This window comes from Bactrocera dorsalis, chromosome 1, assembly GCF_023373825.1.
Source record: "Bactrocera dorsalis isolate Fly_Bdor chromosome 1, ASM2337382v1, whole genome shotgun sequence".
In the NCBI taxonomy this organism is placed as follows: Eukaryota; Metazoa; Arthropoda; class Insecta; order Diptera; family Tephritidae; genus Bactrocera; species Bactrocera dorsalis.
In genome coordinates, this window is record NC_064303.1 from 16850209 (window position 1) to 16911156 (window position 60948).

At 37.1% G+C, this 60948-nt stretch overlaps 1 protein-coding gene across 3 annotated transcripts; it reads right to left on the reverse strand.

Annotated features, from left to right (window-relative positions):
- Positions 1–12814: 12814 nt before the first annotated feature.
- Positions 12815–39637, reverse strand: LOC105222045 (uncharacterized). Of its 3 annotated transcripts, XM_049456265.1 has the most exons (11): positions 39468–39637; positions 34758–35487; positions 30463–30570; positions 24480–24567; positions 23541–24007; positions 22817–23432; positions 19389–19899; positions 18697–18897; positions 16030–16183; positions 13703–13919; positions 13483–13623 (listed from the first exon to the last, which is right to left on the reverse strand). In XM_049456265.1, the coding sequence occupies exons 2-11, from the start codon at positions 35340–35342 to the stop codon at positions 13613–13615; spliced, it is 2958 nt and encodes a 985-aa protein (XP_049312222.1). In that variant the 5' UTR covers positions 35343–35487; positions 39468–39637; the 3' UTR covers positions 13483–13612. The 3 variants fall into 3 exon arrangements, with proteins under 3 accessions (XP_049312218.1, XP_049312213.1, XP_049312222.1); XM_049456261.1 differs by having other exon boundaries at positions 12815–13919; positions 34758–35483; positions 39475–39637; XM_049456256.1 differs by having other exon boundaries at positions 12815–13919.
- Positions 39638–60948: the final 21311 nt, after the last annotated feature.

Sequence of the window (60948 nt, forward strand, 5' to 3'; positions counted from 1 at the left end):
ATTATACAATATTTTGTACCACCCTCTGGGGGTTTTGTCCAACAAAATGTCTACAAAATAGATTTCTTGTACTAAATTTCGATGGAAGTGGTATAAGTAAGTGGTATACTGGATACAACTTCAAATTGAGCCAATCATTGTTAATGTATGGCTTCAATCGTGCTTTCGTCAGATTCAATGCTATAAAATATTACATATTGTTTTTAAATCATTAATGAGACTTTGGACAGGAGTACTGCTATGGTACTATGTTTGAGTAAGTTACTGGCTAAAAGTATATTAAGGAGCTATACCCAATTGTGCAATTCGTTAAAGCGATTTTTTGCTTTCGATACCTTTTTATATCTATGGAATGAAAGTTATATACAATATATTGCTAATAATTAATGCCGCAAATAGTTTTGGAGATAATAGTGTAGTTGTAAGAGTTTAACTTGGTGTAATACGCTTCGAAACCCTAAATCCGTGTTTTTCGAAAAACTGTTTTTAGAGGTGGTGGGAAAAATTTCTGCGAAACGTCTGGACTGATTGACTTGAAATTTTAACTTCTTAGATATAACACTTCTTAGATATATAAAATAATTTTTTTTTGCAAAATTCGTTCTTTTTATACAACATAGTCCTCCAAAAGAACAATATACTGATTATAGCGACCTTCTGTGCGTTACCATTTTTGTAGTACAATATCTACTGTGCTTCAAAATAGGCCTCAATTTCGACAAATACCTCTTCGTTCGGCGAATACGCATGCTTTTGAGATCTGAGAATCGAAAATACTCGGTGCGGGCCTGGGCTAGAGAATACATTGGATGAGGAAGCAATTCGAATTCCAATTCATGGATTTTTGTCATCGTTTTCACAGTCTTGCGACACGGTGCATTGACTTGGTGAAACACCACTATCTTTTTCTCCAAATGCGGACCGGTTTTCGGGAAATTAGTCCTTCAAACGGTCCCGTAACACTATATAATAACCGCTGTTGATAGTCCTTCTTGTTTCAAGGTAGTCAATGAAAATTATTCCGCGAGCATCTCAAAATACACACGCCATACCCTTGCCAACCCACTGTTGAGTTTTGTCACGCTTTGGAGCGGGTTCATCGTATACAGATTTCGTAGTAAAATGATGATTCCATTGTCACATATCGACTAAAAACTTTAGAACCCGGTTCAGGACATCGTTTCTCACATAGAACTGAGCCCCCTCTATTGAGCACAGAACATTATTTTGAAAAGCTTGAATTACTTTAAATTTGGATTCACTGCACTGTCCTAGATTTGAATGCCGAACGTCAAGATCGGCCTAAGTATTACCTTCTAAATTAGCAACTTATTCTTCAGTCTGAGGAAGGAATCTTGGAATAAGCATAGCTGCGCCACTTTAAGCTGAGTTCTTTCTATTTTTACGTGATCTTTCCAGGTGCGCCTCTTATCAATTGTAATCCCCAAATATTTTGCGCATTTATTTTTTGGTAACAACTGTCTATATAAAGAAAGCCACTTGGGGGCAATTTTAATGCTTGAGGGTATATATGTACATACTTGTACGGACTTTGCGGTATTGATATCAATGATAAAATTGGTGTGCCACGGTTCTAGAGCATTCAACTGCATCTGCAGTTTTCTGGAAGCAGTATTAGGGTTGCCACTTGGTAGTAGCAATGCAATATCATCAGCATAGGTTGCTGTCATTATGTAGTCAGAGTTGACCACTGGAAGGTCTGCGGTATAAAGAATGTAAAGCACAGGGTCGAGTACACTGCTGGGGACACGCCAGCATTTACAGGTCTCAAATCGGACTCACCCTCACGGCATCTAACCCCGCCTGCGTAAAAATATTCTTTCGAATACTTTCGAGACAATTACCAGCAGACTTGGTCGTTAGGAAAAAACCAATTGTTCAGGTTTTTTGGGCTTAAAAATTAAAATAACCTAATAATAACTAATGACAAAGCCTTAGCATTCCCTTAAAAAACTTGACAAACATGCTGGCTACGAGAACATGAGTTGAGAAGGGTTAAATGATTGAACTTCAGAGCCATTCCACAACAAACTGGCAAACGTAGTACCAGGAATAATTTGACTGGATGGAGTAGACCGAGTTCCGGACTGGAGGTTACTTCCTTGCATTTAAAAACAAAACGTTGGGTTCTTTGCTTGTATACTTTGCACCCTTAATAAGATGCAGTGTGCTCTTCTCCACAGTGCGCATAGCAGGCTGCTGTGTCTTTCGATTTGGTGCAATCAGATGTTAGATGATTTTGTGCCCATTTAACACAGCTAAAATGTTTGTTGCAGAATCTCTGCACATGTCCAAACTCTTGGCATGTAGGACACTGTAGTCGATCAACTACTTTTTTGGTGGTTCGTGAAATATAACCTTTTGACATCCAAATTTTATTTCTTGTTGATGCTGGATTCAAAGTCAATAAAAAATAATGACATTGATGTTTTTCTTATATAATTTTTTTTTCATTTGTGAGGTAACGAACTATGTGTCCTTGCTTGGCAAGCTCACTTTTGATGTATTCCAGAGGAGTTGTATAATGAAGACTCTGCAGCACTGTTTTATACGCACGCTCCTCTTTCTTTTGATACTTTAACATCAGTGAGAGCTCTTATTACTTTTCTATAGCCATCACTATCATTGAACGTAAGACTTACCTTGCCATCTCGTGACTGACTTGTAGGTAAATGTGTCTTTAACTATAGCTTCCTCAATCGTGGTTAACATGCCCATAATATTATTTACGTTATCCACAAAAATTGTTGGCTATTTTCAATGTGAATTTAATTACAATTTTCGAGAGTTTTTTTTTTGTCACAAAATGCAATATGTAGTATACTTACTAATGCTAGGAAACATTGCATACTTACCTTAAAGCATTCCCCACATTATTCCAGAATACATGAAAATACTGTTTTCAATATTTTTATTTGAAATATTTTTGTATATTTATTATATATATTAAGTTTATTAAATGTATTTATTATATTTTTTACACACACAAGTACTATGCATTTATGTATATATGTATGTGTTGTACATATGTATGACTTAACTATTTCATTATATAATAGAGTTTATTTTACATATTTATGCAGGGTTTGTTACAGTTAGATAAACTTAAAACTACAGTTTTGTTTAGTGTGGAATTTAAACATATAAAGCCTTGCATATTTATAGGCGCATAGGCAAACAAAAGGAATTTATGATTTGTAGAATGAAAGTAAACATGACTTAAATGATTGTTATGAATGTGTGGGTGAGGTAAATGTTTGCCATATTTATTGAGTGTATTTGAATGTATGAGTGTATGTGAATATATATTGCATATGAAATGAAATGTTTATATATTATGTACTTGAGAGAGCTTGTTTTACATATGCTTGACAGGGTTACAAAAATTCATGAAATCTAAATTTTTGTTGTTTATATATTTTCTTTTTCTCTAAGGTTGTTTTATTATTTATTTCTTAGGAATTATTTTACTAAACTAACTAAATGCATTCTTTCACCGAACATATATAATTTTTTTCTCATTTACCACGTCAAATTTACGCCTCAAAGGCAGTAAGCTGTCGAGTTTACTAATGCTCACAAATTGCTAAAATTTAGGTATTGTTTTTCCACATTGCTTTATCTAATATTTTGAAGCTGTCACATTCATAAGCTTTTTTCCATATTATTAAATTTCTATTTTTCGTTTTTTTGCTACAATTAAATAATACTTTCGTTACTGCAGTGTTCGTTATATAATGAATTTGATTCAAGCTCGAATAACATTTAGTTTGTTTAAGTTTTTTACGCTTATAAAATAATTAGTATTACTAACTAATAATGAAATTGTGGAAAGTAAAGCTCGATTTGCAGGATGTCTATACCTATACTTATTAGAACTGATCAAATATTTTTTCTTTAAATGGGAATTGATCTGGTGGTGCTCAGGAAGATCAACTTTGCCTAAAAGCTATGGCTTCGCAGGCTTGTTTTAAGGCGAAGTTTAAAAAATCCGAATAATCGGCTATATGGGAGATATTTGGTAGAGTTTTTCATCGATTTCGACAAATTATCAATAGCATATTAAAATGTATCTAATTTTTCGGATATCTCAAAAACTGAAGAAAAATTTTAAAGATCCCTAAAAATTCCGTCTTGACAGGCGCTGGCTTCAAACCCGTTTTAGACGCATAGTCTCTTAGACAAAGTCGTTCAGCATTATTCTTTGAAAATTTTCCTCATACATAATTTATTTTTTTTGGCTCCTTGTAAATCAAATCGCCCTAATATTATGAAAAAGCGCTTTCGCAGTAATGAAAGTTCATGAAAAGCTATATTCTCTTCTTAGTGACAAGGTTTTTCCTTTTTTTTTGGCTCGCTGTAAATCAACCTACTCTAATAATAAAATAGCGCTTTCGCAGTTATGAAAGCTCATGAAAAGCTCAAAGTTGTTCTGTTTGATTCGTAGACAATTTCCCCTCATACGTAATTTTTTCGTTTTTTTTTTCCTCCCTCACTGCAAATCAACCCGCTCACTATCATAAAAAAACGCTTTCGCAGTAGTGAAAGTTCATGAAAAGCTCAATTCTCCTCTTTTTGCTTACAATTCATTATGTATAAATGTTTCAAGCGTTTGCAACATTTCGAATAAAAGTACGATGGCTAACCTCTTCCTCGGAATTTTTATTTCTATTATGATAAACCTCTTTGAAAGGCTTTCACATTCAGGAAAGCCAAGAAAAGCTTAGATGATAGACTATTGATCGCAATTAAATCCACGTTTCAAACTTTCAAATCAGTTTTTTTGTACAAAAGTTCAATTTCTCTTGTACCGTTCTAAAATACTTTCACAATTAAAAAAGCTTACCGAAATTGCAAAGGTTAAACTATTTACTACAAGTGAGCAATGAAAGTCATATTCCAAACTTCCACATTAGTCAGTCTATAGAAAGTATGAACTGAAAAGTTTCAAATGGCGAGTGTCCTGACAAAATATCATCAGATACATGTTGTACATACTACTCCGAAGTACTACATCGTTTGGTCGTTTGTACCTTGATTGGTCAGCAGAAAAGTGCCAAACTTGAAACGTAGGTCGTAGATACGATATGAAAAAGCCTCCGAAAAAATTTCACCAGCTGTATTGACGTGGTTTGAGGTTTGCGGTTTTCGTTTTCTTATTGTGAATTAACAACCATATTAACAATTATATAACGGCTGTTTTTTTAACCTGTTATTTTCAATGGGACAATACCTTTTTTGGAGTTCGAAGCTGTTAGTTGATTTATACTTAGACTGTTTGCCATTTCATAATGAACGCAACGTTTGCAAATTGCGCAAACTTATTTCCAAAATAGATGTCCATAGATCATCATTTTCACAAGAAAGTTTGCTCAGCGAAAAAGCCCACATTTTTGCTACGTTAATAAGTACAATTGTCGCTTTTGAGGTAAAATAATGCCCAAGCCAACAGTCATTGTTTGGTGTGCTATATGGGTAGAGGGAATTATTGCTCCATATTTCTTCAAAAAGAAACTGACTATAATCTTATAGCCAATGGCAAACGCTATAGAGCCCTGATTAGTGACTTTTTCGTGCCTGAATTGGTGGATGTCGTTGTGAACGATTGTCGGTTTCAAAAAAACGTCACTAGATGCCAACAAAACCAAAATTAATTTATTGTAGGAAAATTTTGTTGAGCATATTACCTCGGATCGTGAAGCTGTTGCGTTGTATCCAAGATCGTGCGATTTAGCACACGATTTTGTTTTGTAGGGTTATTTAAAATCGCTTGTCTACGCAGAAAAACCGGACACAATTGACGCCTTTTGCTGAATTTGTTCGTCCCAGCTATAGCAGTCACTTGTCGGAAATCATTTTTGAAAAAAAATAGCAAACCTTTGTCTTTATAATAAAGCTAATTTCTTGACCATAACATAAATTATTTGCATTTCATTTCTTCTTGTAATAACCATACTACTGTGGGAAAAAATACAAATTATTCAAAGAGGTCGAGGACGCGTCGAACCACGTCTAGGACGGCTATCAACATCAACTCATGATCAACACATCAATAAAATGAATGAATTGGTGCTTGTGAGTCGACGATTAACAGTTAGAGATCTTACTGGCATTGTTGAAATATCGGAAAGATCAGCGAAAATCAATTTGAAAGATCATTTGGGCATAAGAAAAGTGAAGGTGCCATTGGTTCTACAATCACTCAAATTTTTCGAAAAACAACGACGCGTTAACGTCTGTGAAACAATGCTTTTCGACTACCAGGATATCATGAAACGTATTATTACTGGAGGAGAGACTCGGATCTATGCTAACGTTTCGGAAACAGATCAATCGACCGAATATCGTGGTAAAGGTGAGCAGAAGTCGAAACCAGCACGTCAAAGCAGGTCAAAAATCAAGGTAATGTTGACAGTTTTCTTCGATTATTGAGGTGTGGTGGTGCACTCTGAATTGCTTCCGATCGACCAAACTGTCAGGAAGGAATACTTAAGTTTTGCACCAATATAATGCACCGCCACATACTGCATTGTTTCTTCGTAAGCTTTTCGCCAAATTTTCAACTAAGATCGCTCCAACACCACCGTATTCACCGATTTAGCTCCGAGTGACTTCCAGCTTTCGAGACAAACTCAAACGACCGTTCCGGGGTAACCTTTTTGAACCAATTGAAGCCATTTAACGTGAATCGCTAGGCGCATTGAAAGCTATTCTGGAAATTGACTTTAACACTAGGATTAGAAAAAACGTTGGCACTAGTGTATTAGGGCCAAGGGGAAATACTTTGAGGGGGATGACATAGACTTTGAATAATAATTCAAAATTTTTAAAATTATGAACAAAGTATTACTATTTTTTGCTCATAGTAGAATGTCTAAAAATATTTACGCTTTGAAAATTGAAGAGGAAATATGAAGAATATTTAACAGAATTCATGAAATATGTATAATTACTTAAAATAATTAAAATATTATATTATCTTGTTTGAAAGCTTAATAGTCTAAAGTAAAAAAAAAGTTGAAGCCAAAAAATTTTTCTTATTTAAAATATGAAACAAAATATATACACTGAAATAAAATATATGAATAATATACATATGCTCTCGATTTTTCAAAAATACACAGTTATCCTTTCATGTTTCCAGTTGTAATATTTATGCTAAAAGATGCTTTAAGCTAATTTTTATTTGTTGAATTTTTATTTGCTTTACTACATTCAGACGGATACATTGCTCATTATTAAAATACTTCGTTTATGAGCAGACAGTGCAGTTATAAAGGAAACAAATTTTCATTAGGATTGCCGAAAAATAACTTTTTTTATTCTAAAATGGTGATAATGACATGACTTTATCTAACTCCGTGTTTTCTTCTCCTCAGTAATAATCAAGTATATACATTTTCAGTTTGAGGTAGTTTAGGAAATGATATTTATGCATTTTAAATAAATTTATTTTAAGGAAATTTTCGAAAATTATTATATGAGCTAAAAGTCTTCGATCTACTATAAGCTTTGGAGAGGAGTTCACATTAAACGATTTTTTCATACAAAAGGTAATCCAAGTAGAGGTATTTTTTTCAATAGCCTTTTCCTGATAGATCACGCGTAAGTCGAGTCAAGCTATCATGTTATTCTTGTTCAGTATTGTTTCGAATTTCATGATGGAAACGCCTTAACAACGTTTACAATTTGATCAATTATTGTCTACTACGAAAATTCACGTTCTGTAAATAATGTATTTCGCGCGCTTCGCTCAACTTATGGTCATCATAATCGGCCTACTGAGCGTACTATTCGCAACACCATCACCCATCTTGAGACACAGTATTCATTTTTGGATAATATTCGAACGAATGGGCCACGACCAGCACGCAGTAATAAAAATATCGCAGCCGTAGCTGAGAGTGTACACGAGGACCGTGTCGATACGGCGCCATTTGCAGGAACTCAGACTGACATATGTAACAATTTAGCGCATTTTATGTCGAGGTCTTAAATTGAAAGCATACAAAATACAGCTTGTGCAAGAACTGAACACGATCGACCTTTCAAAGCAACATCGCTTCGCTCTATGGGCTCTTGAAAAGATCCAAGAAGATTCAACATTTTCAAGCCAAATTTTGTTCAGTGATGAAACCCATTTCTGGTCCAATGAGTATGTAAACAAGCAGAATTTCTACATCTTGGACTAAGAGCAACCAAAAGACATTTAAGAGTTGGCATTTCATCCGGAAAAACAACAGTTTGGTGTGGTTTGTAGGACGGTAGAAACATCGGTCCATATTTTTTCTAAAAAAAAATGACGGTGAGAACGTTTCCGTCAATGGCGACCGGCTCCATAATAGCCGACCATTTGATGCCTAAAATTGAAGCTCGTGATCTCGGCGACATTTGGTTCCAACCACTTCCAACACATCGCATTAACCTATGGATTTATTGAGCGAACACTTCGTTGAGCAGACGTTTTGGGTCGGTCGATTGTCCACGAAGATCGTGTGATATATCACCGTTACACTTTTTTCTGTGAGAATATGTAAGGTCTAAAGTCTATGCGTACAATCCCGTTTCGATTCAGGCCTTGGAGCAAAATGTCATGCTTGGAATTTGTCAGTTACCAGTCGAAATGCTCAAACGAGTCATCGAAAATTGGACTCAACGGATGAACCATCTGAGACTTCATAATTTCTCTCAAATATTTCCTTTTTTCGGCTGTCACAACAGGGGTGCCCTTCAGTCAAGATAGTTTTCTTGAGTTTATTTCAAGTAACTTTAATAGTTTTGTAAGCAAACGGGGTTGATTTTTTATAACAATGGGCTCATAGATGTTTCTTCGGGAGCTATGTAGATGTAAATCTATAAAAAAAAAACAACTTTGTGCAGCTTTTCAGAGAAAGTAAGCTTTGTCCTTCAGGTGATATGAATGTGATCTCTCCTGAAAAGCATTCACTTGAGTTCATACTCATCCAATTTTGGATAACCGATGAATAAGTTAGAGGTTTTATAATGGCTAATCGTATCTTATAGATATTAGTTTGGGTGTAATCACTTGAGAGATCGCTCGCATATATTTTTCCAGGGTTTGGGTATTTATTTTTTTAATTAATATTTTTTTATTAATTTTATGCAATGTTTTAGAATCTCAAGGAACTCTTAATTTTATGTTCGTTGCAATTTAAGGTTATAAAATATTTTAATCAACAAAGGGTATAATTTCTACGCCAGGAACTTAATTTTTCGTCTAACAGCATAATTTCGAAATGTGGTTAATGTTTATGTTTACGAGGAACTTGAATTTTGAGTTTCTTTTATGAAAATATTGTTTTTTTTTGTTTAAATTTTAATTTTGAAACATTTTTTAAAGCTTTCATTTTATGGTAGGATGTTATTAATGATTATTATGGTTATCTCTTTTCAAATTTAGCAACAACTGCACTGTCTGTAATGTGTGTTTTATTATTTGGTTTGTTTATTTTAATTCTACACCAACAACAAATAGCAACAAAGGGAAGATACTTGTTCAGTGATTTGAGCAACTTGCCATTGCTTGATTTAGAATTTGTCTTTTTGAGTGTTATCTTAACGGTTCATGTTTCGCTATTTATGTAGTTTTACAAGTCCATATATGTATATGTAAGTATGTATGTTTGTTGTTATGTTATGTCGTAAGCTGTTTAAGAGCAAATGTTAGTTGTTTTTGTATTATACACTTTAGCTATTGTTTGCATATTTTGATATGTTAGCATATATTTATTGAATTTTCTGTTAATATATAATATAATTTCTTTGTTGTTGTCTGCTGCACTTAAATTACTTGAGCTTTGGTTACATTTTCGATTTTCTGCTTTGCTAAAACTATTTTTAAGCTTATTTTTAGTAAAAAATAATTGTTGGAAAAGAAAAATTAGCTAGCCATTTTATTAAAATACAAAATATATATGTATAAGCTCTTGTTTTATTCACAACTTGGCACAATTTTATTTTGTTGGTGTGAATTAAATTTAATTATGGTTAAAAAATATAATATTTAGGAAATATAAATAGAAAAATAAAAATGTAATTTCTGTTATAAGGCAAAAAAATTAACACTCAAACCTTTTGAAAAAATTGTAAAAAAATAAAAGTTTTATCAAATTCAAATAAATTTTTTTAATTAAAATAAATTTTTTTTTTCAGTTAAGAGTTTTAATTAAAAATAACAATTATATAAACTATATATATAAAAAGTCTTAAATAAAACAAAGCAGTAATTAAATTTAAACAAATTATTTTTAATTGATATATATTATTTTTAATTAAATAATTTGTTCATTCATTTTTTAATATATTTATAATTTAATATTTTAAAAATATTAATTATATAATATTTCACTGCAAAAAAATATTAAATAAAAATATATGAGTGATTAAATTCAAATAAATTAGTTTAATTAAATTAATTCGTTTACTTAATTAAAAATAATTATATGTTATTTACTATATATTAAAAAGCTTAAATAAAAAAGGAATTAATTAAATTTAAAAAAATTATTTTTAATTAATTAATTTTTTTTAATTTTAATTCGCACTCAAAACCTTTAATTATATTACACTGAAAAAAATAGTAAATTAAAATGTAAACGTGATTAAATTCACAGAAGTTTTTTTAATTAAATTAATTTTCGTTAATTAATTAAAATTTAAAATTTTTTTTTAATTTTTATTAAATTTTTTTCGTTCTGATTAAAAATTGAAAACAGTTAGATTATATTTCATTAAATAAAAACATCAAATATATGGCTAAATTTAACTAATTTTTTTAAATTATTTTTACATTATTATAAAATAATAAAAAATTAGAAAAACAAAATTAAAAATTAACTACAAGAAAAAAATTCAAAAAATGAAATAGTAATTTAAATTAGAATATTTAAATTTAAATTTTTTTAACTTTAATTATAAATTAAAAATAATTAATTATATTATACTGTAACTAAACAAATAAAATATGTAATTAATAAGTAAAATTTTTTATGTAATATATCTTTTGTGCAACAAAAATAAAGAAGTAATTAATTTTTTTTTTATTTTAATTACAAATAAAAAAAATTACATAAAATTTCACTATGTTCGCCCAGGAAATACTAAAAAAAAGTAAATAACTGAATAAATGTAATTAATTTGTTTATATATTTTTATCTTATTTTTAAAGAAAAAATTGCTATAAGTAACTACAAAAAAATAATAAAAATAAAGACAGAATTCAATGTAAATGGTTAAAATAAAATTTCTTTATTTAATTTTATTAATTTTTTTAATTTTAATTAATTAAGAATAATTAACTATTTTCTTAAATTACTTAAAATCTTGAGCATATATGACATAAATTTTGTTTAAGCTAAAATTAAAAAAAAAACATAATAATAAATTATTAAATTATAAAAATTTTATACAAAGTTAATTTTTAAATTAAATATATTAAATAAAGTTAAGCTAAAAAACAAAGCATATCATAATAAATTCAAAAAAAAGTTAATACAATATTAATTTTTCAATTTAATATTTTTTAGAAAATTATTATAATATAAAGATAAATATTCATCAAAAAATAAATTTGAATATAATTTTAATAATTAATTGTTATTTAAATATTTTAAATTAATATTTTTTTACAAAAAAATTTTTATACAAAATAAGATTTGTCTAAATGACTCTCGGCCTACCCTGTAATGAAACACAGCCACACCACATTTCAACACAAATCATCACAACAGCACACCACACTCACCACTCACCTTCCACATCACTACACATCACACCAATACACTCAAACATGACACCACACTTCCAACTAGAACACAAGAAAAAGGGACGGACAACTCCAGCCACTTCACTTCGCTTTTACTTTCGTACGAGTCGACTCCGAGCCTTTGCGCATACGCTTCTCGCTTTTATTTTTTCCTCCCGCATTAATCATCGCTCGCCGATTCCGCCGCCAATTGAATTATCCGATTTTATCACGTTTGTGAAACACATACCTAAATATAAATAAAACGGAGTTACGAAACTTGGATTAACAAAAAAAAATCGTTCTGTGCGTTATTTCTTTGATAACAAAAGGTTGAAAAGTGAGTTTCGGTAGACCAAAGGTTTTCCTCAACCGAACTGTGGTGTACAACAGAGAGAGACTGATAAATTTGATAGCAAAACGTCCAGCCGGTGTGCCGCTAGTCACAGTGTCAAATCATCAATCATGCTTCGATGATCCCGGCCTATGGGGTGTGCTTCCCGTGCGTTATGTATGCAACACATTTAAGATACGTTGGTCGATGGCGGCGCACGACATCTGCTTCACCAATCAACACATCGACATTCGTTCGACACACTGCGCACATCAGCATTCGTTTTTACATAATTCGACACCTGCAGATCGCTCATCGCAAATCAACATTCGAATATATACACTCGCCTTTTTAATTCGTCCTCGACTGATCCCCCGCGCTACAACGTATCTATCGTACGCGACGCCACGTCGATATCTCCTGCTATCGCTCGGTTTGGAAACTATATCTACCCCGCTCCGTAAAATTACATTACTTTGTATTTAATACTTGCGCGAATAAAATTGTTGTACATTTTAAATAAAGTGTTTTTTATTTAATAATCGGGAAAGTGGTCGGTGATTTCTTTTGAATTTGCAACAACTTAAACAAGATTTAATTTAGTTAACAAAAGATAATTAATTTAATTTACACAAATTTAATAAACAAAAAAAATTTAATAAGTAATTTGATTCGAAAGAAAAAGCAAGAACTATTGTAAGGTAGAAATAAATAAATAAATAAAAATATTTAAGATAAAAATAAATAAATTTAATTGAAAAAAAAATATAAAAATAGAAAAAAAAATTAAAAAAAATTAAAACAAAAAATAAAACAAAAATTAATATAATTATTTTGTTACAAAAAAATAAAATCGGATAACTTCAAAAACTTTTCCAACTTACCCTACATATTTTCCTGCTGCAATTAAATTTCTCTGTGTTTCTAAATAATTTCAATATAAAATCTAATATATTATACTTTTCTTAAAAATAAATTGTTTAATAAGACTTAAGTACTAGTTGCGCTATATTGCCTTAAATAACTAATTGCAAACTCTCAGCGCAAAAACTTCATAAGCGCAAAAACTTTTAACAGGCGCCAATTTAAATTTGATTAAAATAAATTATTTTTGTTTTATATATACCACCCTGTGTTTCAAAATATATTTTTTTGCTCATTTAAAAACAACCAATTTGCTCCATAAAATTTTTGCTATCCTTCGCCCCCGCTTTATTCATCCACATACTCGAGCCGCGCTATCGGCAAACCGTCTTCGTCCTGCTCGAATACAACAACTTTGCGTTTCTTTCGCTTCACTTTGTACTCCATTTGTACAGCGCTGGGCGTCGGATCGATGCTGTTGAGATTATTTAACGCTGCTGTTTTGTGTATCGTTGTTCCGCTGTTTCTAAAATTACTGTTATTTTCACGATCGTTGTCACGTTTCGATTTGACATTGGCTAATGTTTTTATACGGTCGTCATCGCTTTGATGCGCTGCGCGTTTCTTACTTACGCCATGACTGTTGTTATTATTATTGTTATTATTGTTCGTTTTACTATCTAAACCTTTAGCGCTCACGTCTGCCTTAAACAACTCACCTGTACTTTGTGATTGCTGCTTTCGTTGTTGTTGTGATTGTGATTGTTGTTGCTGTTCCGCAGGTGGTTCGTTGGGTAGCGGCGGCAGATCGCAACGTTGTTTCAAATGCTTGTAAACCAGCTCAACTCGTTCCACCAAACGATTGACATACTTGGTAGCCGTACGATCCACCACCGAGGGTGTTTTGATGCAATCGTTGCCGCCGAATTCGCAGACCTAGCAGGTTATAGTGGTTGTAGGGCGAAAAAAAAAAATTGGGTTTTAAGTAGTTGCGGTATTGTTGGTATCATTAATGTATGTATATATCGTTGTCTTTAGCATATATGTTTCGGATTTGTTTTCAATATTTAGGTTAACAATTATATAATTCAGTAAAAAAATTATAATATCTGGCAACACCCTTAAAAAAATTTTCATTTGAAACCGCTTTTATTCTTTGTTAGTTAGCCCTTTTTGTGACAAATTTTTAATTTTTTTAATTTAAGTAAAAATGTAAATATATGGTAACCCTACTCAAACTTATTTTCTTCCGAAATTATCCACCTGCCTTAAACCTAAGCTTATTGATATCCTGAATGCTCTAATACATCTATTTTACGAATTTTTATTAAATAATTTATTATATGGCAACCCTGGTCTAAAATTTACTTTGCAAAAATATTTTTTAAATCAAATTAGATTCACGTCCGTCTTGCGGTATTTTTAATTTTATTAATTTAAAGTAAAAAGGTAAATATATGGCAACCCTACCCAAACAAGTTGTCTTCAAGAATTTTCTATCGGACTTAAATCTAAGCTCATTGATACCCATAATGTGCTTATACATTTATTTTACCAATTTTAATTAAATTCTTTATTATATGGCAACGCTGGTCTAAATTTATTTCACAAAATTATTTCTTAAACCTGTCTAGATTTATGTACTTCACGAAGTATTTTACTAAATTTTTAAATTTTATTTTATTTTTCAGGTGGCAACATTTTACAAACCTGCGATTAATTGTAAGTTTACCTAATATTATTGTTAGTTTATTATATGGCAACCCTGGTCTAAAATTCATTTCACACAAAATTATTTCTTAAACCTGTCTAGATTTATGTACTTCACGAAGTATTTTACTAAATTTTTAAATTTTATTTTATTTTTCAGGTGGCAACATTTTACAAACCTGCGATTAATTGTAAGTCACCTAATATGTTATTGTTAGTTAATCCTTTATATTAAAATATTAAAATTTAAATAAATTGTTAAATACATACATATGTACATATATGGTAATCTCTTCGTTATTTCTAAAAATTTAAATAAATGCTTAAATATATGGCAACCTTGTCATTACTTCTGAAAATATATCTCTTGAGTCCATATACATACATACATACTACATATATATTGATTTTGTAATATTTTTTGATTATTTGATGTCATATATTTTTAACAAATTTATAAAATAAAATGGCAACCCTCGTCAAAAATTTATTTCCCTCAAATATTTCTTAAATCCGTATACATTCATGTTGACGTTGCAATATATTATTTATTTTATCAAATTATATAAACTTGAATTAAATTCTTAAAAATTTGGCAACCCTAGTCACAACTTTATTTCCCAAAAATATTTTTTAAACCTATTTGAAATCACGTTAAGGTTGTAATATTTTATTTATTTGATCACTTAACTTGCATACAATTTTTAAACAGGCGGCAACCTTAGATATGTGGTAACTCTGATCAAAAGTTTATTTCGCAAAAACTTTTGCCTAAGCCCGTATAAATTCATGTTGATGTTGTAAAATATTATTTATTTTAGCAAGTTATGTAAATTATAATATTATTCTTAAATATATGGCTACACTAGTCAAAAATTTATTACCTAAAAAATATTTTTGAAATTTTTTAAGTATTTATTTATTATATTTAAGCTTATAAAATAAGCTGTACTACATTTTACTTATTTGATCACTTTACTTGCATACAGTTTTTTAAACAGGTGGCAACATTTTCCAAAAGTGCAAATTATTTTCTGCTTATTTCATTTTCTTTAGTTTAATGCCAAAAGGTGATATTTATAAGCTTATCGGAAATCTTATTGAAATTTATGAACAGGTGGCAACCCTTGTCTAAAAATAAAATGGATCCCCTGTCTAAGAAGAGGTTGAACCTAAAGCTGTCTTACACTTTCTAAATTTTTAGTAATTCCTTATCCTTTTTATTTTTTTTTATCTTATGTTCCAATGAATCATACACATAGCTTTATCTATATAGAAAGCCCTTGAAATCCTATTTAAATATTGGAACTAAGTACTACGTAAAATGTCTACTTACACGATAATGTTGCAATATACCGTCTGTTGGTGGTACATTTAGCGATCCTTTTGCTGGCGAAAATTCCCAAACGAAGTGGTTACCCGCTTCGATAACCGACTCGGGCTTACAAATATATTTAGAACGTTGCTTTTGAGGATGAAGCTTTAGCCGTCTGAAAATGGAGGAAAATAAGGTAGATATTAGGAAGAAGGGTTAAAGGATATACCCAGACCAAATAGCCGTTGCTTTGGCAGTATATAAAATCTTCCTTAGTTGAAAGATATTTCTCTCAAGGAAGTCTATTGAGTCTAAGATTGACGGACGAATACTTCAAATTTGCAAAAAGTGGCGCCCGACATTTCTTATCTCATTTTCTAAGTCCAATCATTTAATGCCTTTGGCTTTGATAAACTATTATATATTCCGGGTTCACGTTAGCTCGGTGAGATCTGTTTAACAAACCTAAGAATTTGGCACTAGCCTTTGCTTGTCTCGTGTATCAGTCCCGTGATCTAACACACTTAGCTTGATGGATACTGAAATTTGTCTTTCTTTGATATTGCCATGTTCGCTCGTCTGTTTATATAATTGTGAAGTAGTCACTGAGTTTTTGAAGTAACGATCTGAAATTTTGCACACATTCCCTTCTTCCTAAGCAGGTGCTTTTTACGGTAGAAAAATTGCTGCAAATTTCTGGATTATATCCCAGTTTTGTTCACTCTTTAGCATGGCACGTTTATATTGTCCGTGTTTATTGGGCCAAGCAGATCTTTTTTTTATTCTCTGGAGGAACTTTTTGAAGTATCCGTGACTTACATCCATAGTTTAGGTCTTTTATTATTTTGGCCGTCCATATGCCGGGACTATCATTCATTCAACTTCGTTGACATGTTGTTACTGTATCTTTCTTAATTTGCTCTATTACGCTCTTGTTATTTTTGGATGTTTTCTTTAGCTCCCACAGCCTTTTCCTTTCGTATGCCAGAAGGTCAATTGGGTCATTACCGCTTATAACTAATGTTGCTTCGTCTGACATTGTTCGGTAGGCTGCTGGAATTCGGAGGGCTGCAGTGCGGTACATCATGACCACTACCTCACGCTGGTTTTCTTCTTTAAGCACATCTGCCCAGATCTCAGCTCCGTATAATTAGACGCTGATTAGCGTCGATATTAGGATCTTTTTCTTTTCTTGACTGGGCCCTCCATATTGGCCATTAGTCTGCTCAGTTGGGAGCAATTGAATTTCGCTGTCTTTTCTGCCACGTGCTGCTTTCTGTGTCCTAAGAATATCAGTAGTCGTTTGCATCCTTATTTCGAGGGATATGTGCTTATTTGTGCAGTAGCTCTCTCTTTTCCGTGACGAGCTGGAGATAGTGTGAACCGAGCCACGGTTTCGTATCATGACCTGATTAAGCTTTCTTCGAGCTTCTGCAATGTCGTTCGCGTAGTCTATTAAGTACGATTCGTCTGACATTTCGTATAGCGTCGTAGCTGATGCTCCACAAGTCTGGGCCTAGAATGGATTCTTGTTCTGCTCCTAACGTGACCGCTATCTGTCGTGATCTCTCTCTAGTTTGGTAATTATTCCGAGATTTTACAGCTTTTTTCGAGAGCGTCGATCATATTCATCCATCTAGCGCTGTTGAAGGCGTTTCAGATATCTAAAGTCGCCAAGAACACTATTCTTTTGTTTTTAAGCTTTCTATGCTGTGAGGCTTCTACATTTTTAATGACGCATTTTATGGCTCCTAGAGTTGATATGACGGGTTTAAAGCCGTGTTGTCTAGAGGAAAGTCTCCAGCTTCGCTGATAGCCGCTTCGAGTCTGCGTTTACGTAATCTTTCACAGAGCTTTCCCGCTGTGTCAAGCATGCATAGTGGCCGGTATGTTGATGGTAAGTTGGGATTTCCTTTTCCCTTACTGATTAGCACCAGTCGTTGCTTTTGCCAGGGTTCAAGTAATATTATATTCCGGCTTCGAGGCAGGCATTCTACATATTCAATAGTACTGCTGACCGCTTTGCAGCGATTTTTTCAGGATTTTTGCTGGGATCTCGTCCGGGACGGGTGATTTTATTTAACGCCACATCATCACGAAATTTGGTATGAAAGGCTGGCTTATAATCTACCGATCAAAATCTAGTTCGAGCATGAAAGACTGTGGTAGTTGACAAGACAAGCTTTACGAAAATTGCCACGAATTATTCTCCAAGATAACACTGCAATCTCCAAATAAATGATTCACATCAGCCCACTGTGGCAAATAGTACCTGTCATACAAGATTGATCTATTAAACTCAAGTGCTTGCTTGGATTACAGCTCCGTGCAGCCAAATTAACGCTTCTTTCTGTATTTCCTTTGAATTGCCTACCCGAAACCACGCCAGAGTTGCCGTTAAAACTTTTTAGAGCTATCTATTTCATTTTTTGACTGATATAGAATATCTACTTATATCAACCCTTTTTCTTTTAAATCTCAAATTCAATCTCTCTTTCATTATCAATCAGGGACGAACCTCGCAATTCAACGCAAATCACATGCCTTAACAGCAACCATAATATTAAACACTTACTGTAAGATATTTAACTACAATCCTTTTTAAACCCCCATGCGACTTAATTAATATGTTCAATGAAATTTTAATTACATACACAAATACAAACAAATTGAAAGCTTTCGGCTCACCTGCGTGTCTTTCGTTGTGTCACCAATGAGGCGCGTAAGCCTGGGTTTGTGTGCGCGTACGGCTGTTGCTCTCGACTGTACGGCTGCGGTTGTGAGTGTGCCAGTGTCACCAGTGGATCATCGGGGAATTGCAGATAGAAGAAGGCATTTTGAAAGGAGTAAGCGCCGAGATTGCGATAGCGGAAGCGATGATTAAGCGAGCTAAACAACAGCAAAGTAAATAATACAAGACAAGACAAGACAAGAGGAGATAAGATAAGGCATGAGACATGAGACATGAGAAACTGTATACCAGTCACAAGCTGAGCACACTATATAAAGCAGATAAATGAGCGAACGATTGTGTTGAGGTTAAGCTGCAAGGCAGGCAGCTGAAAGCAATTAGTGCGGATATTATGTTAATGTTAAGAGACTGTCTATTTGTATGACTGACTGTGTGTTTAAAGGCAGCTACTGACAGCAACATCAATAGTAGCGCAACAGTGTTGCCTACATATAGGCGCCACACTCACTTGCGCGCACAAAAGTATGCAATGGTGATACTGCTTGTGCAGCACGGCCTCAGCTGCTTTACCAACAGCTTTCACAATTGCTTTCGCCTGCTGCCTGACAACGCCTCCTGACACCTTTCGATGTAGGTATCTATGCATGTGTATGTATGGGTTCGTGTCACTCTGTGTGCCGTTACTTACTTAATTAATTCGTTGAGCGTGTCGTTGTGGCGCGGCACAATGAATTCATCCAAATCCACCATCGCTAAGTATCGGTAGCGATGCATTGTACGATAGAGGCAATCGTTGAGTGCCGCAAAAAGCCCCTCGGTGCGTATTTCCTTTTGCGAACGCATACGCAAATTCCATGGCAGAATATTAATTGTCGGCTTTGCGTACTGTGTACTTTTATAACGCTTCACCGGTGGCAATGTTGTTTGTAACGGTGGTTTGGCCTGCTGCTGCTGCTGTGCTTCTGCTGGTGCTGGTGGCGGCGGTGGTGGTGGTTGTAATGCACCGGTTACTTCTCTTTCAAGCGTTGTTGCTATGCTTTGTTGTTTTTGTGTTTGTTGTGTCGTTTCTGTATTTGCCACACCCGTTTGATTGCCAGCAGACTCTCTCTTATTGTTGATTTTGCGGTTAAAATTGTTGCCATCGTTGTCTTTGTTGTAATTATTGTTGCTATCAAGATTATAGTAACCACTAAGCACAGCTGTGTCGATTATAATTAAAAGAAATAGGAAGCATGAAAAGAAAAGGTAAATAAAGTGGCGGAATTTAAGACGGAAGTAAAGGGTTAGAAATACTCGAGAGCAACCGAATTTTAATATAAAGCACAGTATTTTTCGAAGTTATATGTATATTTATTTTTGTTGGTCCAAACATTCTTTAGATCTTTTTTTTTTTTAGTTAAGGGGCTAAAGCTAAAGAAACTAGAGACTACATAAAGCTTCTTTAAGAAGCAGTCAGCGACATTGAGAGAATGCATTCTTTCCCTCAATATTTTTTACAGGTAAAGGATCATCCGTTTCGTGGTTTCCTATTAAAAAAAAAAAACGAACACTAAAACTTCAAATTTAATAGGGAATGTTTATTATCATTTCAAAGAACATTCTTTGGCATTTATTTTTTGAATATTATTTCTTTCAAATGTTGGCCATGGCTATGTCTCAGATTGTCAATCCGTTTAGTCCAATTTTCAATAAATCGTTCGAGAATTTCGACTGGTAACTGGCTAATGACACACGTGATATTTTTCTCTAAGGCCTGAATCGAAGCGAGACTGTCCGCATAGACTTTACATATACCCAAAGGAAAATGTGTGATATTACACGATTTTGGTGGGTAATTGACCGTAACAGAAGTGAAATTATCTTTATTATCTGCTCGCCGAAGTGTTCTTTTCTTGAAACCAAATGTCACCGAGATTACGAGCTTCAACTTCAGGCATCAAATAGTCGGCTATCATGACGTGATAACGGTCGCCATTGACGGCTTCGTTCTCACCGCATCATTTTCGAAGAATATGGACCGATGATTCCACCTGCCCGCAAACTTCATCAAATCATTGTTTTCCTGAATGAAATAGCAGTTCTTGAATTTCTTCAGGTTGCTTTACATCTCAAATTTGGCAATCTTGCTGGTTTACATACCCATTGATCCAGAAATAAGCCTAATCGCTGAACAAAGTATGACTCGAAAACGTCGGATCTTCTTGGAACTTTTCAAGAGTCCATAGATCGCAGCGATGTCGAATACTATCCAATAATGAGCGCTGAGTCTCAAGATGACTTCATTGCTTTCAAATGATTTCAATTTTTTCATTAACAGATCGATATTTAAACATTTCTCTCTTTGGACACGCAAATTTAATATTTTAATTTTACTGGGAATAATTTCTCATATTACTCAAGACATGGTTCAAGTTTTAGAGTCAGTAAATCATTAGCTGTCATAGGCTAGCTATATTTTTTACCAATTACCCTATAAGCCTTGTTTATACTTTGTAGCTCGACGTGAAATTTACCATTTTGTTTCTCAGTCGAATGAGGAGAAAGGGGGAGTTGTTGAGTGCCTCAGAATACTCCCACGAGTGCATTGTTTTCTTTATCTCTAATATGCGGTGAATTCTACTTGAAAGTTCGTTTTGAAGTCAATGCAGAAGCTTCTAATGAACTTAATCGGGTCTAAATGCAAACTGATTTCATTTAAATAAATATCCCAGCATTAATGCTAAGTTTTTTAATTGATTAAGTTTTCTAACTATTACACTAATTTCTATGCTGGATGCTAGAACATACCAAATTTGTATACTTTTGTAACCTGTTGCTACATACTATAATAGTCTTGTTGACGTAACGGTTGTACGTATCACCTAAAGTAATCGCGATCGATATAGGGTTATATATAAATGATCAGGATGACGAGACAAGTTGAAATCCGGATAACTCTCTGTCTGTCTGTTAGCCCGCGTAAGCTGTAACTTGAGTGAAAATAGAGAAATCCTGATGAAACTTGGTAAACGCATTTCGTGGCAAAAAAGTAGGCACGGTTTCGGGCTTAATCCGACCGCAAAGGTATGAAGATTCACAACTTCTTACTACACAGTAGCAAGGAACAGCTCTGGGCTAAAACTAGAAAAAGTAGGCGTGGCCCCGCTCTCTAAAAAGTTTAACGTACATAACTCCTAAACCCCTGAGCCTACAGCAACCGATCGGCACCCCTATCGACACTGCAAAAATTGAAGACACAATTGGACAATGGTCATGGCAGCGCTCACCTTTAGATCTCGGGACCCGCTCTACCGATTTCAACCAAAATTTTTTTAGAGTCGTGCTAGAATTGAAGCTGAACCACCAGGAGGCGCGAGAAACGACGAGTTAATGCGTAGAAAACGAGATGGCCATCGATTCTATTTTCACAAGGAAATCTTGTTCAGAAATGTAGCTCATCTTGTTTGAATGGGTACGTTAATAACCAAATTTTCACATTTGGGGAGCTGATTATTCACAATGCATTGTTGGAAAGCCGTTTCAACCTCAAAAAGTTACTGCTTGATAGATTCTATGGGCAAAGGCAATCTTTGATCCGTATTTCATCAAAAACTCAAGATCACTTAATTGTTACTAATACATTATATACATATACAGATGAGCTGTACGAGATATACGGCGGCATTGCCATAGTTCAGTGAATCGAGAGACAGCGGCTGCGCTGGATAGGTCATGTTGTCCGGAGGGAAGAGAACGCTCCAGCTTAGAAAGTTTTCGATTAAGTACCCGCCAGAAGTAGAGGAAGACCTCCACTTAATTGGAGTGATGGAAAATGATCTGGTTGCACTTGGTATCTCGAATTGGCGCCAAGAGATGTTTACGCTAGTTAAGAAAAAGTTGGACTAATTTAGTCTTTTCAATATTTTTTAAAACTAACTAAAGTCTTTATAAGGCTCTATTTCATATTAGGTGATAACTTAGAGGTAAAGAGAAATTTAATAATGATCATTGCGAGGTACACGCGTATTCAATCGGGTTTTATTTTTTTCTAAACCTGTTATTTCTTATACTTATTATAAGGTATTATTGTAAGTCGACGTGATCTCAAAACTATTAAATGCTTCACAATGAACTTACCGTCCACTTTAGCTGCATCATAACCCATTAGAGTAACACCTTTGCCCATCACTTCCGCCAAATCCACATCCCATGCTGTCGAAGTGTTCGGTATATCGCCGTCAATGTAGTGTTGCAGCACGCAAGTGGCATGTGGACCCAAAGTATGATTGTAGAATGTGAAATGAGCAACACCCATGAGAGCGTAGAACTCCAGAAACTCCATTAGATACAATGCCTGATCATAATTGAAATGGAAGGGTTTCACGCAGACAGCAATTTTATCCGGTATCTGTTCATCGGTGGGCAAACCGAATGGCAAATACTGAGCACCGGCTGCCGGTGACATTGTAACAGGCCGATGGTATTGTGGTTGTTGTCGCTGATGCAAATGCTGTGCCGCGGATGCATTAGTTTGCGCAGCACTAGCGCTGCTATTCGCCGCAGCGACCGGTAGTTTGCGGAGATGCGCAAAGTCAGGATCCCAATCGGTGTTGCGCAATTGTAGGAGATTACCCGGTGGGGCGCGTAAACGTGCCACAATGCTTACATAATGCGGCACTTCCAGCTCGGCGGGTCGCACCGGACAGAGCACAAAGACGGCGCTGTATTTGAGGTTCCAATTTTCGCGTATAACCTGGTACGAGAAGAAGGAGAGTTATGTAAAGAGTAAGAACAGTTAAAAGGCGGTACGGTTATGTGCAGCGAAATGCACATTAGTGGTAATGCAGGGAGCAACACTAACCTTCACGCGCGCCATCACAGTCGCCGATGTATACGACGGCGTATGCTGTGGCTGCTGTTGTTGCTGTGACTGTTGCTGCTGCTGCGACGGCTGTGGATACCAAAAGCGACACCACACCCGCTCCGGTGTACGTGTCTTGGTCGCGCCTATGACGCGCACCAATTTCGCGCCATCACGTCGATCATAATAGGCCGAAAAGACGAAGAACTTGAAGCGTGTGCCGTTGACAACTTGCCAAGCGCCATCATTTGGCTGCACGCCAATCGGAAAGTGTGGCAATGTCTCCTCCACTTTGGCGGGTAATGTTTTACCCCAGGGTATAATGGGTGTACCCATGCCGGCTGGTCGTGCCGCTCCCGCCGCACCAACACCATCAGCGTTAGCTGCACCGCGTTGTGGCTGGGCCAAGACACTGCCGGCATTGAGTAGTGCGCCGGCCACACGTCCATTCCCATCGCCATCAGCGTCTGTACAAATAAATGAATGAATGAATGAATGGTGGAAGAAATGAATTGTAAAACCAAATATTCGTACGGCCGCGTCAGACGGTAGGGTTGACAGTTATAATTCTAAGGGCTCATGCTATTTTACTGAATTGACTGGAGGCTACAGTTTATCTGCAGACATGCATCGCTCTTCGAAAGCCGCCTGCCATTGGGGGCAATTAGAAATGTGACCGAAATGCGCAATTTCCGTTTATACAATGAGTGGATTACTAGCATCCATGTGCAAGAGTCAGACATACTCCTCTACTGAGGGTGTTCTCTTTGCCTATTCAGTAGTCTCTTGCCCAACCTTAGCAGGTATGGCCCTTAAAATAATTGAATGCATTGTTTTTTTTTTTCAATTTCCTCACACCTAATCTTATTTTGTCTGTTATCTTTTGTGGAAATATTTGGCCGTACATTGATTATTTTCGATTTTCAATTATTTACTCACCTTGAATTTTTAATTTATTATCACGAAACTGTACAAATCCTAATTTACTATCGGTTAGTAGATTTTCATCTAGTAAATCGTAGTCATCCTGCAAGTATGAGAAAAAGAGAAAATAATTGTAATATAATAACTGATAATGGAAGCATGAAGGATTGGCGATGAACGTGAATAACGGTTTAAAAAATCGGAGCAAAGTTACGGGTGATCTACTTAGTAAAGGTACTTTTTTCAATAGTCAAACTGTCGAGATTACCTTTTTTCAGTATTGTTTAGCATTTCGTCATGGAAAAACTTACGCCTGAACTTGGTTCACAAATTGCTCAACTTTATTGCAAAAATTCAAGTTCTGTAAAGAATGTGTTTCGCACGCTTCGCTTAACTTATGGTCAACAAAATTAGTAGTCACTCAGTACCCATCTTGAGAGCATTCATTATTGAATGATATTCCATCGAATAGACCACGACTAACACGTATTGAAGAAAATATAATAGCCCTAGCTGAGAGTGTACACAAAGACCTTGGAGAGTCGATTCGGCGCTATTCGCAACAACTCGGACTGACTATGGAAAGACTTGGCGCATCTTACGGAGAGATCTTAAACTGAAAGCGTAAAAAATACAGCTTGTGCAAGAACTGAAGCTGCTCGACCTTGCCAAGCGACATCGCTATGGTCTATCGCTTCCATTGAAATTTGGAATCGGCGCATGGACCATTTGAGACGTAGCCACGGCTAATATTTAAAGGAGGTAATCTTCAAAACATAAATACCAAAAAATATTCTTTCGTATAATAATAAATATTCACCATTAAATATGAAGTATCTATGTTTTTCTTTAAAAAAAAGGAACCTTGAAATGGATCACCTTTTATAATTGGCTGACTGTTTGGTTGAAGGGAATAACCACAATATTGTCAGAGTTGCAAGAGTTCGAATGAAACATCTTACAACAAAGCTGAAGATTTAATAACATTTCTTACCTTTATGCTTCCTAACTATCAAAAAGACCTCAATTAAATTCTATTCTATTCTGGGCACAATAGACCCAAGATCGCAGTGCATACCTCAATTAAATTCTATCAAAAAACTTCAGTATTGAATCATTTTGAGAAGTTTGGTTCAATATCATTAAGTTTAATACTCGATAACCTACCGTGAAGCAAATTTGAATTAGACACAACACGGAATCACGAAACTACGACGGTATATGCATCGCACTTTAGGCCAGATGCGAGGTATGTACCTAAACTCGAACTCGTTACCTGTTAACGATTAATAGTTGTTTATCCAAGTACTTAAATCAAGGATCTCTATCATCAAATCTATGTATCAATTGACGAAATGGATTGCAGTTTCAGCATAGAATAGAATATACATTACATCGAGTCTGGGCTTACCACTCATACTGTATGTATTAGAGGTTTTTTAAATGGCGAGTTTTCGAAATCTCCCTAATATCATTAGTTTTAGGCTCCCAGATCACTTGAATGCTTCTGAACAGGCAGAGTAACCGGAATGCAGTCTTAATCAGAGAGGTGATCATTCGCTGCAGCGAACTGCAAAGCTATTGAGCTTAGATAAAAAAGGTCCCTTCTATCAGTATCAGGACACTGGAAATAAGTCGGAGTTTTACTGTTGTTTTTAGTTTACAAGTAGATGACCGAACCACTTGTCAAATATTTGTATTTGTGTAGTTGCAAGGTGAATCTGGACCGGTGTTCTAGACGGAAGCAATCTTTGCGCAATAGCGTACGGCAACAATGATTTGGAAGAAAAATCATAGTCTTAGTACTCCCATTTTGACTACCCCATTTCTGCAAAACTGAGGTTTAAACGCTATCGACCTCATATCTTTAGCCTTCCAGACGAATATGTGGTATCGTAATCGATCGCCTAAGATCTTTGGGACGATACCTGAAGGTCAGTTTTTGTTAATATCCGAAATTGATTTTAAAATTTTCATAATTTTTTTTTAAATATATAAAAACCCTGAAGTCCTCGCTTTGTCTAAGGTTGAAGGGACAATTTTTAAATTAGTCCTGATTATAAACGAAATCTGTGTAAATTTGAAAGTTTCCTGGGAACACCAGCATAAATTTGGCTCAGTATATTGCACAAGCACGTGATCTTACAAAACTGAAACAAAAACAGTTTCTAAAATATTAAAATTCGGAGCATTTGTGTATAGAGAAGGGTTTTTCTAAATCGCTCCGCAATTGAACCTTTAAATCATATCGGATGGTTCTTTCTAAAAGAAACGAAAATCTTTTAACTTCTCTGAGTGTGAGTTTCTATTGGTACCGCCATCAGCGATACTCGACTAGAGATCCAGAAAGATATCAATCCCCAATCGCTGTTATAAAGGACTCTCGACAGACAAACACTCTGCAAAAGTCGTTTGCCCATTACTCTTGCATTTAAATGGCGCAAAAGCTGGGACGATGTCAAAAAGTAACGAGCAGGTGCTTGTAGTGCTCGATTAAGGTTTTTGATCCAATAAGCGCTGATTACAACAATTGACTCCGGATAAACAACAAGTTGTTTGAGCTGTATCTCTACATTAACGTTGTCCAGCGAAAAACAACCGCCGGTTACCCTGCCATGGTCATACTATTGTGTAGATGGATGATGCCACACCACCAAAAGAGTTATTCGATGCGATTCAAAGTCGTTTACACGATTTAAAAATGGTTACCAAAAACAAAAAAAAAAAGCTTGGAAGACGAAAAATATTCTGGGAGTTCAAAAAAGTTTAAAGACGGAGAACTGGAATCGGGTAACACTTAAAGATTATTGTCAAACATAAGAAATACTCGCTTTGAGTGTAACATAAGCAGCCATTTTAAAACGTTGGAAAACGATAAAAGAAGTAGTTTTGGCATACGATTGTGACTGATGTTGAGGAATGGATCCATTTTAAGAATCCTAAACGCAAAAATCATATGTGAAACCTGGCTAACTAGCCAAACGAATGGCAAAGCAGAAAAACTATGACACTAAGGTAACAATCTATTTGTTGGGATAATATTGAATTATGAGTGCCTATAACTGGATGCATACCCGACTATTGGAATTGAAGCTAATCCGCAAGGAGGCAAAGACGAAATATCTGCTGTCCTTGGCTCCAACGTCACTATCGACAGTCATAACTTTGAAGTCATAAAATATTTCGCCTATCTTGGAACCAGCTTTAACACAAAACAACGTCAGTCTTGAAATCCTAAGCAGAAAAACTCTTGCCAATAGATGTTACATCGGACTGAGTAGGTAATTGAGAAGTAAAATCCTCTCGACGACAAAAGACCAAATTCTACAAGTCACTCATCATCCTCGTCTTGCTATACATATGGTGCAGTTTGGACAATAACAACATATAACATATGAATACCTTACAACTCAGACCTTGCATCTTCTGCCTACTATTTCTTCCGGTCGATGCAGAACCTCTTCAGTGATATATGTATGGGTCATGTCAAACAGTGCATCAAAACTTGACTGGATTCATTATTGGCCGCCAAACCGGAATAGTTCTTTGTGATGGAAACCCGAACGATGTCAAATATTGCAGGCAAGGCTTTGTCCTTATTGAACGTACAAGATGAACTTCCATATTTTGACGTCTCTTCTTTTTTTTTAATTATTTCGAGAAACTTCAAGAGACATCTCAAATTTCCGTTTTGAGAATTTGCAAATCAAACAATGAATCCTAAAAGATTCATGCTTTTCAGGTTTTATAATTTTGGATTAACATAAAATTGAATTTATGCAATTTTCACTTGTTTTTGTTTTTTTATGGCATTTAATCTCAAGTACCCGCAAGCTGTGCGCATTTTGTGTGTATTTTGCATTAATTAAGTATTTAACTGAAACTGCAAGGATGCCACATTGTACCGAGTTAAGTATCCAAATTATAAACGACAGACTTTCAGCAACGTCACGTGACAGAGGACCATTTCCACACACACACAGCTCCGCATAAAGGCCTTACGTAGTGCAAAAGTCGCTTAATAAAATTCATAATTGAGAGAGAACGAGTAAGGGTTAAAAGGAAATCAGCTTTGTAAAATGCATTTACTTGGCTCAACATTTTGCCATTCGCCATTCGCCACTTTTTATTAATAAATGCAAATCCATTTGTCTCAAAATGCGACTAAAAAGCATAAAGCTGCGAAAAAATGCCAAAAGTTTAAGCAAAAACAACAACAAAACAATAATGCAAGAAAAACTTTTACCTACCTATACAGGGAGGTGCAGACAGACAATTTGCCTGGACAGACATACGTACCCATATATATTTGTATGTATTAAGGGTTATACATATATTTGTATACAGGTGGATACATAGACTATACTGCGGGTCAGTTGCTTCCCACGCGCCAATGTGCTGATTGCAAAAGGCTGAACTAACAGGTGAAGCTAACGTAAAAATCACAACAACAAGAAAGGCAATAAAACGCCAGCAGTAAAAGCAGAAAAGTGTAGCGACTAAAACGCATTGGGAAAGTCTGCAACTGTTGTTAAATTATGATTTTGCATAATTTTCAACTCCGGTGCGACGCTTTACCCCAGCGTTTTGCAGTTGTTATACCCTGCACAGGGTCCCTCAGTTTTTGAGGTATGGATCTCAAATTTGACACATGCTCTTTTCTCGCTAAGAAACTGTTCATTTGTCGGAACCGCCGATATCCAACTAATATAAAATATAGCTGCCATACAAACTAACCGATTAAAAGCATGTCCTTGTATGAAAAAGTTTTTTGTTTGACTAGATATTGTCACGAAATTTCACACGTATCATTCTTCATGGCAGCAATACTATATCCAAAGAAATTGTCTAAATCGAGTGTTTATAGCATATAGCTGTCATACAATTTGAACAATCAAAATCATGTCCTTGTATGGAAAACTTTTTTAGTTTTCGAGATATCATCACGAAATTTCACACAGATCATTCTTTATGGCAGCAATACAATCTCCAAAGAAATGTTTCAAATCGGATCACTATAGCCTATAGCTGTCATACAAACTGACCGCTTAAGAACATTTTCTTGTATGAAAAACTTTTTTATCTCATTAGATATCGTCACAAAATTTCACACAGATCATTCTTTATGGCAGCAGTACAATATCCAAAGAAATTGTCTGAATCGGATGTCTATAACATATAGCTGTCATACAATTTGAGCAATCAAAATCATGTCCTTATATGGAAAACTTTTTTATTTCAAGAGATATCGTCACGAAATTTCACACGGATCATTTTGCATAGCAGCAGTATAACATTTAAAAAAATTTTTTAAATCAGATCACTATAGCATATAGCTGTCATACAAACTGACTGATCAAAGTTATGTTCTTGTATGGAAAACTTTTTTATTTTATGATATATCTTCACGAATTTTACACAAAATTGTTTTTATAGACAACGGTACAATCTCTGCAAAAATTGTTGAGATCGGATAACTATAGCATATAGCTGCCATACAAAGTGGCTGATCATAAACAAGTTCCCGTAAATATTATTTTGTATTTGTAAAGAATATTACAGTTTCGGTGCAACCGAAGTTAACATTTTTTATTTTTTTTTTATTTTTCTTGTTTTCTGCTATTTACTCTGTACGAAAAAAGGTCACGAACAACTTGAACTCGCTGCACTGCAACTCTTTGAGGCTTAACTTTTACCGTTGTTACAACGAATTTTAATATTGTCGAACCGCATCGTTCGTGCTTAAGCCCGCCAACATGACTTGGACACATATATACACACAAACACATATGTATGTGTATATTAATACACACACGTATGTACAATGTTGATTTTTCCAAGGCTTCGGTCAGTTTGTATATCTAATCCCGGCTATTTTTTATTATTTCCAACTACCCTTTGCCCTGCTTGTTGCCCTTACGTTTACTATCTACCTCGGCATATGTTTTGTTTTTGGTTTTTTAAACAGCGTGCAAAAGGGAAAACATAAAAAACTTACCTTTACATTATCATAATCCGGCATTGAATCACCCGAACGTGAGCCAAAGTTATTGCCATGGCGCAACGCCATCATCCCGGTGTGCGAACGGTCGTCGATCATGAACAGCTTTTGCAGCAACAACAACAGCGAGAACGCGCATGCAAAGTTACATAAAAAAGAAGAAGAAGAATATGCGAAAAATCGCTGCATTATTTTACAATTAAAATGTCATATTGTTTTTGTCTATTTTTTTTATCTTTTTTCTCGAATTTCAGCATGGTCGTATTTGAACAAGACTTAATTAAATAAAAATATGAAGAATGTGGTATAAGAAAAGGACGTCACGCGACTAATGCTAGAATAATAATGGCATACTAAAATCTAAATTAACAGCTAGGTGAGAGAAGAGTCAAATAATTTGAGAGAGTAGAGCGTTCGTTACTCAGCCTCGATGAAATTATGATTTATAGATCTTTTCTTTATTTTCTGATGGTGACCGTTTCTGTGATTGTTACTTGAAATCTCCACAGGTTTTATAGTATGGTCCAAACAACATGATGCCCAAATCTTACGAAAAGCTTAACATGATCTATAAGTTCTTTTTACTCGGTGTTTATGACAGTCGAGTAAATGTAAACAGCGGGACCCCAATTTATGTCGAACCAAAAAAATTAAAAAAAAATTGGTATTTTTCCTTTAATACAAGAATGAACTTAACTAACTTGTATTTTAGTGGGACTTAAACAGTTCTTATAGTTAAGGTATATACTTAGATCGCTCAAATGGAGTAATATGAAAAGAACCAGAAATCAATTTAATCTATGGATTCTTATTTTTGAGTTGTTGGCCAAAGCGAAATGACAGGAAATTGCAAAGCTGTTAAGCTTGCTAGGTCAGCTACTTCAGTCTCACTAGCTGAGAACGTGTAGGAGGCATTGGTTCATTGACTCCTTGTGGTTCACTACTAGACGGTTGGACCTCGGCTTTGGTCCATTGACTACTAGATTGTTGGGTCTTGAGCGAGCTCGGCAAGCGTTGGTTATATAACGGGTGATTTTTTTGAGGTTAGGATTTTCATGCATTAGTATTTGACAGATCACGTGGGATTTCAGACATGGTGTCAAAGAGAAAGATGCTCAGTATGCTTTGACATTTCATCATGAATAGACTTACTAACGAGCAACGCTTGCAAATCATTGAATTTTATTACCAAAATCAGTGTTCGGTTCGAAATGTGTTTCGCGCTTTATTTTGTTCAGCGATGAGGCTCATTTCTGGTTGAATGGCTACGTAAATAAGCAAAATTGCCGCATTTGGGGTGAAGAGCAACCAGAAGCCGTTCAAGAACTGCCCATGCATCCCGAAAAATGCACTGTTTGGTGTGGTTTGTACGCTGGTGGAATCATTGGACCGTATTTTTTCAAAGATGCTGTTGGACGCAACGTTACGGTGAATGGCGATCGCTATCGTTCGATGCTAACAAACTTTTTGTTGCCAAAAATGGAAGAACTGAACTTGGTTGACATGTGGTTTCAACAAGATGGCGCTACATGCCACACAGCTCGCGATTCTATGGCCATTTTGAGGGAAAACTTCGGACAACAATTCATCTCAAGAAATGGACCCGTAAGTTGGCCACCAAGATCATGCGATTTAACGCCTTTAGACTATTTTTTGTGGGGCTACGTCAAGTCTAAAGTCTACAGAAATAAGCCAGCAACTATTCCAGCTTTGGAAGACAACATTTCCGAAGAAATTCGGGCTATTCCGGCCGAAATGCTCGAAAAAGTTGCCCAAAATTGGACTTTCTGAATGGACCACCTAAGACGCAGCCGCGGTCAACATTTAAATGAAATTATCTTCAAAAAGTAAATGTCATGAACCAATCTAACGTTTCAAATAAAGAACCGATGAGATTTTGCAAATTTTATGCGTTTTTTTTTAAAAAAAAGTTATCAAGCTCTTAAAAAATCACCCTTTACATTCAACTGTACAATCACAAAGTCCATCTGGTCTAGTTAAAATCATAAGCGGTCTAATGAGCCCTAATGTAGTTAAGTTACTTGGAAGAGTATGGATAGAATCATCTCAACACTTCATTATCGCTTATCTCATAGGTTGACCATGTTTTGAACCATACTTTCAGAGTCATTTACTATATACCAAATAAAATTTTAACTAAATTAAATCCGGAACTAGTAGTAAAATAGTAAAAGACTGAAAACTGATCTTGTCATAATGTTTTTCCATTTTATTTTATTCATTTAGTAATTAAACAGTTGGCTGAATGCTTGGTTGAAGAATCCAATCTCAAACGTCATAAGTGTTGATAACCGCCGTCGCGACGAGATGCTGTAACGTTTCGTTTACCTCAGCACATGCTCAGCCTTCGCTATCATATATCTCCTATTATATATTTTGCCATAGTGTCTAGATGGAACAGAGAGCCCTCACAAACAAATTGTAAACAGAATTTGTATCTTCTTTTTTTCGGTTTCAGTAATAAAAACGTTTAAGAAGATTAGATTAGCCTTCTGCATCCAAACCAATTTCCGTGGCTTTCAGAATTGCCGCTAGAACAGCAGCCACAGTCGAATCGAGGCAGTATAAGGATTTGTTGCTTAAAATTAAAGCAGATTATTGGAGGAATTTTGTTAGAGAGAATAGGAACGACCTTGGTTTGGATACATAAGATCTGCCGGGATCGTAAGAGGGAAGATATCACCTCTCTTCGCGTCGGTGACACTCTGTTTTCGTCGTGAAGAGAGTGTGCGGGGGTTCAGCTAGGTGCGTTCTTTCCCAAATTGGGGATACAGACACTTCAAACACAAGAGGTACTTGTCCCTCCATTAGATGTTGGGAGGTTGGGGTACGAGTTTGGCCTATTTAAGTTTAAACGATCCCCAGATCCTGATTGTGGATGTTGATTCCGAAATACCTGAAGGCTATTTAAAATAAATGCGTATGGAAGGGATACTTCCATGAGAATGAAAGGTGCTAGTGTTGTTCCTCTCTTGAAGCGCCCTGATAAGATCAGGAACGATATTCGTTCTTATCGGGGCTTCAGTCTTCTTCCAGTACTAGGAAAAGTGCGCGAAAGAGTTATGTTGGAACGGATTCAGGAGATAACGTGTTTGTTGTCGGATACTCAGTATGGGTTTAGGAAAGACGCAGTATAGAGGATGCATGGTTTTATGTTCAGAATGTTGTTAGGGTGAATTTCAACAAATATGCGCTTGGCATATCTCAAAGGATGCTACACAGGTTTTGTAGGTGCACCCCTCTTGACCTAACTGTCATACAGTGTGCTGTTGCATCCAGCCTTGATTGCGTCATTGATGCAGAATGATTTAATTTCCGATAATAATGTGGAGAGGAAGGGATATCTTGGGATCAGAAGGCTTCTAAATCATAGGATTGAATGTAAGTGACTAGTAAAGCGAGTGACTTACGAGTACATCCGGGTCGTTAGGTTTGTTGAGAGTAACACAGACTTCAGATTCTGTTTGAGTTTAGATTTTCTGCTTATGGGGCATGGGCCTCTGAATGGATTTTTGCATCAGAGGCACCTATTGGATAGGTTTGTTGGTGTTGGTGCGGGTCTAGGATTGGGTGCATATTATTGAAGAACGATGTACTTGGTCCCGATGTATTTGGACATTAGGGATCTGGGTGGTATGGGAAATAGCTGGACAGACATGTAGATGTTTAAATGTTAGCGGTGTCGTATCCACTGGTCGGAGTGCTGAACAGTAAGGGTAGTATGCGCGTGAGTTGTATAGGCAGCGGAAGCGTTTACTAGAGTATAAAGATTAATTTCTTGTGTTAATTTTGTGTGCATGTAATGGGCGTATAGAGTCTTACCCCTGGTCACCAATCAATAGCAGTATGGAAGCTCATCTGGTAGTGTTTTTGGCTATGAGGTCTGACAGGAGCCCTTGGAGTTTACTCCAACCTGCCCATGCGGATTGGCCCCTCGAGGGGTGTGGAGTTGCATTGCAACTGGTTGCCGGACCCAAAGTATGACAGAGGTTTTCGATGGGCATCGAACCCTACTAAGGTGGTTAGTGTGTTCATTCTACACTGTCAATTGGTATCAATTGGTACTGAAAATCATTGGCAACGACTAAGTGATTTGTCTAGCGTTTCCTTAAGAATACACTTGATTATCGGAATAAGGGAATCAGGACATGGGAGATATAATCAATTGGGAATGAATATGAGTAAGGCAACCCAACAAATTACCTTAGAATTGACCATTAATCTATTTCATTTAAATATATGACACAATTTTAAACTTTCGGTGTACTCACCTCCATCAGTACAATCAATCCGAAGACGGCAAAGAATGCTATAACAATTAAAAAGCTCATGCCTGCGCGTTCACGTGAACCCCACATTTGTTTCTTGCCACGTTTCGACGTCGAACTACCGCCGAATCTATTGCTACCACTATAGCTCTCATTTGAACTGGTACTACTGCTGCCGCGTCCAAACACACTAGAATGTGTGTGGTGATAATTGTTACAATGGTGACCTATTTTGTGCAATAATTCATATTCATCATCCTTTTCATGTTTCACATCGGCTAGTTTTGTGGAATTCGTTGAGCATAACGATTGCATTGAGCTGCAGGCGCTAGAATCATTTAATGTTGCACGTTTCAGTGCAAATTTCGTATTGCCAAGTTTTAGTGGTGCTGAGTTGTGTTGTTGTTGTTGTTGTTGCTTCAGTTGTAAGTAGTTGTCGTCAAAATACTGTTGCGTGTTGTTGATTGCGCTGGTTGTCTTTTTAGTATTCGAAGTATTTGACGTTAAAGATGAGTTTGAAGAGAGCAATGCTTCGGAGCCCCCCTTGGTAAGTTTCTTACGTTGTGGGGGGCTCCATTTGAAAGGCATTGCTTGTTATTTGTCACACTTTCACGTTGCGACACGTAAATGCTTGCCGCTGATGTTGTTCGGTGTCCAATATTAATTATTGTTTTTTTTTATTTTGTTTGAGAATTTAGTGTGAACTTTATTAATATGTTACTAAGAGCACTGTCTAAGAATTACAATAAATATTTTTTAATTTCTTTTGAAATTAAATAAATGGTATTATTATTTTTTTTTTTTTCAATGTAACGCAGCTATATAAAATTTTTGAACTCGAAACATTTTGCTCTAAAACTTTTAACGACGCATTGTAGCACTAAAATTTGAGTAGCTAGTACCGGCATATCAAAATTTCGAGTTTATAAATATTTTTCTCAAACACATCGTTTGAGAAATTCTCACAGCAGAATCTCCAAATTCATCCCCAAATTATTGGTCGTAAAGCTGTGAAGTGAGGACTCAAAACTTGCAGGATCATGTAACTTGAGAAGATGGCTACTATTCGACTAAGCAACAAGAATAAACTTTCTGAGAGCAAATAGTTCAGTTTATCTCCGCTGCCAGAAAGATCTCGGGGTCACATAGGACTTCGATCAGCGCCTGATGAGCTCACGCAAGCTCCACAGGTCCAATGCGGACTCAATCAAGTGGGCTATGGCTTCGTTCGCGACTTTCACTACGAAAAGAGCAGGTTCTACTGTCACACCTTGTTCGGCTGATGAAGGTAGCCTTGCACAGGCGTAGACCTCTGAATTATGAACGACAGAGAAGATAATCTTTATACCAAGGGCAGGAAGGAAGGGCTATTTCTGGCAAAATATTTCAGTCTAATTAGTTTAACTGTCTTCTTAAGATCGTGGATTATGAAATATAGTTGAAGGCGTTGAAAATAGCACCTCGGCATACGAGTCAACTTGCTTACAGAGCAGGCAGTTCTATTAGGAGTGCAGTTAACTTCGGAGATAGAGAGTTCGCTAGAAAGAGAGATAGAGAGTTCGCTAGACATTGAAGGAGCTTTTGACAATACATCTCACCGGAGCGTAGCAAGAGCGCTCGAGATAAGGAATGTGGCAGCACCGGTTTTCAGATGAATGGCCGGACGGAACACTACAAGAGGCTGCCCATAGGGTTGACTGCTATACCCCCTTTTTGTGGAACCTAGTCATGGACGACCTACTACTTCTGTTAACTAACAATGGGTTGAAATTGTTATTATTGCCAGAGGCAAATTCGAGGACATTCTCTGCAATTTAGTACAAAGTGGTTTAAACCTGATTAAAGGATGATGCAATGGGGTTGAGCAAAGTATCAACCGCTCGAAGACGGCCATCGTCCCATTTGCGAGATGTAGGTTCCTGTCCGTTCTCAAGAACCTAACCCTTGGCAGCAGAGATGTAGAAATGGTGGTTGTATATAATGATCGTGGGACCGATTATCATGTATGGGGCGGTGGCTTGAGCCTTGAAAGTATCGCAGTCGGTTCGGCAACACTTGAACTCACACCACTTCATCTAATAATCGGTCAGGTAGCCAGACACACACTGCTTCAAGTGACAGCAGAAGAATTTGGCGGAGGTAATGTATGTTTATCCCAGCGTATGAAGAACTTAAGTGGTGTAATACTATTGGCCCTTCTCCCAAGGGACTGCATAATCAAAAGGGTAAACTTCTCCAAGGCAAGCGGCATTTAATAAAATCTTTAGCTGCGGTGCAGGAGTGTAGAGAATGTCTTAACATTCTATCGGAACGTAACCAAGTGCATCTTATCTGGGTGACCGGTCAAAACAGTACAGACGGGAATGACTGGTTGATAAGCTCGCCCTTCTCCGCAGCATTCACTAACATGGTAGGACCTAAACCCTTTATCGCAATGGGTCAAGGCCACAATTGACCTTAGGTCGCAGTGCAGTCCTCATCTATTTGTCTTATCTTCTCTTAAGAACCCAAGAAAATCACGGAACCCAGCTCGTTCATCTCTGATGTAAGTGGGGCGATGGTCATGCATTTTGCGAGCTCACCAGCTTTGCAGTTTCCGCTACGGCTAGAAACCCACATGAGTCCGATAATGAAGTAGCTTGATGCTACTGATAGCGAAGAGAGACACTCCCTTACTAACTTGCACAGTGCACGAGTTCGAAGCTAATATTGCCGATCAGTAAATGGTCACTTCCCTGAAAGAAACTGCATTTCAAAACAAAAAGTCTGCGGCTGTCTTAATAGCAGCCAATTCTGTCTGAAGAACACTGCAGTGATCCGGCAGTGTAAAACTAAGTTTGAAAGAGAGTTCCTTGCAGTAAACACTCCTTTTAAACTTTTTTTCGAACTTTGTCCATCTACCGAAATACTCATTGCGCTTTTCTTCACGAGTTCGTCTCGTCCCGTCCGGATTTTCCGAATTTTGTTGATAAATAAACAGAGAAGAAGACATCAGGACTAGAAGCGGTGGTCCAAGTTTCCACAGACGTAGTAGGAAAAGGAGAAAGTTTTCGAAAGTAATTTTTGAAAATACACCTCCGCTCTTTATCCATCGGTAGACAAGAGCAAGTTACAGAAAGTCCTTATTTGAACGCTTTCATACAGCCAGCTTGCTTGAGCTTTAGAACGATCTTCGCAGCAATGCACCTGCTGGTTATATCCACGGGAGCTATACGAGTATGCATAATGGCATTAAGTACAGTCCATAGTACACCACAGCTGCCGATGGGTGCCGCTCTTTGGACACGTTCATGCTTCTTAGCAACCATTTCTTTTTCAAGCGCCGTCCACCCAAAAAATACTCCATAAAATCTTATTGGCTTGACTGCGGTTGCGTAGAACCAAAGCTCGACCTTTGGTAAGAGGCTCCACCTCTACTTCTTATCAATAGTTACTTTACAGTATAGGAGAGAAGGTATCAGTCTCTCCTCAATCCGAAAAATTGTTGGCTCAAAAAATTTACCTTGTATTTATCAGAAGTACATGGATTTACCATAAAGTCAGAAAACATTAATATAAACAAATCCAAACAGAAAGTTTATCGGATTATACGTATATTTGTATATCAACAAATGTACCGTTACCATGGCAAAGGCTTTGTAAATAGTGAACGCTTCCAACTATTGACATAATTGCTTGCCGCTACTTTGCCAAACAAGTACCCAATACCCAACCCCTGAACTACACCCAATAACTAACCCAACCAACTGTTGCCATTGCAATCGTCAACTGAAAAGCGTCAAGTGACGACCTACCAAAAGAAAAACGAAAGCAAAACTAAAATTAAAAGAAAGCAAGCATGTAAGTAAACAAATATCGCCGACATTGCATTTCGCCAACAAACAGGGGACAAGTGATTTGCTGATGCCGAACCCCATAGCATACGCCACCACACAAGCGGAACGCTATTAAACGCAAGCAACGAAGAAGCAGAAGAAGACGGAAAAAAAAACAAAAAAAAAAACGCGTAAAAAATGCAACAAAAGCATTGAAAAACTACAGGTGTAAACAAAACTATCGTGTTGCTTCGTTACAATTACAGAAGCGTGGTGCAAAAACAACAGCAATAATGTCAACAAGTGTGCCGCACGAGCAACAATAACGGCAAAAACCGACATAACAATAAAGTGTCAAAGTCACCGCTTGTCGCCTAAGAAATGCGCACGAAATAGAAGCGGTGCTGTGACGTGAGGGGCAACGCTTTGTTTTGAAAAGTCAAAATGCCGCGTGCGAGCGTACACTCACTGCGGAGAGCACGCGCTCAAGAGCGCAAGCACGCACAGCTGTGTGGGAGCACGGCACACATAGAGTATATATGACAGCTGTGTGTAACGGTGTTTAAGGATATATCACTGTGTCTGCCGAGGTCTTCTGCCATGCATATTGTATTGGGGGAAAAATCAATAGGCGCCGACAATTGTGTCTGGAAAATGCACAGATTTTACTTGCATTATATAAATCATTGCAATTCTTTATCAGATTTTGTGTTTTCTTTCAACAGCAGCACAACAGCGCTTGCATTTAGCCTTTAGCACTCAATTTAAGCTATTAATTAGCCACTAATTCTGAAACTAGCTGCTTGTCCTTGCAGCTTGTACTCAATATATCACTGCTTTTCTCTACACTTTTCATTTGCTTTAATTCGAACTGTGTTTTATTAACTGTTATAATTACACTTTACGTTGCTTTTGAGTTTTAGTTTTGATTTTCTCCACAGTTTTCACCAAATTTTTATTTCATTTGCACTGATTTTTGTTAATTTTGCACTTTTCTCTTCCGCGTTTTATTTCCTTCTGCACTGACTTTGTGTAGCGTTCGTTTGTCGTTGTCGTTCGCACCTGATTTCATTCATGGACAGCGCTAGAAATGTCAAGCATGTCTCGCTGTTGCACGCAGTGGCGGTAATAACAATTGTTTTAAGGACATGCGCAGTGAGGATATGCATTTGGTATTGCCAGTTTGAAGTTGCATGATTTACCTTTAAACGGAGGTTATCTGGCACTGCTTTGCTAAATTTTATTCCTAGCTGAGTAATTTTATATCAAGTGACTCAACTCTAGTACGGGAGTCTTCTTTTTCTAAATAAACGAAAAGCAAAATACATGTCTCGTAATTTATTACAAATTTTTACTACCGTTTCCAAACCAGATTCCTGAGTTAATGCAGTCCGCCAATGATTAATCCAATTTTCCATTCACTTATTATAAGACCCGGCTGTGATGGAGTAAATACTAAATTTCTTTCAATATATTTATTGACTACAAGTATATTTTCTCAGATTTTTACCATATATCTTGAATTTTATTCGAATACGTTAAGATGAATTGATATATACCGGTTAAGTATCCAAGGTGTTACCCAAATTCTTCGAAATTTTTCAAGATGTTCTGTGAGCTTTACGAAAGTGTTAGACCAAAGATCGAAAGACTTATTGACTTAAAAGGCTAATAGAAAAATTGCAGTGATATCGTTATAGATTATAAAGCTAGTTTTCAAAAATCGCATGGATATATATAGATATCATAATGTTGATTAACATTGAGAAAAGTATTTTTTTCAAAAGTTTATGAGCTTAACAACTTTGGCGTAACCGGCCTAAAAATGAAGTCGGGTATGCAAGAGTCTTCTTCTTATTTACTGGCATAGAAACCGCTTATGTGGTTCGAGCCGAGTTAACAACATCGTGCCAGTCGTTTCTTCTTTTCGCAAGGTGGCGCCAATTGGAGGGACCAAGCGAAGCCAGGTCTTTCTCCACCTGCTCCTTCGAATGGAGTGGAGATCTTCCTCTTCCTCTGCTTCCACCGACGGGCACTGCGCCAAATACATTCAGAGCTGGAGTGTTTTCGTTCAATCGAACAACATGACCAGCCAGTGTAGCCGCTGTCTTTTAAATCGCTGAAGTAGGGCAATGTCATCGTATATCTCATACAGGAGACATTCCAGAGAAAGCAGAACTTCTCGCGTGATTGTTGAAGCCGATGAGAGGATTATACCGCATCTATTCAGATCTGCAGCTCGAATTATTTGGTTGAAGAAGTTGTACGTTAGGGAATCGCCTTCTCTGAAACCTCGTTTGGTATCGAACGGCTCGGAGAGATCCTTTCCGAATCTGACGGAGTTTTTGGTATTGCTCTACGCCAGTTTGCACAGTCTTATTAGTTTTGCGGAGATACCAAATTCAGACATCGAAGCATAAAGCCTCTCTTTTCGTGCTGTCAAAGGCAGCTTTGAAATCGACGAAAAGGTGGTGAGTGTCGATTTGTTGACGGTGGGCTTTAATCTTTCGCACAAAACGCTCGATAGAACCTTATATGCAATGTTGAAGAACGTTCTCCCACGGTAGTTGGCGCAGATTGTGGGATCTCCCTTTTTGTGGATTGGCAGAGTATACACAAATTTCAATTCTCGGTTTACTTTCATCCGACTTTATTCTACAAAGAAGCTGATGCGTGCTTCTTATTAATTCTTCGCTGCTGTATTTGAATTTTTCGACCGGCAATCCGTCGGCTCCCGCGCCATTCTTCTCTCCCTCACACGGGTAATTGTTATTCGAACTTCTTCTTAGAGGAAGCGGGTTCACCATCTCCTAGCGTTATGCATTCATTTATTTACATTCAGCAGGCTGGAGAAGTGTTCCCTTCATAATTTTAATATGCTTTGGGCATCAGTCAGTAGATCGCCTCTGGGAGTTCTACAATAGTATGCTCCGGCATGAGGCCTTCTGTTAGTCACCGCACCTTTTCTTAGAGTTTTCGAGCACTACCCCTGCCGGCGAGCTTGTCAAGTTCTTCGAACACACGCATTTCGGCCTCTCTCTTTTTTTGTATACAAATGCATCTTGCTTCCATCTTCAACATTCGGCATCTAACAAAATCCCGTACGTGTTGTTGTCGATTGTAACGGAACGCGGTAAACAGTCTGTTTTCCCTCCACTTCATGAATATACGTAGCATTTATTCTTAGAGATACTCGGTTGAGGTAGTTTAAATTTTTTCTAATATTTCTAATGTAGCTAAAAAAAAATTTTAATGAAAAACGAAAATTTATGAGATATCGACTCTGTTGTACATAAATTCTATTGTACAAAATCGATTCGACGAGATCGAAATTACGTTGTCTCAGTGAAAGGCATTCACAGAAGATACAGTAATAGTAATAAAAATCAAATATTGTATATAAGGATGTAAACTTATTATTTCTGCAATAAACGTAATGTTTTATTAAATTTAATCAGAATGATATCATTTAGATCAAAGACAGAAAGAGACAGTAATCACTTCGTGCCAGTTCTGGACAAAAAGGTAGGTCCGTAAGAACCACCAAACTTAGCTTCTGGTGCTGCTGACATCTTACTATCTCTGTGGGTCGCTGACATTGATCTACTGGAATACAAATCCTTTCCAGTTGGACAAAGCTGGCTGCTCCTGGGTGATTGCTTCCTTCAGACGGTCCATTATTGGCAGTACAGATCTGAATGAAGTGTTTGGCTGTAGTGGAGCAGATCATAGTAAATGAATATCTCTCAGTCAAACCAAACACATAGGAATATCTCTTGACTGTCAATCTTGGCTTGGCCAACGTTTGCGGCGGCTTATCCCCTCTTCACACAAAGTCGCAGCGCAATCGTCATTTACTTATCTATTGCTAAAAATGTTAAGAAATCTTAAACTGTCCTACGTTTCAAAAAGACTTTAGTATGGTTGTTGGTCTGGTAAGAGATCAGAATCTGCTGACATTACATGTGATCTAGATGACTTTAGTAACGATGGAACACGCAGAAAATGCAGGGAAGTAGTTATGAGAAAGACTCTGGAGCATCTCCTCTGCTTCTATCCGGCACTATCTGGTACTAGTCTTATATATTTTGGAGCTTCACAGTTCAAGGGACTAGATGAATAATCAAAATTAAATATCAAGTCGCTCTTTAAAAAGTTTTGACATGCTGTATGATTTCCCCAATTTTCGGTTAAATTCAAGAATTTTGAAATCTAATTTTTGTTACCATTGAATTAAAAATGAAGAGAAAAGCATACAATATTTTATTAAAAAAGTAAAATAAAATAAAAACAGCAGATATTTACACATCAAATTTACTTTCACTGCCGTTTGCTTTGAGTTTACTCTTTTGCTGGCGCAAAAACCAAGCCAAAAGGCAGCGAGTTCATATTTGCGCCACGTGCGACAAATCATCATAACAACGTGACAGTCGCACAATATTTTTCACCTGAAGAATAGTAACAACTGCCAAGTGCTACAGAGTTTAGTAAAGTGTGCCAACAACAAGGAAAAACACAGTCAACACACAAATGCCAGTACGGCACATCATCAACACACACACACATATATACAGACTTGGACTCGCGTTGTGATATGTTGACAATACGTGCTAAGCATGCATACGATCACAAAAAATGTGCGAACACTAATACAAATGCAACTTTTTGTAGTTAAGTGTATACGTGTGTATGTGTGTATGAGTGTGTTTGCGTTAGGTTGTTAGGAGCCTAGAGCGATTTACAATTTATTGCAACACTTGTTTGCCCGGCTAACTTGGCATGCCACACTTTGGCCTGTCTTCAGGCATATCCGGTGCTATATGAGGAAAGCATACCTGTTGGAGGATGGAGTCATGTGTAGAAGTTCACGCAAGTGAGGAAAGTTCTCTGATCGCCATTCACTTGGGAGTGGCCAGAAACGATTCTTTTGCATATGACTCAAGCAGCTCACGACTTCCGGTCTTTGACCAAGTATCCTCTGGGTAGCCTAAGAACATCCGTTTGAAGGCGAGCTAACGTGAGAAGGCGAAACATCCCCTGCCTAGGGTTGTGCGCTGGGTTTGGGACCCGCCACGTAAAAAAACACCCCCAGCGAATATTAACAACAAGCCTCGGATGAGTGACCCCCCTTTTGATGACGACCATGGCAAACGAAATAAGGACTACGAATTGAGGGCATGCACCTGGAATGTCCGGTCCCTTAATTGGGAAGGTGCCGCTGCCCAGCTGGTTGATGTCCTCGTGAAAATAAAGGCTGACATCACCGCCGTCCAAGAAATGCGATGGACGGGACAAGGACAGGCACGAGTAGGTCCTTGTGACATTTACTACAGTGGCCATATAAAGGAGCGCAAGTTTGGTGTTGGATTCGTGGTGGGAGAGAGACTCCGTCGCCGAGTACTATCATTCACTGCGGTGAATGAACGTCTAGCCACAATCCGCATCAAAGCGAGGTTCTTCAACATATCGCTGATTTGCGCCCACGCCCCGACGGAAGAGAAGGACGATGTGACCAAAGATGCCTTTTATGAGTGCTTGGAGCGCACTTATGAGAGATGCCCCCGCCACGATGTCAAAATCGTGCTTGGCGACTTTAACGCCAGGGTGGGCAAAGAAGGTATCTTTGGCACTACGGTCGGTAAATTCAGCCTCCACGACGAAACATCCCCAAATGGGTTGAGGCTGATCGACTTCGCCGGGGCCCGAAATATGGTTATCTGTAGTACTAGATTCCAGCATAAGAAGATACATCAAGCTACCTGGCTGTCTCCGGATCGAAAAACCACCAACCAGATCGATCATGTTGTGATAGACGGAAGACACGTCTCCAGTGTTTTAGATGTGCGTGCGCTCCGAGGTCCTAACATCGACTCGGACCACTATATTGTTGCAGCCAAAATTCGCACCCGCCTCTGTGCAGCAAAAAACGCACGCCAACAAACACAAGGAAGGTTCGACGTCGAGAAGCTGCAATCACAACAGACAGCCGAACGATTTTCTACTCGGCTTGCACTCCTGCTCTCTGAGAGCACTCATCAACAATTCGGTATAAGGGAACTGTGGGACGGCATTTCAAACTCCTTACGTACAGCTGCAACCGAAACCATTGGTTTTCGGAAAGTGCAAAAGAACAGCTGGTACGACGAGGAGTGCCGTGTCGCAGCGGAGAGAAAACAGGCTGCCTACCTCGCAACGTTACGATCGACCACAACACGTGCGGGATGGGATAGATACCGAGAGTTGAAGAGGGAAGCGAGACGCATTTGCAGACAGAAGAAGAAAGAGGCCGAAATGCGTGAGTATGAACAGCTCGATAAGCTGGCCGACAGGGGTAATGCTCGAAAATTCTACGAAAAGATGCGGCGGCTTACAGAAGGTTTCAAGACCGGAGCATACTCTTGTAGAACCCCCAAAGGTGATCTAGTTACCGATGCCCAGAGCATACTTAAATTATGGAGGGAACACTTCTCTAGCCTGCTGAATGGCAGTGAAAGCACAACACCGGGAGAAGGCGAACCCGATTCCCCAATCGATGACGATGGAGCAGACGTTCCATTACCCGACCATGAAGAAGTTCGAATAGCAATCACCCGCCTGAAGAACAACAAAGCGGCAGGGGCCGATGGATTGCCGGCCGAGCTATTCAAACACGGCGGCGAAGAACTGATAAGGAGCATGCATCAGCTTCTTTGTAAAATATGGTCGGACGAAAGCATGCCCAACGACTGGAATTTAAGTGTGCTATGCCCAATCCATAAAAAAGGAGACCCCACAATCTGCGCCAACTACCGTGGGATTAGCCTCCTCAACATCGCATATAAGGTTCTATCGAGCGTGTTGTGTGAAAGATTAAAGCCCACCGTCAACGAACTGATTGGACCTTATCAGTGTGGCTTTAGACCTGGCAAATCAACAACTGACCAGATATTCACCATGCGCCAAATCTTGGAAAAGACCCGTGAAAGGAGAATCGACACACACCACCTCTTCGTCGATTCGAAAGCACGAAAAGGGGCTGCCTTTATGCCGCGATGTCTGAATTTGGTATCCCCGCAAAACTGATACGGCTGTGTAAACTGACGTTGAGCGGCACCAGAAGCTCCGTCAGGATCGGGATGAACCTCTCCGAGCCGTTCGATACCAAACGAGGTTTCAGACAAGGCGACTCCCTATCGTGCGACTTTTTCAATCTGCTGCTGGAGAAAATAGTTCGAGCTGCAGAACTTAATCGAGCGGGTACAATCTTCTATAAGAGTGTACAGCTGCTGGCGTATGCCGATGATATTGATATCATCGGCCTCAAAACCCGCGCCGTTAGTTCTGCTTTCTCCAGACTGGACAAGGAAGCAAAACGAATGGGTCTGGCAGTGAACGAGGGCAAGACGAAATATCTCCTGTCATCAAACAAACAGTCGTCGCACTCGCGACTTGGCACTCACGTCACTGTTGACAGTCATAACTTTGAAGTTGTAGATAATTTCGTCTATCTTGGAACCAGCGTAAACACCACCAACAATGTCAGCCTAGAAATCCAACGCAGGATAACTCTTGCCAACAGGTGCTACTTCGGACTGAGTAGGCAATTGAGAAGCAAAGTCCTCTCTCGACAGACAAAAACCAAACTCTATAAGTCTCTCATAATCCCCGTCCTGCTATATGGTGCAGAGGCTTGGACGATGTCAACAGCGGATGAGTCGACGTTGCGAGTTTTCGAGAGAAAAATTCTGCGAAAGATTTATGGTCCTTTGCGCGTTGGCCACGGCGAATATCGCATTCGATGGAACGATGAGCTGTACGAGATATACGACGACATTGACATAGTTCAGCGAATTAAAAGACAGCGGCTACGCTGGCTAGGTCATGTTGTCCGGATGGATGAAAACACTCCAGCTCTGAAAGTATTCGACGCAGTACCCGCCGGGGGAAGCAGAGGAAGAGGAAGGCCTCCACTCCGTTGGAAGGACCAAGTGGAGAAGGACCTGGCTTCGCTTGGAATATCCAATTGGCGCCACGTAGCGAAAAGAAGAAACGACTGGCGCGCGGTTGTTAACTCGGCTATAATCGCGTAAGCGGTGCCTACGCCAATTAAGAAGATACCTGTTATCCACGTTTGTTTTTGTATTAATGTTTTGCTTTTGTTAACAAAGCAATTTTAGGCTTTTGTTGGCTTAAGTGGCACACTAAATATTAAATTGTTAACATTTAAGGGATCTTTTTTATTTTAATTTTTATAAATTTTAAATATTTTTTGATTTGTTAAAATCTTCTAAGCCTCATTTAGTTTCATTTTATATTTAGTTGGTGACATAAAGTTTAAATTTTTTTTATTTCTGTGGACGTCTTGCCTTTTTTATAGTAGGAGAAACTATCGAAAGCTGGAGTGTGGGACTTAAATCTGCTAAACCTAACCTGCTCCCATCTCATGTCTCTCCCACGAGACTACTGGAGAAAGTATTACTTCTTGGTAGAGAAGAAAATATTTAAGTCTCTTCTATTGTATGGACTGACTGACGCTTAATCTGTTGAAAATATCCCACTTTTCTCATAATTAGAGCTTCTTGAATTTAAAACTCTAGTCCACTATTTCACCAAGGTACTTCATTTGTGGTTGTGAAATAATCTCATAATCATAAACAATGCTTGCAATGCTGATACCAAGTGTACGGCGTCTTCGTCTGGTGCCTTTGCCGGAACCCGACGCTCTCAAAAGCATCAGAATCAAATTCCTTTTGCCGCCAACTTCGGTTTCGAGAGTTATTTCTTCGACAGATTTCCATTTCTTGGGAGAACGAAACTTTATAATTGCTGAAGTCTGGACGGCAAATTCTTAATACCCCCACGTAGAAGCCTCCCTCCTTATCTGTGAAGAACTCGGACAGCCACTTTTCAAAAGCCTCTTTTGAGTTCAACCTTACACTAACAAGGGCATTCACCATGGACAGGAACAGGTGGTAATTACTTGGCGCTATGTCCGAGCTATATGGTGGATGCGATAAAACCTCCCATCCGAGCTCCCGTAGCTTCTGACGAGTCATCAACGAAGTGTGTGATCTAGCGTTGTGCTGGTGGAACACTAAACCCTTCCTGTTGGCCAATTCTAGACGCTTTCATGCCTGCTTTAAGCGGTCCAGTTGTTCACAGTAGATGGTAGAATTAAGAGTTTGGCCATATGGGAGCAGCTCATAGTGGATGATCCCTTCTATTCGCACCAAACTCAGTCCAGAATGTTGCCACATGCCGGTCTAACTCGATGTTTTCCATGATTTCATCGGTATTCGTCGTCACAGGTCTTCCATGGTGTCGTTTTCACCCGCTCACCACCATTTATTCATTAATCTCACGGAACGTTTCTCTAGCGGATTTACCTTTAACGAAGGTAAACTTTAATATAGCGCGAATTTCGGCGTTAGTGAACTCCATGTTTACACGTCTATAACTATTGAACGCAATATCCAAAGTAATCATGCTAGCGTCAATTTGTAGGTTATGTCAAGACCTTTCAAAGATGTATAGTATTGCCAGATACGAGCTCTGTAGCGCTTTATACATAGCCGTGAAATTCAAAAGACAAAAAGGCGGAAGGGAGATATTTGACAACCTAATACATATATGAGTATAGCTAGGTAAAAAGAGAGACTGTCTGACAACGAACCTATGTCTTGAAGAGTCCCATTACAAAACTACAGCGACTATAATGCCCGTACTCCGTTGTGACTCTGTGAACAAACTTATGCTCCTCATGAAATTCATCAATAAAAAAGATTTTATCTGTACAACCTTTGATGCAACATAAAGATCTCAGTGACCAGTAGTTGCGATTATTTACCTATACAAAGCCTTCACTCGCATGAAGATGTTCTATATTCTCTTTTTCTTCTACCTATTGACAGCCTCTGCATTGTATGGTATCCTCGGTCTGCTAACATGTCTACTGATAAGAGAGCGGTCTGCAAGCGTTCTTACATACCAAAGTTCTTATGACATTCCTCTTCACGTGCGGTCCAAGTTATTTTCACCGAAACTCATAACATGTTTGTTACTTAAGTATCTATACCAGAAGTAGTCAAAGGCATAATTTTCTATTTTAACAGTCTAATTGTAGGGTGGTGGCCGTTTTGGTTAGTTCTTTTGCTTTACGTTTACCTTTGTTTTAGAACCAATTGGAGGTTTACCTCGGAATAGGATGTTTGATCCATTACGTGATGAAGGTTTTACTTCGCTATCTTTGATCAAACCTTAAGAGACTTTAGTGATTTCAAAGTCGCTTGACTATCTGTATATAAACAGTGAAATAGAAAGGTCCAGTGTCCGCTTACGGGTGAGGTCATCGTATAAATATATATAGTATTCAGTGTTTTGCGCACAATACTTGTCAGAGCAAGAAGATCTTCTTTAATTGTTAAGATCACCGCTTGGAAGGCTCAGTGGTCTGGTAATCGGAATCTAATTTTTCTGAAAAGACACCGTATCCCAGTCGATTTACTATTTTGAATTGAGAGTGTACACGAAGACAGTGGAGAGTCGATTCGACGCAATTAGCTGCAATTCGGACTGACGTATGGAACGATTTGGCACATTATACGTACAGATCGTAAATTGAAAGCGTACAAAATACTGCTTTTGAAAAGTATCAAAAAGATCCCACGTTTACGAGCCAAACTTTCTTCAACGATGAGGCTCTTTTTTGGATCAATGGCTTTGTAAATAAGTAGAAAAAATGGGACGAAGAGCAACCTCAAAAACTGTTATTTCATCCAAAAAAACAACGGTGTAGTGTGGTTTGTGGGCCGGTGGAATCATCATTCAAAAATGATGCCGGTGAACACGTAACCGACTATGGCGACCGTTATTGCGCCATGATAATTGAAAATTTGATTTCGAAATTGAAGCTCGTGATCTCGGCTACGTTTGGTTTCAATAAGACGACAAAGGTCACAAATGTCATTCGTCAATTTCCAATGGTTCGAAAGGATCGTCGAAACTTGGACTCAAAATGGGCCATCAGAGACGTAGACGCGGCCAACATTTGAAAGAGATAATTTTAAAAAATCAGTTCCAAAGAATTTTCTTTCAAATGATAATAAACATTCCTTATTAAATTTGAAGTTTCTGTGTTTTTTAATAGCTTTCTTCGTACTAGAATTTCATAACTAAGGCGTTAATAACATTTATATGAGTCTGTAGTGTTTTGAAATGAAAAACCATGCATTTTTGTGTGAAATGCACTTCTCATTTCTTCAAATTCAAAAACATAATTTAAAGCTGAATAAGTTTAATAATGCGAATAAGTACTATGTGCTTCCCCCTACGACTCCTAAAATTATGCAAAGTTCTATAACAACACACCCCGTATGACGTTGCATCGCCACAACAACAAAAAGCAAAATCAGCCATTAAACTCGAATAAAATTCAATTGATTGTAAAATTTGTGCAGTCTAAACTTTACAGCAATGGATATCCGCAGCTAGCGGTAACACAGTGCACTTCAGCAACGCCTGTGTGTATGCAACATAATCGTTGCGATATTATAGCCAGCAATCGGCGCATTGTAATGTGAAACTTTTACTTAAATTATGACAACTTTGCGACGACAAAGCCGGCAAAGGGTTTGGGAACATCGAGAAGCGAGCAAAAAATTTAGCCGACGGCGCTCCTCATGGGAAGAGGGTGAAAGTTATGCATGTGTATAGATGAATGGCGGAATCCAATCGGAAAGCGATTAAAGCAAAAGCATGGAAAGTGGACAAAAGAATAAGGGTTTAAGGGCAACAACAATTGTGCGCTTACATGTGCATGTATGTGTGTGCACTTTTGAAAAAGTCTGCTCAATTTCATGGGTGGAGGCATTCAATAGTCGCCGCCTACGGCGTAGTTCAGCTGACAAAAGAAATTAGTAATGACAACAAATGGCAAAAGTTGCGAATGAGAACAAAAGCAACGCAGCGCCGCAGAAGACAAACTAGCATACCACAACAACAACAAAAACAACAACGGCAACGATTGCAACGGCGAAACTAGAAAACTTAAGTGAAAACAAAAGGCTCATGGTTGTGTGTATTTGTTGTTTTTGTTGTTGCATCTAAATCAAACGCAATTGCAATTGCAAGAGCAGCTAGTACTGTGTTTGTGTATTCGTGTTGGTCAAACAAGTTACCAAACAACTGTAGACAAGTTGCCGAGTCCAATTGTAGACTATGAAAAAGAAGTGTAGAGTTAGAAGACTAACTGCGTCTCACGAAAAACGATAACAAGAACAAGCCGAAGCAGCGGTGGAAGCTTTGTTGACTTTTGTTTCCGAAACCGCTCTTCCTCATAGACGCATTCGACATTTCCTCTATTAGTTTTGGAGGCAAGAAAGTTCTGGCCGCTATGCTTTATTGCTGTTTGAAAGTCGGCGCGCCAACACACACACGCACGCATACTAATATAAACCTGCTAATACCACTATATAGACCTAGGTTGGTGTAGGCGTTCTTAGACGCAAAGCAAATGAAGGCAAAACAACTAAAACAAGAAGAAAAACCATTCACTTCGGTTGCATCGAAGCTATACTTGTAATACCCTTCAAAAATACAAAATATTCCTTAAAGGAACTTCGGATCGTTCAGTTTCATCGGAGTTTACCTTAGACCATAATTCATGGCAAATATCTCGAATATACTTCGCCAAATTAAAAGGTTTTCCATATAAGCACTTGCCTTCCGATCGTTCAGTTTATATGACAGCTATATGCTATAGTCTGATGATTCAGTTTGTAGTACAGCTATATCCCATAATTGTTCCATATCGTCAGTTCTAACAAATAAGCTGCCTCTTGGGGAGGAAGGGATGTATTCAAGAATGCAGATCAATATCTCTGACACACACTGACTATATACATATATGTATATTAGGGTGATTCAAAAGAAAAAATTTTGGTACTCGAAAAAATAGGTTCCTAGACACCTCTAAGAAAGCCTCTCCAAGCATGAGTTCTTAATTGTAACGGGAAGGTCCTCCTTCCTACAGTTTTCTATTTTTTCTTATTATCAGATAGAAAAATTTATATCTCGCTTCCAATTACTTGAAAAAATATTTTGCTCCTTTGATTTTGTAGGAAATTGAATGCTCTACAAAAAAGGTCTCCAATGATTTTTTCGTAAACCCAACCGATTAAAAGATATTAACGGTTGAAGTTTGATTATTTTTGGGAAAAATTTTTATCTTAGAGGTGTCTAGGAACTTATTTTTTCGAGTACCAAACGAAAACAAAAAAAAAATTTTGAATCACCCTAATATAGTATATACACATATAAACATTTTATAGAGCCTCCGACATTTCCTTCTAGGTGTTATAAACTTAGTGGCTAATATACCCTGTTCAGGGTATGAACATAAAATCTAACAAATAAGTAAAGCCTGAAATTTTTTGTAAGACTTTGCTGGCTGAAGGCCACTTGGCAGCACTAGCGCGCAACCATTGGAAATCAATTGACATTTTGCGCGTCACAACTCGCAGAGCTCGTTCATTGCATTTGCAACGCCTTGGTCATCTCATAAAAGCTTGGAGGTTTACAACAAAAATTGAAAAACTTTGATACAAGTATTTGCTGTTTGCTTTTGGGACCTATTACATATGTGTATGCCGTAAAGTCAAAGAAAATACTGTGAGCTCAACCAAAGATATAACCAGAAATGTGTATGTATTACTTTAGATGGAGCATCAGTTCATGGCAACATTTGAAAAATTTGATCGTGATGTTAGTGAAGTTCTCAACCGATGCATTGTAAATGTGGAGGAGTACTTTTTTCCAAATCAATCTGATCCACTTCAAAGCAATCCCCGTCCGAAGAAATGCATACTGTGGGCAAAAAATAGTAAGACTTTTTAATTAACATTTCGTCGCCATATTTCGTTTCTTGGTTGGTATGACTGCCAGTGATATATGTATCAATCACATCAAAAAAATCATGAGTGCTTACATAGTATGCGCTTGTCTTTCTGATATACATAAGGCTCATTCGGCGAATTTTCGATAAATGAAATTATTCTCCAAAAAACGATCCAATAAATTTTGTGTGTGGAAGCAAATTTCTGGTGCCGAAACGTTCAAAATGTTGGAAAGGCTTCCAGTGATAATAGTTTGACGCGAGCAAATGTTATTCATTGATGAAAATTATTCAAAGAGGGTCGAGAACGCGTTGGCGACGAATCACGTCCAAGATAATCAACATCAACTGATGATCAACACGTCAATAAAAAGGAATTGGTGCTTGAGAATCGACGATTAAAACAAACAAAGAAAAGTTAATGCACGGTTGGTTCCAAAATCACTAAATTTCTTCGAGAAAACAGCGACGCATTAACATCTGTGGAACAATGCCTACCACTATTAGAATGTCATATAACGTGTTATTACTGGTGATGAGTCTAGAAACTATGCTTACGACCCGGAAACAGACGATTAATCGTGGAAAAATTGATCTGAAGCTGGAAAAAATACGTTAGAGCAGTTCAAAAATCAAGGTTATATTGACAGTTTTCTTCCACTATTGAGATGTGGTGCACTCCGAATTCCTTTCGATCGGCAAAACTGTCCATAAGGAATATTCCTTGAGTGTTATGCGTAGATATTTTTAACTACAAAAAAAAAATAGGTTTTAAAATTTACTATTTTAGATTTGTTTTGAGTTGTTCAGGTTAAGTTTTTCAAAATATCTCGAAATTAAAATTCCATTCGATTTGTCAGATTCACAATAAACATGTCTAAGTGTTGATTTCAATGTAGTTTGTTTACTCCCAAGCCGAATAGGCGTGTTGTAAGCGTTGTGTGCATGTATGTAATTTATCAATTTGGTTCATGTTGCGGCAACTAAAACTAACTGCAGTGCAACTATAGCGTATGGAGCTAAATTTGCAGTATGTACACATATATAGTCTTATGTATCCACATGCACACCTATAAACGCTTCAATTTTGATTGAGCAAAGTTTTGCAATAGAAATCAAAATTCACCCGCTTCATCAAGTGCAGCACCGCAATAAGATTTTTAGTTGCGCTATTACTTTGAGTGCTAAATATGTTTGGATAGCATTGTATATATACTACGCAAATGCAAATACGTACATATAAAAACATACTACTTAATACTCCTTTTGGCGTACAGGGCGTATACGCGAAACTATTTTCATTATAACTGTTATTCAACAAATGTTTGTTTGGCGCTCTTTCAATTTACTACAACTAGGCTTTAGTTTCCTGTGCTTAAATACTATATACATATATATTTATATATATGTTTACATGTATACAAATATTCAAGGGGCTTCACGTTTTGGCTAAGTCATACTCTCACCTTAGCAGGGCGTTGCTTCCGCATTCGACATAAATATTTACTTTTATTTATTTAGTGGAACTTCCATGACACATTGGCTTGGCACTTTTGACTGAATGTCTATGAAACACTGTTAACTGCAGTGATTGCTGATAGGATTCGGTTACTTGATTGACAAGAGATTGTTGGTATATTTATATACACTAGACATAAAATGAAAGTATAAATTTCACAGGCAGATTTATTTAAAAAAAAAATAATAATTAGTCATTCATACAATAATATTTATCTTAAGAGTTATATTAACCCATGTATTTATTGATTTCAAAAAAATCTATTTTTTATTATTTTATTAAATTCTACAACACCTCTAGAATATTGTCGTAAAATTTCAAGTTGATCTTAGTAATATAGGGTGATTTTTTAAGAGCTTGATAACTTTTTTTTAAAAAAAAACGCATAAAATTTGCAAAATCTCATCGGTTCTTTATTTGAAACGTTAGATTGGTTCATGACATTTACTTTTTGAAGATAATTTCATTTAAATGTTGACCGCGGCTGCGTCTTAGGTGGTCCATTCGGAAAGTCCAATTTTGGGCAACTTTTTCGAGCATTTCGGCCGGAATAGCCCGAATTTCTTCGGAAATGTTGTCTTCCAAAGCTGGAATAGTTGCTGGCTTATTTCTGTAGACTTTAGACTTGACGTAGCCCCACAAAAAATAGTCTAAAGGCGTTAAATCGCATGATCTTGGTGGCCAACTTACGGGTCCATTTCTTGAGATGAATTGTTGTCCGAAGTTTTCCCTCAAAATGGCCATAGAATCGCGAGCTGTGTGGCATGTAGCGCCATCTTGTTGAAACCACATGTCAACCAAGTTCAGTTCTTCCATTTTTGGCAACAAAAAGTTTGTTAGCATCGAACGATAGCGATCGCCATTCACCGTAACGTTGCGTCCAACAGCATCTTTGAAAAAATACGGTCCAATGATTCCACCAGCGTACAAACCACACCAAACAGTGCATTTTTCGGGATGCATGGGCAGTTCTTGAACGGCTTCTGGTTGCTCTTCACCCCAAATGCGGCAATTTTGCTAATTTACGTAGCCATTCAACCAGAAATGAGCCTCATCGCTGAACAAAATTTGTCGATAAAAAAGCGGATTTTCACATTTCGAACCGAACACTGATTTTGGTAATAAAATTCAATGATTTGCAAGCGTTGCTCGTTAGTAAGTCTATTCATGATGAAATGTCAAAGCATACTGAGCATCTTTCTCTTTGACACCATGTCTGAAATCCCACGTGATCTGTCAAATACTAATGCATGAAAATCCTAACCTCAAAAAAATCACCCGTTAGTTTCGCAGATGCACCCTTGAAAACTTTTGCGCTCGAATTTAGCTAGGCTAAGTGCGCCATCTTTAAACGCGGTTTTTTCGAGACTATGTTTTTGGCAAAATTTATCGAGAACTACTTAACCGATCTTCATGAAATTTTACACAAGTCTTTGAGATACAATTCCTAAAGACTTTGAGGAAGGTTATTTCGATTTTATTACAATTATTTGAAAAAAAATGTCACGAAAATTTCTCTGAAGTTTTAATTTTTTTGTAAAAATATCTGGCAAAAATCCAGTTTCAGCTTTTTTTCCTTTTTCCATGTTCTAAGTTAAGGTTTTACTAAAACACATATTTTTGTTTTCCACCTTAAATGATCCTGTAAGGAGTTATCCTGCAAAGCAGGCGCTTCTTTTTTCCCACGGGTATGAGATTTTCTTGTAGAAATATTAATGAATAAGATCTCGTGATCTTATAATTTTCGTAGAAAATTCGCCTGATAAAGGCAGGTTAAAAGGGCGATTCTAAACGCATCCCACTTGGACAGCTGAGAAAGACGGTACATTTGATACTTAAATACACCTAAATAGTGATCGAAAAGACATCCAAAAATCACTCTTTATTCTTAGCACAAATTTTTGAAGGCATCTAATATTAATTTTAGATATATCACCAGGAATATATGAAAACAGAAATATTTAAACCTCAGTGTTGTGCGGATGTTTCCATATTACATTCCTTCCATATAACTTTGAGAAGATTTTCAGCCTTGTTGCATGTATGCCTGTTGGACAATGCTCACTTGCGATTCCAGCAAAATGAACCTTAATAAGAGCAAGTAATTCAATAGATCTCCTTCGTTCTACTCTAGGCTATAAAAGCAAATCCACGCAAGGTCTAGAAGTTATGCGCTACAGCAGCGGCAAATGGAGATCCAGCTCGTACACAATTCGGTGTCGTGAAGACAAGAATGCTCTCTCCAGCTGGTTCATCGACTTTACAATTTAATAATTCCGCTATGAGTGGGCACCCAAACGAATCTGATAATGAAGTAGCTTTATGCTATCGATAGTGAGCACAGAAACTCATTAACTAATTTTAAGCGCTGAGTAAGCGAGATCAGAGATAGTATTGTCGCTCTGCTGTCGGTTTACTTGCTAAACTTTCTGAAGGAGGCTACACATCGAAGCAATACATATACTCCTATCTTAATGGCAATCGCCCCTGCTTGGAAAGCTTTCAGAAGTTCGTTAGTCTAACATATCAACAAAGATAAAGAGCTCCTTGCAGGAAACTCATCCTTCAACCCTCCCTTTGAGCTTTTACCCATACTTGGAAATGCTTACTGCGTCCAATCTCCAGCGACAACTCCCCATCTACATATATCTCGTCCGTATATTAGCAGAGAAACAGCTGCTAAGAATATACTCTGCTATACAGTGATGTTAGTTTTCAGCGATGCAGTCGAAGAAGCAGAGTGTTTCAGAATATCCCTCAAGTACCCACTTTTTTCAGTCTTACAGAGACCTTCGCATCAATACAACTGCGGCTCTATCGATGGGTTGCTACATGTAGAATGGAAATCAGTACCATTGTTGGCGTTGGTTTTTCGCGCTCCCTCCGCCAAATCAATACTACATAAAACATTATTCGTTTAACTACCATATCGTCGATCCAAAATACCATCTCTGTTAATACTACCGCTTTCAAATAGCTTCTCTACGGTAGTAAAAGGCAATTGTTTAGTTTCCATGAAAGCTCGTAGATCCAAAATACCACCTGAGGTGAGGGACCCTACCGCTTTCCATGAAAGATTTCTGTGAAGTATAAAATTTAGGTACTGCACATTCTCAACAGGTTAAAAGCGCAAGCCTCCGAGTAAGGGTATATGGCCGTCTGGAATTTTATACTCCCTGGAAAATTAAACTCTTTTAGTTTTGTCAGACTTGCCAGCTGATAAGAACAAGAAACGATTTATTAGAGAAGAGAAGAGAACTTCTGGTCACGCCGTTGCAAACAAGCTTAAAATATATGCGATGGAGTAACAAGGTAAGGGATGGAATATTGTGAACTCATCTCGCTTTTATAAAATATAAGTAATTCTAGGAAATTGAAAATATATCATGTTTATAAATAAAAGATAGTTCTTAAAATAATATTTTGATATTTTTATTGATAAAATACTGTTATAACAACTTATCGAAAAAATTGCTTTATAAACATATTATTACACGTGTTAACAAAAAAATAGCAAAAAATTCAAAAAATTGAAAATTTACGAAAATATAATAGCCATTCACCCATCAGCCTTCCACACAACAGTCCAGAACGCACACTAAATCAAAAATAAACCTCAAAAAAAAAAAAAAAATCACACCGAATCACATTTCCACGCCAGCCACTCACCATACATTCGCCGCTAAATTCAGAAACACTTATTTTTCACAGACACTCTACAATGGCGAACATAACCTTCAAACTCAATTAAAGTCAATATTTCATGCGCTATTAGCTGTATTTGCAATTTGTCGCCATATTCTACACCATGGCACTGAATGAGATTTTAGTTGCACACCACAACACCAGCTGACCAGCGCTTACCACCGTTAGCCGCTCGCCCGCTGTTAGACGCAACAAAACGGTATCGCACGACATTGACCACTCAGACGACACATTATTAATACGATTTGCTAGCAGCGCGCTTTTTATGCCACATTTTTGAATTTCCATTAAATTTTTTTCCATTTGATTTCAATGTTGATGATGCAACAAAGCGATGAATAATGCCAGCGCGCCGGCTCGGCAGCAAGGCTGGAGAGGATAGCGCTTAATACCGAAATATAGTGAAACGTGTATCGACAGGATACGAGTATTTATTTACGCGCATGGGTGTGTGTGTGCATGTGGCAGGCTTATATGCGCGTTGCAGTGCTTCGATTGCCACTCCTGCTGCTTATGAGTAGTTGTGTCGCAGCTGCTGGCTGGAATTTACAAATGAAAGCATCTGCATGCTAACCACATGCTAAAAGTGCAAGTGCAAGTGTGCTGGCATATATTTACATAAGCATGCGTTCAGGCATGTGTGCGAGTGTATGTGTGTCGTGTTAAAATGAAAATTGAAAAGCACTTACCAGCATTGCCATGCCGCCACCGCCACCAGGGCGTATGAGTTACAACTAGCAAATGCTTTTACACCTGTCATACAACTCACCTACTCGTCGGCCCCCCTGTGGGCAATGTCAGGCGAAATATTATGCATAAATATGTTTTCTATGGTTCTTCACTTGCAACATTATGGAAATATGCTTGATGGTAAATAAAATTTCCGGCGTGGAAGCGACATTTTTTATTTATAAATATATGCACGTTTATATTTATATTTGAAGTTATTAACTAAATGATAACAATTATTTTTATGTGGAAAATCTATAGAAACTTGTGAAAAATTTCAGAATGCCAAAGAAGATCATATATTTGTTGATTCATCTCACTTAAAAGAGCTACTAGTGTGGGAGCATAAAAAAGGCGATTTTCGGAAATGAAAAAAAAACTTGATCATTTAATTTAAATTAATTTTAATAAAAATTTAGGAGTTTATTTTTACTAGTTTTAAGAATACACTATACCATTTTTTAACAATAGAATCAAATATTTTTCGACGAAGAAATCGCGTATTCTGCTCCAATGGCGGCAAAATAAGCCTTCCACTGATGCAGTTATTCCAGTTTTCTCCATGGATCAAAACCTAAAAAAATGCTAGTTAAACTGTAAGTTATTGTCTATAGTTTTATTTACGGTTGAAAAGCGTGAAATGAATAAAATGGCGTGAATATTTTTTAACGTGAATTTTACCCAAAATTTTGGTCGTTTTTGGCCTGCCAAATTTGATTTTTGTTCTAATCAAAAAAGTTGTAGGTCATTGTATGGAGAGCTATATTCAGAACATCAGATCATTTGTACCCGGATAACCAACTTGAAAAATTCTGTTTCGAGAAAGTCAAGTGAGAAATAAACTGGCTCGCCTGATGAACTGAACGGTGGCGATTTTTGATGGCTGCAACTAAAAAATAACCTATTGGAATATTAAAAAATGTATATTTTTAGATCATATTAGGTGTGCGCCTTGATCTCAGTTGCTTCCAAAGAAGTAGAGTTATTGCTTTTAACGTAGTTTATGGATATTTTTCCTTTCCATCTGAGTAGAGTTCAGTTGTCTTAAGTTGAGTTGAGTTCCATTTAGTATATGGAATTGGCGTTAAGTTTAGTTTTTACGTCACTTGAGTAAAGTTCAGTTGTCTTAAGTTAAGTGCAGTTGAGTTGAGCTGAGTTGAGTTGTACTCAGTTTATGGAATTCGAGTTATGTTCAGTTTTTATGGCATTTGAGTAAAGCTAAGTTGTTTCAAGTTGAGTTGGGTTGAGTTGATTCGAGTTAAGTTCAGTTTGTATGCCATATGAGGAGAATACAGTTGTCTTAAATTGAGTTGAGCTGAGTTGAATTCAGTTCGGCTGAGTCGCATTGAGTTGAGTTGTATGTCGATTGAGTGAAATTGAATTCTCTTCAACTGAATCGATTTGAATTAAGTTGAGTTGAGTGGAGTTGTGGTGACTGTTTAGTTAATTGGATTGCATTGATTTGAAACTGATTACTCTCAGATCATAAAAAAGGAAAGGCGAGCTCACCAATCTCTTCACAACAGTAAAAAGTTTTTTCAGGAATAACGCTTCACCTAAAAAAGTCGAAGGGTTAGGTACTTCCAAATCCAATAATATGAATAAGCTCAATAGAATAGCTTTGCTAAATGCTTCTGTTAAAAGTTTGGTAAAAAATCATATGAAATCTTGAGAATAATATATCGCTCAATTATATATTGATCCAAAAAAGGTTAACGTTTGCACTAAAATATGTTTACGAGTATAACCACTCCTACATCTACTATTTTTACATAACATAATTTGTTTCTAAACATTCATTCATTTTTTATTTTCATACATACAGATGTCTATGGCCTACAAAAAGTATAGAAAATTTACTTCGGAAAGTATAGTGACGTTCCGTCTAATTTGAGAACAGGCATCTCAAAAGGATAATAGTTGTAAAATTCAGAGAAATATTCGTCTAGAAGATTTTATACCGATTGAGGCTGGGAAAAATTGCTTACTAATTTGTGTTCATTTCTTCAGTAGTACTCTTAAGAAAAATTCGGTAACTAAAGAAATGATAGGTACTGGTAAAATTCACTGGACGCTTTTTACGAATCCCTATAGAGTATATGAGACTATTTTAACGAATCGCTGATAGAATTTAGGCTATAGAAAAATGTCAATGGCTAATGTCTGTATCATTCTGACGGGTTGGTCAACTATTTCTAACAAATGAGTCAGTAATTATCTGAGCTTATTCTTGAAAGTATCTGAGATATTTAGTATTATACCAATCTGAGTATCAGAACATGCTATCAATAGTGGATCTGAAAGACAGTGCTTAGAAAAAGTTACATTTTTTCTTCTAACCAAGATGCTATATTTGTTTAGAGTTACTTTGTTGCTATTAAGGTTGAATACCCTTGTAACATTCAAATCAAAACTTTCGTCTTATCCATGTTACCATGCAAACTAGTGTAGTTTTTAGCTTTTCCCTTTCACTTGAAAATTGAATTCAGTGATAATATATGGGTCCAGAGTTTTCTATACACTCAGTATGCGAGGGACAGTATAGACTAAAGTCTA

Bases quoted from the DNA above. Each gene is read 5' to 3' on its own strand.
- LOC105222045 (XM_049456261.1), bottom strand. From the start codon at position 35,342: ATGCCTTTCAAATGGAGCCCCCCACAACGTAAGAAACTTACCAAGGGG. The intron at 23,433-23,540 runs GTTAGTGTTGCT...TTCTCGTACCAG, and splicing joins CTGTGATGGCGCGCGTGAAG to GTTATACGCGAAAATTGGAA. The intron at 18,898-19,388 runs GTAAGTAACGGC...GCTGTTGTTTAG, and splicing joins ACGCTCAACGAATTAATTAA to CTCGCTTAATCATCGCTTCC.